At 38.1% G+C, this 72,089-nt stretch overlaps 3 protein-coding genes across 3 annotated transcripts in view; all 3 read right to left on the bottom strand.

The window, feature by feature from the left end:
• LOC140232887 (uncharacterized) overlaps positions 1–9,734 on the bottom strand; it is a 16,140-nt gene extending 6,406 nt beyond the window's left edge. Inside the window, exons 1-5 of the mRNA XM_072313000.1 lie at positions 9,191–9,734; positions 6,278–6,354; positions 4,937–5,082; positions 3,760–3,826; positions 1,331–1,699 (exon numbers count right to left, since the gene is read on the bottom strand). Coding sequence (XP_072169101.1) covers positions 1,331–1,699; positions 3,760–3,826; positions 4,937–5,082; positions 6,278–6,354; positions 9,191–9,471 — 940 coding nt within the window. The 5' untranslated portion in view covers positions 9,472–9,734. The remainder of the gene's footprint in view (positions 1–1,330; positions 1,700–3,759; positions 3,827–4,936; positions 5,083–6,277; positions 6,355–9,190) is intronic.
• Positions 9,735–20,715: 10,981 nt separating this feature from the next.
• Positions 20,716–29,663, bottom strand: LOC140233092 (PRELI domain containing protein 3A-like). The gene is made up of 6 exons (XM_072313205.1): positions 29,581–29,663; positions 26,562–26,730; positions 24,215–24,301; positions 23,408–23,478; positions 22,678–22,780; positions 20,716–21,619 (listed from the first exon to the last, which is right to left on the bottom strand). Exons 1-6 carry the CDS (start codon positions 29,610–29,612, stop codon positions 21,497–21,499), a joined length of 585 nt encoding a protein of 194 aa, XP_072169306.1. The 5' UTR covers positions 29,613–29,663; the 3' UTR covers positions 20,716–21,496.
• An 11,612-nt stretch (positions 29,664–41,275) lies between these two features.
• Positions 41,276–51,819, bottom strand: LOC140233145 (PDZ and LIM domain protein 1-like). Its single transcript, XM_072313260.1, has 5 exons — positions 51,705–51,819; positions 46,561–46,693; positions 45,131–45,266; positions 44,088–44,173; positions 41,276–41,682 (listed from the first exon to the last, which is right to left on the bottom strand). The coding sequence occupies exons 1-5, from the start codon at positions 51,726–51,728 to the stop codon at positions 41,630–41,632; spliced, it is 432 nt and encodes a 143-aa protein (XP_072169361.1). The 5' UTR covers positions 51,729–51,819; the 3' UTR covers positions 41,276–41,629.
• Between the last annotated feature and the right edge of the window lie 20,270 nt (positions 51,820–72,089).

Below are 72,089 nucleotides of genomic sequence, written 5' to 3'. Positions count from 1 at the left end.
CTTCTTACCTGTTGACTGTGATCATGGCAAATTCAACTGCTATGGACTTGTGGATTTATTACATCCGGATTTACTTGGATTTACCCTGATTGTTGTTGGAACTTTGAATTTTGATATTCTGTCAATGACATTGTCAAACATGTCATCCATTCATGTTGTTACTGTGGATGGCTGGATTAAAGAGACTGACCAAAACAGGGAATGGACAGAGTATGAAGAAAGTGCCGGGAAGTTGAATAGCCTCAGATGTAAGCTGCATGTGGCTGATAAAGAAAAACTGAGATCGCTACGTAATTTTGATGAGGCATTCATCAATGGAGTGAGAGGATCAGGATTGAAAGAGGACAATGCTGTGAAGCATTCTCACAGTGAAATGCACAAAAAGAACAGTTGCTCTTTATGAGAAGCCTAAGCTGACAATATTGATGCAATCCTCAAGACAACGCGGTTAGATAGGGCAATGGCTGGACCATCGAGTGAGGAGGAGTAACGAGTGAGTAAACTGATATTGCATATATTATTGCCAAAGAAGAACTTCCTTTTACAAAGTATCCTGTTCTTATAAAGTTGGACAAAGACATGGGGTTCCATTAGGAAACACATCTGTTCATGAAGGGAAGTGCAGATAATTCTTCAGTTTATTTGGTGACACTGTGAAAACTGAAATGATAGCTGCTTTGAAGGACACCAACTTTTTTTCCAATAATGGTGGATGGTTCAACTGATGTGTGAAAAAGGACTTGTGTACCATATGTCCACTTCGTCAATGAAAAAACTGGGGAGGTCCAATCCAACTGCTTTTGTCGAACTGATGTGAAGGATGGTACATCTCAGGGCCTTATGCATCACATATTTGTAACAATTAAAATGATGCAAATTGATCTACTACTTTTAACCCAAATAGTCCATGCAATCATCAATCATCAATTGCACAAAAAACTAAACATAATGTCCTTAAAACTTGTCCAGTGTTGTTCAGCATCTGAGGGATGGTAATGGGGTAAGAAGACACTAAGGGTGAATAAGAAATTGCATTCAATGAATCAACTGCATAGAAACATTTGAAGTGTCACATTTTTTTTTTTAAAGTATCTGACTTAGCAGGTTTAAACCTCGTGGGTGACATTTTCACACCATGGTAAATCCCCTAATTCATAAGTTTTGAATTCCATTCAAAGTTGAACAAAATACCTGTGGCTTAACATCTCTCAGTTTAAAGTCTGGAGCATTCTCAATTATACTATTGTGATTCTATCTAAAATACCATCCTTTCATGAAAGAATATATACGCCAGCATGCATTCCAGAAGTAAAGAGGCATAGTATCGTACCTGTCCTGCGGTAGCTGCATGGTACTTTGGTGGCCAGCAGTCTGGACAGCTCCATGTCAAGGGCACTGGTCGACTCCTGCATCAGTTCCTGCACCTCCGGCGGGACAAACTCGTCGGAACTCTCGGAGGCAAACGTGACGTCGGAGAGGGTCTCCCACTGGTTGTCCTCCTCCTCCTCGCTGGTATCATCGGGAAACGGCGTCTGCTTGGCCAGCAGGGTCATGTCTTCCACTGTGAGGGGTGTGGGAGGTCTGGGTGTGGGGGGCCTGGGGGCAGGGCACTCTGTGGGGAGAGGAGGCAGTGGTCCTCCGGCCATACCAGGTGGGTACTGATGGTCAGGTATCCACGGTATATAGTCTCCAGATGGAGCTGCAAAGATAAATAAATCTGAGTACCTTGCGGTGAAGTACCACAAATTTTGCAAAGTTAATGCAAATTACAGCACTCAGTACTGTAATTGCTGCATCACTGCACTAGCACATACAATCAATAATGTCACAATGACGGGTACATTGTACTTAGACAAAGTCTTCTAACTTCATCAGCCTAAAGGGGTTAACTCTTAATGTGCCAAGGTGGAAACCCTCTTGTGTGCCACATTATTCCGAGACACCAATGAATACATGCTTTGAGAAAACAGTCTGTTTTTCATATCTATGTAACTTTTATAGATTTCTGTTAAGTTGGGCATGCAGTGAGCAAAGTTGTAGAGAAAATTCAAAGCTTTGCTTTGACATAAATTGTATGACAAATCTATGAAGTTTTTTTTTCCCCCTTAAAATGACCAGTAGCTAGCATAGCATACTGTAAAGGAAAGACTTTTGCACACATTTTGAGCAAAATATGCAAAGCTGGCATGCCGTCAAGTGAGCCATGTGTGCGAACGTGGCACATAAAGAGTTAAATCTCATAACTTTCCACTACCGGTATTTATTTCATGAAGCACTTGTCTAGATAATGTGACCAGAGGGTATATACTCCTATAACTGTATACAATCATAATAATGCATAGAATCATGCACATGAAATGCGAATCTCCATCATATAATCGAGGTTTTGAGATACAAATCGCTGTAAAGCGTTACAACTTAATACCATACAAAGAATACACACCTTTGCTTATATCCAGCCATGTCAACAAACATACTACCCTAAATCATAACTGAATTAGGACAATGGCTGAATAACAAATACCAAACTTCTATCTCAAATTACCAACTGTTTGAGAACCCCAGTCGAACGTTCCTTTCGCAAGTACATACTATACTGTGCAGCCTCCACTGCTTTGTTAGTTCTGTCTTTTATCACTGATATTTGCACAGCGCACAAGTGTCAGAGGTTTCACCCCTTATTATCAAACCAACCCTCCCTTTCCCTGCACAAATTATATAAAAATAAAAAGGACTTCTAGAAGGGAAACTAGTGTACTTGAAACAGAGCAGACAGTAGTGCGCTGGGTCCTGAAGAGTCCCCCTACTGATCAGTCATCTTGACATGGTTAGTCCTTTTTAGACCTTTGTACTGACCCTCATGACACACGTCTCCCTACAGGATACAATTTTACTATACACATGGTCTCCTCAACTGACATCTCTTTATTTTGAATGAGTGTAGGCATTATTAATCAAATATGAAGGAAAAATTCACATCTGCCGCTATACCAGGTTCATTTGGATGGCTAAATTGTTTCAGAGCAAGAATGCAGGAATTTGAGCATTTTCATTTGAACTCTGACCCTTGTCTTTTGACCCATACCCCACAACTTTCTTAAATAATGGTAAAATCACATTTTCTTGACAATACTTTTGATTTTTTTTTCAAAATATGGGAAACATAGTAACATCTTAACATTTTCACTTGACCAGTGATCCAATGGCCCAAATCTTTCCAAACAGAATCAGTGTGCAGTCGAATATGTAAAATTTGTATTATATACACAGTTTAATTTAAGTGTATAATGCACTGAGTAATCACCAAAGTATGGAAAAAATAGTGCCATTTTAGCATTGAATGGAAGTTTTAGCCTTTTAACCTAACATCTGAATCCATGAGCCAATGACTAAAGATTCTCATGAGAATGAATGTCAGGAAGTAGTATAAATGTACTAAGTTTCATGAAGTTACCTCGAGCCATTTCCTAGGTATGGACAAAAAGTGCACTTTAAGCATTTTTTTTTTTTTTACTTGACCTTTTGACCCTTGAACTGATGGCTCAAAACATGCCTTACAAAATCTTTATCCGGCAACACTGGAAACTATCCACAAAACTGATTACGGACAGGTGCACAACCCGAAATCTATAATGCCTCCTGCAACTTTCAGATTGTCAAGAAAGTCTGTTTTTAAAAAAGGGAATGCCCAAAATTTTGATATGTTATGAAAAATGCCTATTCTGAAGGATTCTGAAAGATGCTTACACAATATCTGACCTTCACTTGTCTGTTGCTGGGTTGAACCCACAGATGGACAGTTCGGGTCTGAGGTAGGCACAGCTCCCTGAAATATAACCATGAAATAAACTAAAGTATGTTACCAATGGCCTCAAAGATGAAGGACATATGAACAGAAAATATGCACTTAGCATTTTGTCACATGACAAGAACTGATCAGAGCAGGCAAAGCATTACAAAGGCTCGACAGAGTATACACCAACGTCACACGTGTGTGTGTGTGTGTGTGTGTGTGTGGGGGGGGGGGGGAATTGGGCCTGGGAGGCCCCCCTCAAAAATTCTGTGCGAAATCTTACTATCGCAGGATGCTATCAATGTGATGTTTTACAACGTTTTTCTTTCGAGCCTCCCGCATCTTTTGACACCGACTTTGCGACGCCCAGGGGCACGGTTTTGAAGTCACACATTAATGCGTACATGCATGTTGGACCAAAAATTGGTCAAAAGTGTGAATTCATGTACGATTTCAATGCAAATTGTGCTTTCAGTCAAATTTCATTAAAGCATTATTATTTTTGCTTTTTATTGATTAAAATCAATTAATGGCTTACTTTCATGCCAAGAACAGTGTTACTGACATATCTCATAAAAAACAATAAAAAACAAAGTTACAAATAGAAATAGAATTTCAAATACAATACTTAAAATACATAAGAATTTTTTTTAATGATGGCACAATTTCTACACTTACATTAATATTACTTAGAACTCTAGAAAGAATATGTACACCTGAATATGCCTCTTTAGAGCTCTATTTAGTGATTTATAGCAAAAATTCTTATTTTATGCATACACCATGCAAAATTAGCATAAATTAGCATTTCCAAAAACAAAAACAAAAAAAAATAAAATAAAATAACTCCACTATTTTGTAGATAAGGCCAACTGTAATGTCTTTGCCAATTTTTGTCACGACTGTGCAGTCGACAGCCGAGATCTGAAAGGGTCCCCCTCCTCTATCAAGAATACAGAGGAAAAACAAACAAACAAACAACAACAACTTTCTTTGGGAATTTGGGTCCCACTCTAATTACTAATGACAGTGAGATACTACCATTTCACTTCAAACTGTGGATATTCAAAGAATATATGTACATGTAGTGCCTTTACAACAAAGGGTGCGGCACATCACAGCATGCAGTGAGTTAACATCTACCTTGGATGTGTCCAAGGCCACCAGGTCCTCTGCCCATGATCTAGCCCTCAGTTCCAGGACTTCTAGCAGCCGAGTTCTGGATATCTCGCTCTTCTCCTGGTCTATTATCAAAGTCCTAACACTGGAGAACAGGGCATTAAGGGTGTCTGCAAAACAAACAGAGACAACGATGTGATGTCCATTAACCACACACACACACACACACACACACACACATACATACATACGTTTGAGATCACTTGTTCTTTTTTTGCAGTTGGACAACATGAAATATCATTTTCTTGTCATGCTGGTGCACAAACTTGAATGCACACAAGAGATTCTCATTGTTACCAATTTCTGACTGCAAAGTCACATCTTACAAAACACACACACACACACACACACACACACACACACACACACACACAAACACTTGCATGGTTTTCAATACTTTTGCTAACAGCTTCTATTCTCCTCTTGTTCTCATCACTGATAGTAATTTATTGAGTCCAGCTACAATTGCCAACCACCAGGCTCTACTGTTGTGTCTTCCCATTTAGGAGAAGACTGTCTGTATTTAAACCCTTTAAAACTGAGACTCAAGGTTTCTTGCAAAACGAGTATAAAACGTAAAGACAATACGTAGCAAATTGCGCATTAATTCTGGGATTACATAGGACAGCAGGGTGAAACCGGGATAACATGAACCAAGTAATTAAACACATATCCCCCCTTATATGACTATGTCAAGGTCACCTTGGATGGTTCATGTGCAAAGCAATACCATTTCATGCAGGCTTGGTTCATGTCACTTCCCCCTTTCATATTGTTAAACAACCCATCTCAACAGATAAAAAATAAAAAATAAAAAAAAATAAAAATAAACAAACAAATCAGCATGCTCACACATAATACACTAAACTGGGACCAAAAGTAACTCTTGTACTGAATGCACTTTAAAATTGCACATATTCTACAGAGAAAGACTGAAAAATGTACACAGTCTACTCTATACTAAAACCTGTAAAATGCAGCTAACATACAAGTAAGTTGCACAAAGCATAGGCCTATAGTGGATGGTGGTACGGTATGGCTGACTTTGCACTGCAGGTGTGATGTGTTTTTAATGCTACAAATGGACACATGCTTTAATAACAGCTTTCACTGATGACAGTGTGACTGTGACTCACAAGATTAGGCAACAGCATAGATAGCATGCCTCCTATGTTGGTTGTAGAGTTACAAGTAGATGTGGTGGGATCTATTTGAGAACCCCTGCAGCTGGAAAGATCAACTATTTGAAATAAAATTACTGTCTCAGAGTACATCAAGCCATAAAACTTCAACAAAAATTCTCACCTGCATATTTAGTCTCCAGATACTGCCCATTTGTCTTTAAAAGGTGGCACAACTTGCCAACAACTAGATCAAATGATCTACGATATAATCATAGAGAGAAAGAGATGATAGAAAAGGAGGTTAATTTTGTCATTATTTTCACAGAAAAATATAAGGTTAATTCAGAGTCATAAATGTGCGAATGTGTCAATGAGTTGTTTTGCTTTGTTTTGTTTTGATTTGTTTTGTTTTTGGTGGGGGTTGTCCTTTTTTCTTTTCCTTTAACCATCACGGAATAAGGATTTCATAATCATCAACAGCAATATGACAGTAAATGAAACTCAAGGAACATGAACACCTTCGCCTTCAGTTTCTGAGAAATTCAAATTCAACACCCATGTACAACAATCAACTTTACACTGAAGGAAAGTAATGACTAGAAAGTGTGGAATATCTGAACATGGAGGAGCAGACTGTATACTGATGCACAGCATTGTTTTAAAAAAAATGAGAGAAGCTTTTCTTATGAACAGATTCCACTTGACCCAAGAGCTTACTTCTACAAACAAACAAACAAACAAATCACATTTCACAATCTTATTGTCCATAGATCTGCCATGTTACAGTCTTCTTTTTACACAATGTAAGCTAAAGCAAAATGCATTCTTCGCTACTTGATAGGCTCCAATAAGACAGGTTTTGACTTTTGAATGTTCACACTTTAGTATGCAGAACTCCAGTATAAAGCATAATTCAGCTTCATAAAGTGTGAAAAACACAATCTTGAGGCAAAAGGGATCAAAAAATTTAAGGAAGGGCAATGTAACATATATGGATCATTCATGATAAGTAAAATATGGCACTATAGAATATATTTTTAAAAATAGGCAACTGAATACAATGACACATACACTGTAATGTAAACACACAAAATCAGGAAAACCTAACAATGACCCTAAATGTATTTAAGAGGACTGTTATAGGTTGGCACTTACATGCAGCATTCATGCCAAGTAAACATTTTGTTAGTTGTGTTACTTGCATCAATCATGTCCCTGTCAACTAACCAGCCAGCCATTTATGTAAATTATGGGTAACTATCTATTGCAGTAACCTCCCAATGGAGCCTATGCACGCTTATAAAGAACTTATTTGGTTTTAGACAAGCACCTACATAAATCCAAACACTTTAAGCCAGATTTAAGGGGTAATTCTATAAATGTTTGTGCAGACTTTATTCTGTACCACCCCCCCCCCCCTTTGATTGTGGTACATGTATATCCCATTTGAATTGTGGTGTATTCCATTACAAAACTCACCCAGCCTGTCATGTAATGTCTGAATTGTGGTGTATCCAATCACAAAAACTCACCTAGCCTTTCATGTAATATTTGATAATAAGATTTGTACTTCCGTCAACTCTACATTGTATCTCCCTCTACAATGACCTTCACGCTGCAGTTTGCTTACCTGAACAGGCACTACAGTCTAACATGCAGTGCATGTTAGACTGCAGTGCTATTGCACATGCCATTAGAACAGAATAAAGTGATGGGGTTTGTTGCTAGGTGTAAATATCTACAGTTGTAAATGTGGAGTTGAAATAAGTGAGTAAGAAAACACATACAGTCATATGGTGGAAATCAATGAAGACCAGACTCAAGCCATAAGTTGAGGGATTTTTGTAAGTTTCCACACAAACATTGATATCAGTCATAAATTATAATAATTGCAACTGACCCTTTGTTGTAAAGGGATTACATCAAATTGGTTTCTATTGTTTGTAGTTTTTGTTTGCAAGCCACTGTGAGGATGACCAAAAAGTGTTCATGCAACAAGTGTGGAGATGACCAAAAAGTTTCCATGCAACAAGATCAAGATGAATGTAGCACAGACCATCATTTCCATATTATATGGATACCTATGGATACCTACATGTATGGATGATTCTGAATGCAGGCTGAGCCTCTATATTTCCATGGCCATACATGTTATGTACATGTAGCTCTGGGGCATTAACACTTATGCCACATTCCAGGGACAGGTGTCATTCAATTTTTATTTCTTTTTACTTTGTTCAGTCACAGTAATTGTGCTAATTACCGTACAGTTTGTATGATGATTCCTACAGCTGGAAATCTAATACAAGTTATGCAATTCCAGATGGAATCCCATTTTCTTTGCTCATCTTTCCACTAATTGATAAAGAAGTAAAAACAAAACATCTATTAATTTGTATAAAATATCAAGGCACTTCATGCTTCTAGTTAAAGCACATTATTTTTGGGTAATCTATTTCAGAGCCTCCCTTGGATAGCTCTAGCCTCTAGATACAACTTGTACTATACAGTATACTGTAGACAGCAGTTCGGGAGGCCATTACCGAACTGAGTGTTTACTAGTAATTAGTATCAATAGCATACATGTAGACAGATGTTCAAATTAAAGGGATAGTATAGTTTGGGTTGAGATGGGAGATTTAAACTTTTAGTAAAATAATTAGAGACCACTAAATATAAAATATCAAAGTGCATATAATTCTACATGGAAGTCAACAAAGTTCATTTGATGAAAATTGGTAGAAACATTGTCTATTGAAATGGCCGAGATTGATATCCAAAAACAAAGTAAACCAAAGTTGTCAAAATAAAAAGGTGGGTTCCACCTTTTTATTTAAACAACACATTTCCCAAGAGTGGGTTATACGTTGAGAGATTTAATTCTCATGATCTCAATATTCTCACATTGTCACAAAAGAGTTGGGAGCCCCATCTCAACCACAGAAGTAACTGTTAGATAACTAATAGTTACTTTTACTGTTCCTTTAAACTCTTGAAGAGTCATATTCAACAAGTGATAGAGTCTAGGCATTGACAAAATAATGTAATGATTGATATGGGACCAAAAATGACACAGATGAGCTCACAAACGAACCTTCCGGAAGCTCTATGCAGCTTGCTGTGAAAGTTAACCAGGCTCACAAGAATAGGATCAAGACCGCTGACGTCTTTCTCATTCCCGCTTTCCGCTGCACGTCGGATGGGTATCGTCTGAAACTGTGGACACCTGCTTGTTTCTGAAAACACCCTTTGAGTCTGATTTTGCTGCAATGTGTCACGTCCAAAAGTGACCCTTGTTGATGTTCTCCCGCTCAAACTTGAAGCCGAAAAGCCTCGGGGAAGCACGCATGATTCAGTTCCAGTCCTGCTACCCATTTCGCTTGAAATGTTCCGATTCCTCTTGAGTTGAGGGTATTGAAATATGATTGAGGCGTCTTTTATTGAGGCTGTCTTGAAATCTGGACGTTGCACACCGTGATGTAAGAAGGACTTGTACTGACTGGCGTTCCCACGTTTTCGTCGAGCTTTTCAGCCTAGAAAGTCATGAAAGTATTTGAGATTGCCGTCCTAAGGTGAACTGTCAATAGGCCAGCTGATGAACTAATGGCTGTAGCTAGCTTGACGTGTGACACAGCTACAGACTGTCCTGCAAAGGTGAAGGGCAAGTGCGACTCAAGATCATTCAAGACATGACATTCAGTCACATGCTAAGGAGCAGCATGCAGTTGTAGTACAGAAAATGTTGCAGGCATGCGCATGCTATGTATACGATCCCGTACGTACGTAAAGATGCAGTTGGAAAGCATGGCCAGACTGATGGATGTGCAGCAATACCTTTCTTCTCCTTTTGGGGGTGGGGTGATCTGTGGGGTGGACCCTGTAAAGCACTAGTAGCCTGCCTGCGCCGCCACTTCTGCCGCGCGCTTCCAAAATACGAATGGACATCAATCTAGTAATGGAATGGGGGGGGGGGGGGGGGGGGGGAACTAAAGATGAGGATTACGTAATAACAGCTTTCAGTATTCTGGGAAGCTTGTGCCGCTGCAGTGAAGGTTGTTTTTTTTTTTTTCTCCCTTTTTTCTCCCAATTCAATCCATAGGGTCAAGCACCTCTTGAAAGATCATTTTAGAAAAACGTATGTTTCTAAAAACACTACCTGACTTGGCTGGGCTGAATCCAGTACTCCCTGCAACACGAAAGTGCGATATACCTAGGCCTACTTCACACTTTATTTTATGGTTATGGCATTTAATATTTTTATAAGCTTTCCACGACAATTATTTTTCTGTAGGTACCCTATAATTATCAATTTCGTCATTAAATGTTCATCCCCACTCTCTTTTTTTTAATGAATTTAATGTGCCCGTCAGCCCAAAAGGGCTGAATTTGAATAGGGATAATTACGAGGATAAGAATTGTACGAAGTAGCGTTTTGGACAATTCCATATTACTTCTCTTCATGCATCAGAGTGCTACATAGAGATGATTATCTGGTTTCTTCTCAAATTTATACTAATAACGCATTACACTGTATTACGGCTCATGCAGTTACCGTCTCTTTCGGCTATACTAGCTATTGGTATGATTGTAATATCTTTTCAGGTTGACCACGACTGGATAATCAAACAGTAACGGGAAACAATACATCAAGTTACGTGGGTCCGTGATGCCCGTCTCTCCATCATCCGCAAAATATTTGGCTACTGGTGCAAGGGTGGGAGTCAACGAAACAAGAGAGCGACACAGGGAGGTGGGGAGAACAGTGGAGTCAGCTCTTATTCCCCCCCCCTCCCACACACACACACACACACACACATACCCACACACACACATGCACACACAACACACCCTCCCCCTTTTCTTCTAAGTGCACCGATATGTTGGGGGTCAAATGAAAACCATGAGTGGAGCTCCTGTACAGCCATATCGAGCCACGGGAAACTCCATTGAAATACAATGCATTATGATAAATATTAGTCCTAAAGTGATCTTTGTGTTGTAGTTTTGTATTCAAATTCAAGTAATTGATAAATGCACTTTGGAGAGAATTGCCCACCAGACAGCGTACTATAAACAACAACACGATTGTGGATTGTAGGGAGCCTATATATACCCATGGGAGGTCCCTGATATACCATAATATATACGATGGACAAGCTATCTCATTGGAATCTCTATATGAGGTCACATTCTCGTTAAAGTGCAATGAGGATGATGATGAGGATGACGCTGTTTGTGGGCGATGTCAGAATGATGGATGAAGAAACTTGTCAGCTCACAGATATCGATCTCATTTTTCAAAAAAAAGAAAGAAAAAAAAGCCATCATCATCAAGGAACAAGTGCCACGAACTGAATAATCTATATATAGGACACAACCAGACAGAAAAATCCATCTGTCCAGAGGAGTTTTCTTATCATTTTTTTAAACTTTTTTTTTTAACTTTTACGGCCCTCCTCGGTATTATATGGGGTTGTCCGCGGAACATCTTTTCTATCTCCAACGACCAGATACAGACCGATCTTTCGGTCAAGGATACAATTTTTTACCAGAGAGTGGAAAGATATTTTTTCCACCTCTGTTTTGTCACCATGGCAGAACCAAGGACTTACTATAGTACTATACTTCTTCCACCCCCTGTCGCTGTTCATACTCCTTGGCAGAACGATGTTACACTACATGCACGGAGCTACTAGCTCCGTGATGTGAGAGTCTCTGCATGGCCAGCATGCGGAAGAAGAAAAGGATGGTCTCTTCCCACCTCCCTGGATTGATACAGTACTCAATCTTCGACACCATCCATATAGAGATTTATTGTGTATTCTGTATTCCGTAGAATAGCTATACACTGTAAATCTTTATGAACATGATATAGCCGCAGCAATGTGGATTTGAATTGTGATATTTTGGTTTATTGCATAAAATACTCATGGTTATTATAGCCGCGTTCACACTGGAGTTACAGGTTTTTCACACCCAACTTCTTTTTCCCTTTCTCGGCACATGCAGCGATTGTTAAATAATAGCCTGACACAAAGCATGTTTGCCGATTACAGCGATTTGTCTAGCCCTATTCATTCGTGATGAATAGGGCTATTAATCCCTTGTAATCCTTCGGCTATGCAATGGTAGTTTTTACTAAGACATGGCTTTTATACAGCTTTAAATAAAGGAGGTATCACAGGCAGCGTGTGATAATTCCTTCATAGTTCCAGAGTCCAAACAAACCTTCTGTTCTAGCACCGTCGGCGCCACAGTGGGTCGCTAATCCTTTTTAGCCACATAAAAGCATCTCACAGGTCGCCATCCCATCCTCCAGCGACCAGGATACTCTGTGGCATCATCATGGTCGCAGGTATATTACAGGCGTGATACCACCAGAGTTACGGGAATTGTCTGAAAAACAAAAGCAGGGAATAAGTAACACATAGCAGTTCAACGTATAAGCTGCACTCGTGATGTCCATGATGGGTCGAGACAGAGTACATTTCTTTCTTTTTTCTAATGAGGTGAAATTGTTATTGTAGAACGATTTATATCAAAACATTTTTGACATGATTATCGATGTTCATTTCTGTATGATACATGGTAAAGTAAATTGATTATTCTTTTAGAGCACATCAAATTGCTTGTCATTCTCTCGCTATCCGGAAATAGTGTCTTAATACAGCCTTACTGGTATATTCATACAGCCTATCATAATAAGTATATAGATTAAGTGCAAACACAAAGTTTAATGTCATCATGAAATAAATTTATATGTTGTTTGATGGTTTGTATCGTGAAGTAAAATTGAGGAAGAGAGGTTTGCGATAACGCAGCCCTTGCACGGACCATTTTTTTTTTTCAGAAGAAGAGCCAATGGAAAGAGGAGAATTTGAGCAGGGAGGTGAATCTCTTCCACCTCCCTGGTTTGAGGAAGGGAGCGACAATCACATAACCGAGTTGGACGTTGAAGTTCGACTGAGAATTGGAGAGTGAGGTATATACAGGTGGGCCGGAAATCTTTGGGAGCGGAAGGATGAAACCGAAAGGGGGGGGGGGGGGGGTGGCAGGAAAAAGTTGAAGGTCGGAAAATCAAGGTCGGAATGAACTCCTGCTCGATCCATGCTCTGGTGGTTGTCAATGTGCTGGCCAAGACCAGTTTTAGCCTCAAACAAAGGGGCACGAGAGTCTTGTACATGAATGTATAGAGATAGTTGGAATACTGTAGGTCAGCGGGGACTGACCCGTGAGACTGTTTATTATACTTTCCAAATAAACTAGTGCGTCACAAGGTGATGCAAGGTTACAAAATTTTGGGTCTTATATTTCGTCCCTCATTTCAAAAGAAATGTCCTCGTTGCGTACTTATAAAAGTGGAACATATTTTTAAAACGTTGAAAGGGAATGCTATTTTCCAAATAAGCTGATGCGTCATAGGGATGTGAGGAGTAGGGAGAAATACACCATTTTTGGTCTTACAATATCAACGAGACTCCGACAAAAGGTTGTAATTGTTATGGGCAGAGTCAACGTTCCTTCGTCGGGCGAATCAATCAAACTGCCCCTCACAAACGTGTTCATCCCATGGCCGGTTCTTTTCTTCGATAACAAAACAAAGAGGACTTGGGATAGAGAAAGAGAAAGAGTATCAAAATAGGACTAGATTAAAGAATAAACTGAGGCCGATGTCTATAAGGGTTCGGTTCCGCTTTGAAATGGATTGACAAAACTCGAGGAGGCTACACTTACAGACAGTGAACAAAGACGAATTGGGAAGTTTAGGCCGGCGTTTATGTGTGCGGTAGCAAAGCATATAAATACTCATTGTTGCCAATTTGAAAATAAGCAATCTTTCTTCCACCGCAATGTTACAGTCGATTACCTCGCCTTTGAAGTATATAGACTCCAAAGGGACCGGGTAAAAAATCCTTCAGATTTCGACTAAAATCATGATACACGTAATGCACGCGTTTATAATACCACCCATCCGGTAATAATAATAATTTTAAAAAAAATCTTTAACCTAGCCAGATATTTTGACTATTGCGAAGTCGACCTAATCTGCGAGAGGGTTGAGTAAAATTTGCAATTATGGTCATCAAAATCTATTAGGCAATCAGTCACCAGAACAGTCCCGTCTCTTTAAAAACACACCATTCGAAAACTGCTCATGTAAAGCCAGTATCATCGTACAAGAGAAGGTGGATTGAAACCCAGTGTACATTCGTAGAAAGATTGAGTGAATGTAGCAACAGAATACGTCAGTGAAAGTTTGAGGAAAATCGGAAAATGCGGTCTAAGGTAATGAATGTTTAAAATTTTGATGCCGCCACCGATGGATGAGAAGACTACAACATTTTGTGACGTCACATTATGTAAAAAATGGAACAAAAATTCAACATTCAACATATTTTCATTTTTCTGATGTAGCATAATGAAAGAGCACTTAAAAACCTCTTCAGAAATAATAATAATAATAGAAATAATAATAATAAAAATGCAATTTTTGTAGCGCATATAACAAATGAATGTTCCTTATGCGCTTTACAATCTCATCACAGAACATACTGTAAGTAACAATTTACTTTCAATACACACACACACACATATACAAAAATTATCAATTCAGAAATGGGGGAATATCCTTCACATTATGTGAGCATAAAGTCAAAGGAATGTGTACTCTCCATTAAAAAAAAAGTATTTTGTGGAATTCTCTGCATCATTTTCTTTATATCGTTTTCCACGATAGTGTGACGTCACGAACAGCAGTTATAGTCTTTTCATAACATCCAGCAATGGCTGCAACAAAGTTTTGGTAATGCATACATCTTGAACGCGATTGTCCGATTTTCGTCAAACTTTCACTTACGAGTTCTTTCACTCGACCTAATATAATAATTTGGGTTTAATGATAGCAACTCTTGCTGGAATAATTATAATCATAGTAACGACAAGAATCCAGCTTCCTGATTGGCTGTTGCTATTGGAAGTTGTCATTCCACCAAGAGTTGCCATCCTAACATCTTTGCCTTTATGAAATGGGGCCCAGATGTTACGGCCACAAAAGAATAGATCATCGCACGCAATCGGGTAGAGTGCTAACGACTACTTTGACAACGGCCAATTTGATGTAGGCCTATAACAAGTACATAACTTTCTTACCATTTGCCGACTTGCGCAAAATCTTTTCTCGATCTCATGTTGGTATCTCCACCCCATGTTTAACCTGACCTTTTTCAGAAAGGAGAGTTATACAAACATAGAATAGCAAAAGCGTGAAAGAAAACGGACATGAAAAGAAAGGGACGTAGAATTTATTTTCAAAGTTTACATGATTTCGAAAACAGGTGAGTTACTGGCTACATTTCGTGGCTTAAACAGTGACAGTTGATGAAATCGATCATTCCCGGATCGGCTTGCCTATACTAATTTTCACGTGGTTTCATTTTAAAAAGGAATGCAAGAAAAAGGTGCATGCATGTATCAATACAATGTAATTCTTCTTTTTCTTCTTTAAACAATAGAGGGCGCTAATACTGTTTATGCTCCAGAGCCTTCTTAGTAATAGAAGGCTCTGTTATGCTCCAGATGATTACGACAGTACATTGTACAAACACGACGTCAGTACAGAACATGTATCCTGCTGTGTATGCAGCTCCGTCAGTGGCGAATCCAGAGGCGGGTGCTTCGGGAGCGCACCTCCTCTTTATTTTTTGTTAAAACAAAAGGAATAGAAAGAAAAAAAATGGGAGGGGGGGGGGGGCATGCACCCCGTTTAGTTTTGTAAAGGCGCCTCCCCTAGACGAAATTCCTGGATCCGCCCCTGCTCCATGGTACTACTACAGCCCTCAATGACCCCGTATAAAATATCATTTTAGTCAGTTTCTCCCTAAAATTACAACTGAACTGTAGTTAAAAAAAATAAAAAAATGCTTCTCTCTGTCATATAGCCATCTGTGAATCATGTCTACACAATGTTAATGTCATACAGAGTTTGTGGTGTGGTGGTTCTTAGGTTAGGCAACAATAAGAATGATACAATACATCTCACGATTAAGCTCCCTATTCCTATTGTGCATTACAATATTAAAAAGAGAAAGAAAAAAAGAAAAAAAAAAATGAAACTAGAAAAGCACTCTGAGAGCGCAGACCTCCGCTAAGCATGCATCTCATTTCCACCACTGATCTTGTTCTTCCACAGAGATATCAGTGATTTCCACCCACACGTAAAAGTGTGCTCAAAGTTACCCGATTTCCCAATATAGAAGCCTTTGTTACGTCATAAACCCTCAGCTGCACGGCGCGCCTCGCGCTAGCAGAAACTAGAGCAAGCACTTTAGTGCACGCATGCAAACCTCAAATACGCGCAGCCTGAACTCCAAGTTCATTGACCCTACATGCCAAAATATCAAAAATCCTTCATAAATTCCCCCAGAATTCTCGGATCACTACCAAAAGCTAATCGATTGTTACTTGTGCCATTCTCACCCTTTCCTGCAAGTTTCATCCCAATCCGTTAACCACTTTTTGAGTTATTTTGCACACAGACAAACGAACGAACGAACAAACAAACTAACGGTAACGAAAACATAACCTCCTCCCTTGGCGGAGGTGATGAGGATGCCTGGGGATACGTTTTAAGATATGAAGTATATAATGTATCTTAATTATCACCACAGAAAACGACAAGGGAACCAAAACAGAAACACAGGGAAAATACTTTGAACTTTTCTTAAAATTTATTTAGAAATATTGTACATGAACATCTCCATAGATCTCTTTGGAACACAGCGTCCACTGTACAGTACAACATTCTCTTTATATATGTCAAGATTGAACTTGATGGCACTATTCACACCATGAAAAATCATTTCATGTCACATGTAACGATGAAACATCAAACTTATCTGCATCGAAGTTGCATCAACAGTTTTTTTTTTCCTTTATAGATACAGTATACTGAAGAGCAAGACATGTACTAGTATTTGCGGACAGTCCTTGTGAACATTTCCTAGGATCATTCTTTTCAAGTTCTTTTCCAGCTACAGCAAGGATTGACCCTAACGTTTTTTTTTCTGGTGGCCACTAAATTCATTAAATCTGTTTTTTGTTTTCTTTTGTTTTCCTTTTTTTTTTTTTTGGCCTGAAACAGAAGCAAATGTAATGTAGCTTAGTCTTCATTGCACCATACAAAACATATTGCATCAGTACTTTTCCTCACTGAATACACACCAGACTGCTAGAGGTTCAAACTCTCATTTACACTGGGATTTTGCTTCTTTGTTGTTGAAAAACCATCAAATGAATTACGGTACAATTCTCAATATGACACAGTTAAACATATTGGCCCAAATTCACGAAGGTGGTTTAAACTTAGACCATGGTCTGAAATAAGCGTTAAATAGGCGTACCAATAAATGCGCGCATCAATGCATGTTTTTTTACTGGATGCCTGTTAGCGTACGCAATCTGTCAATCATGTCTACGCAGAAGAAATTTACATAAGCCATGGTATAAATTTAGACCACCTTCGTGAATTTGGGCCATTTTGTGTGAGAAGATAACACTTATGTGAAGACAGACAAAGACAAAATCCAGAACGGGTGTGTAAACCAAACTGGACAATTACCAGAGAACTTTACACGAAACCATTGCCCACAGAAACAAATACTGTACTTTATCACATGTTTATCATGTATCAACTGGAAAACCAAGATAATCTCATCACCAGTTAAGATTCAAGTTTTAAAACAATTTTAAAACGATTACAATACATGGCACATCACTTTCAAGGTATTTGTTCACCGACACCATCACTACTTCAATAACCACATAAACACACAATCACCACTACAGATCATGTACTAAGTAATACACAATGCCTTGCTATTCAGAGTGCAAACGTGATATATGGATCTACACACACCATCAATGGATAGTCTTGTAATAATCATCATTATTTTTTCAAATGCACTGATATACAAATACCCAAACATCATACCTCTATTGATGCAATAGATACTGTACCAAGATATTCAAATTTGGCATGAATAGTCATCAGGCTTGATAGTCATATGCATTACCCTGTGCATTTCATAGTGGCTCCATTTTAATGGATTCCATCACATCACATTTTTTGAAGAAATTTAGTGACGATCTACGGGCGAGCTCCAGATTGCCATGTCAAAATATTCATCAGGCAAGCTAACATCTGGGGGGTGTTTCATCAACGCTTGTCAGCACCGACAACTGTCGGCACCGACCAATTTCAGCAGAATCCTCGACTTTGATTGGCTGAGATGCTCTGGTCACCGACTGTTACTATGGTGATTCAAGTTGTCGGCGCCGACAAACGTTGATGAAACACCCCCCTGAATGGTATGCTCATGAGTCTACAGCATTAGTGACCACATCATGTGAGGTTTTGTGTACAGGGAAACCTGCTACAACAAGGTCACAAGGACCGCGGATTTAATCTCGCTATCACTGGTTCCTCGATGTAAACGTGCTAAAAATGAGGTCAGCTAAATACAGAAATGGAAAACTGGGACGACTGAATCCACCTCATCAACCATCAACGATGGTACCTTGTAAATGAGCATGCTACAACAGTGAAGAAGTATCACAACTTGAAAGCCATTTGCTATAAGTGTTGATTTTGATTGTACATCAGTGAACTGCTGCATACAAAAATTTGGTGCGGAAGAATGAGATCGCATTGATGGAGCATGCCCTGCCTAGGACCTTGGTAACACAATGGAAGACATTCAATCACTGCATGGCAAATATATATATGATCTCGGTCTACTTTTGGCAACGAACCGTCAATCACAAACATACTTTGCTGGAGTGTGACTGCACGGGGTGAAAATTTGTTTACGCTTTGAGGACAGGTTAAAGCAGTACAGCACTGAATGGACAACTGCTGAAAAGGAATCCTTGTCTAACATAAAAAATATTTATGTCCAGGTGTAATATTACATGAACCCTCCTGCTTGTATATACCGCTCAACATTTATTCACTGCCCCTTGACCTGATCTCCTACTGAGTACTGATCATCAAAATGTACAAAGAATAAACACAAGTGCAGTAGCGACACGCTCTAACAGTGGGTCATCAATTAATGCCTCATATCCTTAAAATCAGCTTGAAACAGTACAACCATACACAAGGCATGGTCCAGTTCCTTCTTCTTTGTTTGAGAGTTTTAGAGTTTTTGGTATCACCACAAAAGGTGACAAAGTCATGCCCTATAGCTGACAAGTTACTACTCATCTGCTCACATATCTCCTCCTTGATAGAGCCATGCAAATGACTGCCCAGGTGACCTCTAGCCTTGGATCCCCCTCCCAAACCCCCCCCCCCAAAAAAAAAAAAAAAAAAAAAAAAAAAAGAGAAAGGTTTCTTGTATGTCATCCCCTTGTATGTATCAATCAAGGCAGTCATCCATGAACGATCTCCCAACCTATGAATATGTAGGTAAATAATTATGTCACACCAAAGAAAAAACATGCATTGCTGTAGGTACGTATCTCCTCCTCACTAAAGAGTGGTGAGCATAACAGGCATAAAGCTACAGCAGGTGACAAAGTAAAGATACCAAAGTACAAATAAGTGTATCACGTCCATGACAGCTGGCACTATTTTTGTGCCCTGACCTAAATGCAAGACCCTCTTCTCTTTTTTTTTCTTTTTTTTTTTGATCTCTGTCACTCAACACAGCAATGATAATCACCTAGATTAAAACCTTTCTGAAAAGCATTGCCTCTTGCATTATCAGATGAGACCAAGATCACTGCGTACTGTGTAAACCAGTGACCAGTCATCAGAAAGACTGTAAAGCTGTAATATTTTGGGTGAACTTTGTGCTCTTCTCAACTCACATGGAGATAATAACATGCAAATGCCTTTGGAGATAACAAAGCATTTACAGAAATATTACGTATCATCCTCATCCAAGATATAATTCCACTTGATCATTTCACTAAAATTTCCTCTTTACCAGTCCACTGAAAACAGTTGCTACGAGTCGGAATGCGTACTTATATCAGTAACCAGCCAGCTACTCAAATAATGCTCATCTATCTGAAAAAACCATACACACTCCTCATGTTTTCCAACAAAATGTAACATGCTTGCACTGTTTCAAGTCTTAAATATACTACACTCAGAGAATCTAAACTACATCTTTTTTTTTCCACCAAAACTTGTGTGCAGACATAATGCATACATTCTACTGACAACCACTTTCCTTTCCTCACTATGACATGAGGTGTGTCAGAGTAACGCATCTTTGCATTGCATCACTGCACAATTTGCTTAGCAAATCCATAGACTATGTCACACCTTTTCAGAAGTTTTTTTTTTTCCTTTTGATAAGTATAATTTCATACATAAATAAAGGACTCTAGTTTGTGCTCACAAACACATTTTACAATATATATATAAAAATCGCAAATCCAATCTAGTTCAGCAGTTTGATACAGCATCAACTTTTACACAATCTCAGGGCACATGCATATAATCAGCAGAGAGCAAGAAGGCCATTAACTCTCTGTTCTATTCCAAGAGTTTATAACCTTCTGCTTCCAATGTGACAACTTCTGATGGATTCCGAGCTGGAAAATTCTATCACCTTAGCATGAAATATTTAGTTATGCCACTCAGAACACTTGAAGAACAATAGACACGTTCTTTTCTCACAGTTTAGTATGATACACTGTTCTTTCCATTTGTCTTAGCTCGAGCATTACAGTCAAACAAAAGTACAGTGATTAACTGAAATTAATTTGTAACAAAAACTGGCAGAAACTTACAGTCTACAGCATTTGCTGAAGTCTGGTCTGTGTAAAGAAAATGATTTTTGAGAGCCCAGGATCACGTGATTACATAAAACGATTCCTCTAATCATTTTGGTCTGCCGGGAATTAAAAGTTCACAACACAAAATATAACACTGAGGTAGAAATTAAAATCTGAAGCTATGAGGTTGTACCTTCTCTCTAATATCTCAGTGTACTGAACATTGCAAGAGAGCTTACAAACCTTAAATTAAGATTTTCAAAATCTAACATGATTTCAAATCAACAGATTAAAATAATACCATTAGCAAAAGATACCATCAAAATCCACAGAGACCAGCTCTGGACGATATTCACATATCCATATCCAGTGCGTCTTTCAAGCACTTCACACAAAATTCCTCTGAAACAAATGAACAGTTTGTTTCAATGTCCCTCAGTGTCTGACTTCCTTTGGTAGAAACCAAGTTTCGGGGTGCCCAAATATGATTTGTCACAGTTTGACTGTGAAAACCAATGGGTCTCCCCTTTCCCAGCTCACTTTCTTTGGACTTGCGATATCTTAGCATCTACAACAATACATTACAACATATACTTGAGCGAAGCCAGCGTCAATCGAAGTCGATCGTGTCAATGCCACTCGTTAAGTCCTCGATACCTTTTTTCGCTGTTGAGGCCAGCTCGCTCATCTCCTTGTTTATCTTCTCTATCACCCACTCCATTGCTTCACGGCCCTGTTCACAAAAACAAACAAAACAAGACAGAAAAATATGACTTGCCAACTACAAGTACCGGTATGTTTTACTTCTTACACCAAAGGCATGATCATCATCCCCCCCCCCCCCCCTAAAGATTATGTTACTCTTTGGTTCATCGTGGTATAGGTAGGGAAAAGTTTCAATGTTCTTCTAGGAAAAGGCAAACAACATGCCAAGAGGCACATAAAGGCAGGGTGAGATCGATGCAATAAGGAAGCTTGTTTCATATCTACAAAATAGCTTTTGTCAAAGGCTCTCTGGCTGTACTGACTGCAAGAGGCACAAGCAGAGGGTCGTCACATGAGAGCCAAGAGCCAGCAAGAGGGCCTCTGGGGATCTGTCTTATTTGTTTGTTTGTTGTTGTTTTTTTATACACGCCTTTTGAATTACCAACAAATTTCGCTAACAGCATTTGATAGCAAAATGTCGCTGGGGTGGCAACACATTCCATCTTAAAAATCATCTTTTGTTTTTCAATTAATTGTCAGATAATAACCGGTCAAGCGATGTCCTGTCCAAATCCTAGCTGTCTTACCCAAAAAATGAAGCCTCTACTATATGTTACAGGAAAGGCGATCCCATTAGTTATAGAGCTTTGGCCGCCATGTTCTCATACTCTCCTAAACACTTGACATTTTTGAGATACAAGCTTTTGTCACCCCATAACAGCAAAAAAAAAAAAAAAAAAAAAAAAATACAACAAATCAACAGAGCGCTGTCAGCAGTAGCTCCTCAGTCCTGCATAAACATTTTGTACTACGGTCAAAAGGCAAATCGAGAAATTTCATTGGTTGAATTTATATGTTTATACCAAGTCCTTTGGACTGACAGTTTTCTTTCGTTATATTTAGATTTCATTATAACCGAACAAATAAACAATAAAAAAATACATAGAGTGGATAATGTTGCGGCCTAACTTTGTACTTTGTTGTAACCAGAATTTCGTTATAACCGTGTTCGTTATAACGGGAGTGCACTGTATACATGTATAATAGAAAAATGGTACTTTAAGACGGAGAAGGGGCGTAACTTACCGCTCCAGCTTTGGAGGAGATGGTGTTTGTGACCATCTTTTCAAGATGACTGCCCAAGCTCAGTCCCTTCACCGTCACTATGGCTTCCTGAGTAAGTACAGTTCTGTGAAAAGAAAAGGAAAGAGATAATATCTCCAGTCTCCATATGCCAAAAATGAGCCATAATGCACAAAACAATCAAGAAACAACAGCATCTTCATAGCATACACTGGAGAGGTTTGTCATGTATCTAAATTGTTCAAAGCAATTCTATAATTGGCAAGAATACATACACAAGAAATAAAAGGGCCAAAGAAACTACAGCCCATTATGAAAGAAAAACAAAACAAAACAATCGATGGACAATCTGTGATTATCAATGCAGTTACATTGAGGAACACATACAACTCAGAAGCTTAATCATTTGATATTTTTTTTTAAATGTTTATGCTGATTTTTTTTTCACGAAATCATTCAAGCAAAGACTTGATATCAAACTATGAAGAGTAAAACAGAGAAAATAGTTCCATATTTTGATTATGGAGAGTGAGCCTTATGTCCTCACTCCATGAATACTAGTAACTAAACTTATTACTTAGGTATATACTTCTTTGAAGTGTCATGATTTCAGTGAAAGTTCTTAGGGTTTTTGTGGCTCTTGATAGGACTAATTTCCATTTTAATAGGATATTATACCAGCATCAAGACTTTCTATTCGAAGTGGTGCTGACATCATGAAAACAATACTTACGCATCCTTGTTTGTGGGATGAGGCTTGTACACGAGACGTTCATGAATGGTGACATAATTCTGAAGAGATATCTGTGAAAGATTAGAAAATGAAAATTGGATTAATTTTTTTTCATAAATATTCTCAATCTCATTCCTAAAAAAAGCTCGTTTGTATTATTATCATTATCATTCTTATATCACACAACACATCTGTACTTGGAAGCTGCCTGAGATACAGATTCCATCTGGGTAAGCAAACATGTACACTTCTGGCTGTGTTTACAAGTAGGTACTATATTGAGAAGATTAAATCTGTACATAGGTCATTAGGTATTGATGGAAAGAATTGAGCAACCACAACAGAAAGCATTAACATTCTCAGTTTCGTTATCAAGCCAATTGAAACTTTCAATGCATTATTACACAGACATAGCTACATGTAAATATCCTGACAAGGTACTTGGTAAATTTTATTCCATGTGTACAGTATGTGCTTTGCACTGTGATTAAATGACAAATCTCTCTTTGAAAAGTTCATAGCATCACAAGGCTTCATTTATTGTTGATATATTTTCTGGGCAGATGCAGCAACCAGTACAAGTATGGCAAAGAACATCTGCATCACAAACTACTGAAATGTATGAGTGTCTAGAATGAAGAAGACCATAATGAGCATTGTCAGGCATGCATTCTGATACACTCTGCAAATAAACAAACAAACAAACAAATTATTCACACCATTAGTGAGTTGATATTCAATACTTCTAACAGTTATTGCTGGAACATTACACAAGCTGTTACCTGGACATCAAGCCATAATACTCACATTGGCAGTCTGTGCTGTGAAGGTCTTTTCCTTGGGATCCACTATAGAGTACTCCGACCCATAGCATGTGGGCTGCAGACCTATCAGCTGCCATTAAAAACAAAGAAACAAAGAATAGTTTAATGATAGATTATGGGGAAGGGGAGTTCAACTTTTTCGTCATTACTAATCCATTCCATGTTCAGATGCTCTCGTCTACAGTAAATTGCCTACTTCACTGTCATTCACACTATTCTTGTCCCACTATTAAAAAGTCACTACATGTAATAACCTAAGGTAGACAAACTGAATCTTGTACAACAATGTGACACTCTACAGTCCTTCAGAAAGATTATTGTGTTACAATAGGGATCAATAGGACTACATAATCCTTATCCTCTGAAAAAGTTCCAGGAACTGCGTCGAAAGAACATGTCGAAAGAACATGCGAGATGCCATAATCACCCAACAAAGCACAGTATGGAGTGAGTGCCATTTGAAATGTTCAGGTGTACATTAGAAGCACAGCCTCTGCTATTAGACCCATTTGGTTTGGGTGCAGGTTTGTTTGTTTTTGTCATGTTAATTTCCATTTCAGCCACAAACGGGGGGGGGGGGGGGGGGCTTAAGTAAGCAACAGTCCTGTATACGCCGAATATTTCACGATGTTTTTACTTTAACGAATTTCGCGAGTCAGGTGCTATTTAGGCTAAAAGGTTACAGTGTTTTTAAAATTAAATAAGTCTATTTCATAAGTTGGTATTCTCCAGTATGCAGCAGTTTTAAAAAGGATTGGACGCTGGGTGACAGGAGGGAGAGGAAATGAGTTGACAGGAGAGGGCAGAACAGAGCACTGGGAGGCATTGTCATCGGGAAAGTAGCACAAAGAGAAAAGATGCAACTCAGAGATGAGGGTAGCACAGAGCAGAGAATACCAGAGGGAGAGATTGTGAGGGTAGTGTGAAGGAGAAATAAAGCATGAGTCGAGGGTAGCGCAGAGTACGGTGAGAGGTGGCGGGGGTTTCAGTGAGGGTAAGAAAAAAATGGTATGGAAGTTTTAAACTGGTATTCAGACTGTTCCCGCGACACCTCCCAGGCTGTCATTCACTATTCTGCACAGTTCTCTCTTCTGTCATTTTAATAGCTGCCGTGCTAACATCATGCATTTCTTTTCAGAGCTACATGTACTTCATATTCACGGTAGACTGCATACTTACAATAGCATGGTTTTGTCAAAACATGATGCACAAAGTGCATCAATACAGTTTGCCTTTTCTTTTCTCTTTTTTTTTTCTTTTTTTTTTTAATTGTAGTATTTACTGATAATAACAATAGAGAACCAAAGAGATGATTTCACAGTCTATTGTTATAACTTTGTGCTGGTTCCACACAAAAAGTTTCTGCACAAGGCTTTGGGCAGTGGGATGGAACTGGGTTCAAGCATGGTAGACTACCATCGAGTTCACAGCAGGAAGGTGTAAGACAAGGAGTGGAATCTCTTAGCAATCGTGCAAGTTTAGGCATAGATTCTATAGGCAACAGCCTGACAATTGAACGCTTAGCATTTCACTGGCTTTGATGTTCCATGCTCTAAAGACTAAGTGACTCTTCCATAGAGTTTTAATATGGAGAGCAGAGAAGAGGTACTTGAACAATTTTAAACTGTAGGCCCTATTTCAGAGGTAATGTTATAATCCTGTATGGAACTTGCTGGTAATCTTGTATGGAATAGCTACTCTTTTTTTCAAATCTCCTTGTTATTAATACACCCACACTGAAAAAGGAGTATGAGTACCTCATAAAAAGTCAACATGTATCACAATCTTGCACACATTAATGCATAATATTGATTCAAATTAAGTAATTGGCTAATGAGTGTTTCTGCATGTTTAGTGGCATTTTTTACTTTGCGGGTCTCATACTCTTTGCACACTAAGAAATTGAGTCAAAATATCGAAGGGGACAGCGCATTGCTGCTGGCTAGATATGTTGTATTTCACGAATGATGCATATTTAAACAGAAAGGCCGTCTTTTGTCAAAACAATTTATTAACATCTGTGATAGAGAGCATAACTTCTCCGCAGCATGGAGCGCGGGTACAAAGGAGAGATTCTTGTTTCTTCTCCTTCTCGAACACCTCCCCAGTTCACAGTTATTCGGGTTACGTGTCCGTTGTTTAAAACCAGTTTCCATAGCAATGGTGGCTATGACATCATACCTTGGTGCTCTATACATGCTTGCACCTGCATGCCTCAACCAAAGGTTGCTGTGAGACGGAGAGAGGAGCAAAAAAAAACTTCACTCAACAGCGGGAAAAAAATGATGTCAAGTCAAGTCTGTTACGGTCTACCTCTGTGGAATACTCACCGATCTGACCCAACCTGGTAGACCCCATTCTGTGCTCAGCAGTCTTCGACTGTGGAGGCGCCCCCTGGAGTCGACCTTCCTGTCGATCACATCGATCCCGACCACACTGGGGTTCATGGGATTGGGGTATTTCCTCCATGCAGCCTGGGTGACTGTCTCCCAGGGATGGCTAATGAATAAAAGAAGAAATGACAGATTAAATTGCATATTTGTGAATCACTACAAAGTAACAGCACAATATTCACAACTATCAAGACACTGATCAAAATAATATCAATCTTGAATACTACTTATGGCTATCAAGCAAAGCAGCAATACAACATAATTGGTGGAATATCTGTCAAAATAAGAAGTAATATTTCAGGGCTTGCATAAAACTTAAGGTCTTTGCTTTGACAGTTGAGCAAAAACTGTAGAATGAATTTTTTTTTTTTTTTAATTCTTAGAACCTTCATGCAGTAATCTCCCACCTTCAAAACATTGATAGCTTGTCAATCAGAACCATGCCAAATGGAGCTCTGGAGCACCCAGACAGCTCTATGCCCTGCCATATCAGAAAACTTGCAGCCAGGTACTAAAATCAAAACCAATATCATGTACATGTACTCTCATTCTCGATATGACTGTGATGAAATCATCACAGTACAAACAGCATCATTTACACACGTATGTTTCATATATAATAGCAATAGTGCTACAATGTGGTTAGGGACTGTAGACATTCACTGTACTGTGCACGACACACACAACAAATTTCAGTCGTGCTGCTACTAGAAATATATGATAGTCATACAGCATGTCATGACATTATCATGGTTTCTGTCACCACTCATTTCCTACTCCATTCATCACCATTCATTTTATCGGCAAAAGCTCAATAGCTTTGCAACCAGTGTACAGAATAGTGAAAGCAGTTTTACTAATACAATAGCAGCACTGCACTATGAATCATACTTTCATTTTTTGTCACTGCTGATGACAACTTCCAACCTCCATACACTGTAGGCTTTGCACACAGTGAAGATCAGTTGTATGCCTGACTGGGTGGCGACATAAACCATGATTTGCCATGTCATCTTCTTTCACAAAAAAAAAAGAAAAAGAAAGAAAGAACAATGTAGACAACTGATTCTACATTTACTTGCAGTCAGACAGCCAGCCTATCACATGACATGCACTCAACGGCACTACATGTATTTACCATTTGCAGATTGTTATAATAAAATTGTTTTTAGAATAAACCATCTACAGTTATGGTTTATTGACAAAATTAGTGATATCTCCATATATTTTAGGATTTATTGCAATATTTTTATATGATAAATCCTACACAAAACCCCTCCACACTCATTGTGTCAGAGAATCCAATCAACGTTACAGCACTGTATCTACCACTAGGCCCCTACTGTTCTAAACTTAAAGGGGCTAACTGACCGAAAGATTGGTCTGCATCTCTTTGTCGGGGCGGTGATATGTTCCGCGGAGACTGCTGCGCCTACATGTACATGTAGTTTCACAGTATCCCACCATCCTTTAGAGGAGCCATAAAAAAAAAAAAAAGAAATATGATAAAATAATGTTAGAACTCCTCCGGACAGTCCAATTTTTCTGTCTATTGGATAGATGAGGTATAGAGTATTAAGACTAGACTCCTAAGTAAAACATATTGTCTAGCAAGCATAGAGCCTATATTTTAATATTCAGTTGGCCAAAATAGTAGCTCCATATAGTGAGGTGCCCGCACCTGGCCAGGGGCCCGAATACTGCCACCCTGCTTAAGATTGTTACAAGCGCAATGAACAAAAATTTATGCCCGGGACTGTGTTCAGTATCCCTTACAAAAACTTGAAACTTGGCAGGGTTACCACAAACAAGCAAACTGTGGTGAAAAATGAGCAGTTTTCGCAAAAAATTGAAATTTATATTGGGAATATGTGTTTTAACTATCATCACAGTCACGTTGAGTCACCCGCACGCATCTTTTATGTGTTTGCCTATCATATGGGAGCTTCACGGTCACCCGCACACGTCTTCCCACGTCTTTTACGTGCTTTGTCTATGGGAGCGCGGGTGGCGAGTTGCGGGCCCCTTTAGCGCACAACTAATCAGCATCGTTCGCGTTTGAGGACGAAAGCTGCAAATTTCCGGTATTGATCAATGAACTTGTGGTTCTAGTGGAATCTTCAGCATTTTTTCTGTATATGAGTGGGATTTCATAGAATTTCAGGAACGAAATGTGATTCAAATATGCATAAACATTTATGGCGAGGTGCGGGTCACCCAAGTAAGTAGTGTCCATGGTTCTACATTTTAGGGATTTACTACGTACCACTACTTCCCCCCAGTGTCATTTTACTGTCACGCGCGCCGGGTCGACTCATAATAAGTTACTGTAAAAGTGGATATTTTCGCGGGACTAATTTTTCGCGCTAGGCCGGGTCAGAAGAGTTTCGCGTGTTTTTAATTCCGCGGAATCAAGACATCACGCACAGGAACGTATGGCAAGCAAAAATATTCGCGTGTTTTTATTTTCGTGCTAGTTTCTGGTTGCGCGAAATGCGCGAAAATTTCAACACCGCGAAAATTTCCACTTTTACAGTAAAAGATATAGACCTCTAGACACTCAACACGTTAGATCTACAATGTTCATGGTTGATATATTCAGCTAGTGACCTTTAAGAATCAATATAACCATTTTACAGTTTTATTCGACTAACGTTAGTAGGCAATGGAGGAAGGTAAATGATTTTACAACTTGTCATTCCAAGTGTTCTAAAGTTAACAGTTACTGAGTTAGAGTGAGAGTTGTCTTCGAATTCGGCTTCACTTCTGTTACACGTAGGTTTTCCTACACGTTTCGTGCATTCAAGGCCTTGCTTATGATCTCGAGGAGGGTCTGGAAGACTTTGGCAATCAACTTGCTGCATGCTGATGCTGCACAAACAAACATTTTGGCGCGACAAAGATCTACATCTAAACCAATTGTTACATACTGGGCATACAAATACTGTATACTCACTTAAAAACATGCTCCGAACTCCAAATTTTCATGATCAAAGACAAAGTTAGGTTGCCTATTTGACAAAGTTGTCGTACCGGCGAAATCTGCGCACACGATTGAGATTATGCAATCCGCACACACATGTACAGTACCCTTATGACTCGGTAAGCTAGCTCGGCTCGTAAGTTCACTACATACATTGTACTATACGCAATTCACAAGCATGCACATAGCTCGCATGCAGTTGTACCGGTACGGCAGCGTAGGATGGGCCATACAGTACTACGTTACGTAGCTGCATGACGCATTTCTCATGAATTGTCACGTTGCATGTACGCACGCACAGGCATTATGACGTCACATGAATGACAGTACAAAGACATACCAGTAATAATATGCCGCGCACAGTGCATGTTCAGGAAGGCATCGCTGAGGGCAGCAGATATAAAACCACTGATCTCAGTGTATAAAACTAGTCATGGTTATAATATAATATTAATTATGTAAAATGGTATTACACTATTTTGAAAGAACATGGATTTAGTTGATAGAATGAAGACGGCTTTAAAGATTTTAAGAAATGAAGTGGATTGAAGGTAAATATGTAGAAGACAAATTTTACAGTATGTGGTTAGGAGAGGAAAAGTGATGCCGCTGTTGGGACATTTTAGTGGAAGTGGAAGAAATTTAGGTGTTTATTTTTCACGTAATTTAAAAATAAAAGATTTGAATTTCCAGGAAATTCTGAGTAAAATTAAAACTTTAATCAGTCGTTAAGAACAGCGAGATTTGATAATGCTTGGAGAAATCAAATTATTGAAAATGTTTGTGTTTGATATTTGATTATTTCGTCTCCTAAATGCCAGTTCCCCATTACTACTTTTCCAATCTGTGAAAGAATCTAAAAAGAAGAAATCTCAGTTATTGCACAGGAGTGGGTATAAAATGACTTTTTTAATGTGGATGTTGAAAATTTTGAACTAAAATTGATACTTAGACGATTACAGAAATTATGTGACTTAAAGTCTAGACGATTACAAAAGTGTGGCAAGTTTCATTGAACAATATCATCAGGATTAAACATTACAACTTTAAAAATCACAGACACCGTCAATAATTAAAAACTTACAATGGGGAACTGAAAGGGAATGAAATGAAATGAAATGAAATGAAATTTATTCATATTCCACATAGTGGACATTATATGATGAGATATACAGGGTATAACACATAGTGGATATAATATCAATACTATACAGAGTATATAACATGTATATACAAAATATCGTGATATTCTGAGATAAAATCACACCATGTACAAATGTGGAGGGGACTACTTAGAAGCACTGCTTGTTAAATGTAGTCCCCCTACATATTATAGACAAAATAGTATCAAAGATAAGGCTGAGTGGAATAACAAAAACACCATATATACACTATTTACAAGGGCACAATTATGAACCGTACTATGGATATACAATAAGTCATGTATATGTTACAAAGCACAGGTTTATGTATAAAGTGTTTACAGTGTACATTATATACCATTAGAATAATGAATGAAACAGAAGATAACCTTCCGAGTATACTTAATGAAAGTACTTCTAGAAAACATTGATTGAAGTATACATATACGTTTTATTACCATAAAACTGTTTATCAATACTTATCAAGAAACAAAGTTTTAAGCTTATACTTAAAGCTATTCAAGCTCTGAGCTTGTTTTAGTGAACGATCAAAGGAATTCCAAAGCTTAGGACCAGTAAACATGAAATTTCTGTTACCAAAACTAGTTCTATTTTTAGGAAGATGATAATCATTCGCATTCCTCGTTGAGTAATTATGTATAACATTATTTTTTCGAAACATTTCCTTAAATACAGCAGGGGTAGCGTTAATTTCTACATTGTACATAAAACAACCCAGCTGAAGACGATATAAATCAGTAATCTTAAGAATACGGTTTTCTTTAAACAAGACATCAGTGTGTGATCTATAAGCGGTATTGCATATTAAACGCATCGCTCTTTTCTGCAAGAGAAGTACCCTGTCCATTTTTGTTTGTATTGCATTTCCCCATGCCATTACGCCATAATTAAGGTAAGGAAGAATAAGAGTTGAATATAACATAAGAAGCACTGACTTGGGGAGAATCCGTTTAACGTGATTAATAATGCCAATATTTCTTGACACTATCTTACAAATATTATCAATATGACAATTCCAAGTTAGCTTATTGTCAATTGTAATACCGAGAAATTTTGTAGTCTTGACTTCTTTAATGACAGAATTATCAAATATCACTTGGTCAGGAAGTTGTTTAACAGAGTTACTAAATAACATGTAATTGGTTTTTTGTTTATTTAAAGATAATTTATTTGCTTTTATCCAATTTGTTACATGTGTAAGTTCTACATTTAAAACTTCTACTAACTTATTAGGATCACTGTGAGTATAGAATATGTTTGAATCATCAGCAAAAAGGATAAAAGAGAGAACACTCGAAGAACATCGAATGTCATTTACATAAATAGAGAATAACAGTGGACCAAGAAGGCTTCCTTGGGGAACTCCACACGTGATTGGTACCGTAGACGAATTATATCCATCAATGGTAACGAATTGCTTTCTTCCAGAAAGATAACTTTCGAACCATTCCAGAGCCTTACCTCTAATACCATAGTGCGCAAGTTTGTATAACAGAATGTCGTGATTTATAGTATCGAATGCTTTAGAAAATTCTAAGAACAAACCGATAGTATGACAGGATTTTTCGATTGAAGCTGAAATGGTATTTATTAAACTTAGAATGGCATGAGTTGTGTTATGTTTTTCTCTAAAGCCAAATTGGGAGTCAGATATGATGTTGTGAGATTCAAGGAAGGTAGTAGTCCTTGAATGAACAATTTTCTCTAAAATTTTTGATAACGAAGTTAACAAAGATATTGGGCGATAGTTGCTGATACATAATTTGTCTCCTTTCTTGAATATTGGAGTCACCTTTGCGAGTTTCATTTTAGATGGTACTTGACCAGATTTTAGTGAAAGGTTATATAAAAACAATAAAGGATCTGCTATACAATGTATAATGTCTTTGATAAGGACATTGCCAATGTCATCATAGCCAGGGGCTTTGTTTGCTTTGAGCTGAAGTACAATTTTGATTAATTCTTGCCTGTCAATTGGCTTGAAAAAAATTGAGTAGTCGTTTGGTGAGGAAAGAAATTCGTAAAATGATTTATCACTTGGAGTGATAGTTTGTGCTAATTTTGAACCTATTTTTGAAAAGTATGAGTTAAAAATCTCGGCAATTTCAGACTTGTCTTCAATGATAGTATTATCAACTTGAACTTTAGAAATGAGATTTACAGCCTTCCCTCTATTCAAAACGGTATTTATTACTTTCCAAGTGTTCTTGATATCACATTTGAATTGACTCAATTGGTCCGCAAAATATTTCTTTTTAGCTAATCTGACTGTATTGGTAAGAATATTTTTGTATGAGATATATTTCATTCGAGAGGTTTCGTCACGGTTTTTGATAAAATTAACATATAAAGTACTCTTGCGATTTATTGAGCGTAAGAGTGTTTTGGAAACCCATGGTTGCTTGGGGATTCGTTTGTAATCCTGAGTACGACATTTCCTTAATGGAATGCATGCATCTAGGCAATTATTCAAAAGATAAAGAAAATTATCATATGCTTGGTCAATATTTTCATTTGCGTCATACACAATTGACCAGTCCACAGATTGAAGTTTGTCTTGAACTAGAGCGATGTTTTCAGGGGTGAATTTACGACGAAATACATGCCTTTGAATTGTACTTTGACTCCTTGGTCCAATATCAAAGTGACAAAATATCATAAAATGGTCTGATATATCGCTCACCACTATGCCAGATTTTGGAAAAGGTTTAAGGTTAGCAAAAATGTTATTGGGGTGCATTTACAAAAATAGGAACAAATCGATGGATTTTTTTAAAAATACTTTTTGATAGATTTCTTTAATATGCATACAGCGGAACCGGAACTGGATGCATGTAGGGTGTTTGTGTAGGCCTATATACGGATGTAGAATATGCGTGTGCGTGTGTGCGTGTAAGCGTATGTTCATATGTCAATCCACTGTAGTTATCTTCGCGTGTTTCTTTCTTTAGTTCTGACGAGCGCGACCTCTACCCATATGTCTCTGAGGTGGGTCGGAGACGCGGAGTTCATAAGAATCACTATTGTGATGGAAGTTTTTGCATTGTCGTCTCCCTGGTATGACGAAACCAGAATATAATAATTGCAATTGAATTGACAAATTCCCCTACATCGACGTAAATATGCACTGAATTGATCAGTGTTTTAGTAGTAGCCATGATAAAAGAAATCATTTGGGTACATACTCGAGCAGGATTCGAACCTACGACCTCCTGATCTCCGGACAGGCGTCATCTACGCTAGACCACAGAGCTTCCGCCCGACAGCAAGTGTTGGTTCTAATCTAACTGGTACTGCGTAAAATTATTCAAATTCATGAAATTCTTCCGTCGATGTTTTCATTGAAACTGATTGACAAATTGCCCTACATCGACGCAAATAAGCACTGAATTGATCAGTGTTTTAGTAGCAGCCATGATAAAAGAAATCATGGGCATATACTCGAGGAGATTCGAACCTACGACCTCCTGATCCTAGACTAGATTAGACCAACTGATATTAAACAGTCTATTAGACCAACTGGCTGTAGACCAAGTGGTAATAGAGTGTAAACCGATCCGGACGATAGCCTCTTTGAAATGGTTGTTTGAAGGTTAAATATAAATTCAAAACTCGTCTTTTAATATTACATGAGAAAAAGTACCAACGCACCCTTTCGGCAAAACCGGGGGGGGGGGGGGGGGTTGGGCTTTGGACGAAGGGTGGGGTTCCAGTCAACGCGACGCGACCCAACGCTCCCAACGCACCCTTTCGGCAAAATCGGGGGGGGGGGGGGGGGGGCTTTGGACGAAGGGTGGTGTTCCCATTAACGCGACGCGCCACCACCCAACCCACCCTTTCGGCACAAGCCTGGTGTGAAGGGGTGGGGAGCGGGGGTTGAGTGATGATTTTTTAATGATTGTTAAATGTTTCTTAGGGGCATGCATGCAACATGTGTGGGTTCACATGCCTATGGGCAATAGTAAATGTATTTACTTTTGTGTGCCCTGACCCTCATGTAGTCTCCATTCATATCCTTTTCATTTTGTGTAACGTGTACAGTACAGTGTACCCTTTGTAATGTTCATTCTGGTTTTTGTTTCATGTTTGTAATGTTTGTGATATGTATCCTATATTCTTTGCATGGTCGAATAAATAATAATAATAATGATAATAATAATACTGAAATAATTAAATAATATGATGTACAATAAAAAAAAAATTAAAAAGGACATTATTTCTCTACAAGACCTCGAGACATTCGACAATATCCTTATTATCCTATAAGAGACAATGTCTCTTAGTAGAATTAAACAATATGATTGATCATTATTTAAATGTGTGGCTTATCATTAGTATGCTCATTTATATGCTCATTTATGCAGCTTTTACATTTTCTTGGAAGTTAATATACAGGGTCATTCCCATGGAAAACTGTTGCGGTGTAAAGGATATGATGAAAAATCAGATCAAATCTGTAGTACATAGTTTCAGTGTTACCACTATACTGTTCCCGTGTAAGTCATTAATTCAAAGCAAGAAAGCTCTATGAGCATTAGCAACACTGTAACTAACTGACTGTCGCTCTTTTGTGTCAACAGGATCAATCACAGCTATGATCCAAATCAAAATCTCGGAATATGAAAGGTCAAAATTTTGCAGCATCATCATGCCGTTAGCATGGAGTTGCATTTGAATCATCACATTTAGGCCATAATAACAAATCACAACACAACCCATTCCCTTCTTTATAAAACATGCTAAAGCCATACATACATGACATTTAGATGATTGATCTTTCTTCATCTTCAACCACTGGCTAAAATCTAGCGCCTTCCTATCGTCTTTGAATTCATGGTCAATAGCGAGTGATTGAATTGAATTGAACTGAATAAAATTTAAGAATACACCACAAATGGCAAAAGGCTTGGTTTATTTACAACTTGAATATCATTGGCATTTGGTAAAGGTCTTTTTGCACATAAAAACTAAAACTATGATAGGGAAAACGCCATGCATACTTTGAAGAAAAAAAAAAGAATCACCAAGTGCAGTTTCGCACAGTGAATAGCACTTTATGCATCATGTGATATACAATTGTACTTTATGCATCATAGTTGTGATAGAGTGTCGCTTGTTTTCGTTCGTTTCGTTTCATTTATTTCATTTCCAACACATATGATCACAACATTTGAATACACATGATACAACAACGCAATGAAAAACAAACAATGAACCACAGTAATACATAATACAATTTTATAATAATTTCAAAACAAGTACAAAAAAAAAAATGTTTGGAAAATGGTGTCGTTGTTGAGACCTAATGGACCACGAGATGAAGCTGGCACCATGATGCGTTCCCTGTATGCATCCTATGTATACTCCTGTGACAATAGAAATTGGTCCTCTTTTGGCGTGTGGGGAGAGCCACTGTTACACGAGACAATTTTATGTTCAAAGACGAGCATGGCGACAGATACAGACCTACATCCTGTTTCGGCAGATAAATGAGATTTCAAAACAAAGGTTAAGTTATAACGCGTTCGCCAGTGAGAATGGAGTAAAGAAAAATGCTACTATAGCTGGATTGTAAAAGTTGGGATGAATGAATGACACCAATCTTACATAAATGTTGGTCTGGCGTTCCGATTCAACCTCTTAATGAACCTCCATAATGGGAAAATGGGGTGCTGTTCGTTAATTCCGAAGGTTCGTAATTCCGAAGGTTCGTTATTGCGAAGGTTCGTTAATCCGAAACACACAAAGTCCCTATATCCAGAGGTTCGTTAATCCGAAAATGAAAAAAAAAGAGGTTCGTTAATCCGAACATTTGTGACGTTATTCCGAAGATTCGTTAATCCGAAAATGAAACAGGGTTCGCTATTCCGAAGGCTCGTTTATCCGAAAATGAAGTAGGGTTCGTTATTCCGAAGGTTCGTTGATCCGAAAGTGAAATTGGGTCCGTAACGAACCTTCGGAATAACGAGCTTTGTTTCATTTTCGGATGAACGAACCTTCGGAATAACAAACCTTATTTTAATCAATTGATATTGATATTTTAAATTAATTGATATACATGTACTCGTAAAGACGATCGCGACTGGCGTGACATTTTTCACGGTTAACAACCCTTTTACTGGCACTTACTCTTAAAGGTACATCATAAGAATCCTTCCCAGCTACTTATTTCTTTTTTTGCCACCATCAGCCTAGTTTGAGATGCCACGGTTAAAAAAAGGACCTAGCTCCTCCCCCGGTCTTCCACGAAGTCGTCTGAAATGATGATTTGATGTGCGTGCGTGTGTGTGTGTGTGTGTGTGTGTGTGTGTGTGTGTGTGTGTGTGTGTGTGTGTTTCTATCATGATAGTAATCACGCCTTCAAACTGAATGCTCACTGTAGAACCTTGTGACAGAATTGCAATTTAAAAAGGGGGAAAAACAAGAACTCATACATGCATGGGGTTGCTCATAATATTATACTCAAAACGCTTACCAAAGAAAGGAAACCAAGATTCATCGTCACTTATAAGACTCTTAGCCTGGGCTCAGCCCGGGCTCTGCCCACGGCCCTGCACTGTAAACGTGGTCGAAGACAAAGAAATAAAAGATTAGGCTTTCACTATTGTCCGGAGAGGAACGGATTCTGTAAGACACTATTTACCAAGATAAATGCATTTTCATAATACTTCCTTCGCGTACCGTCATTTTCATTATTTCAATTTAATACTGCGTTATGAATTGCCTAACCGTGGATGTATGTGCTTTTCTGTATAATGTACGCTATCTCTGTGTTACTTGATCTCTCTTTGCGTCGTTACAGACACCCTTACTCCAGTATTGTGTCACGCTGAAAATGTCACAATGGACACCGGTATCACTGCTAATTTTGTAGTGTATGTTGCAGTTTATTTTAACTTAAGTATAGTAGTGAGAGCGAGTAAGTAAGAAATTGCCTCGTCGTGCTGCTCTCGTGTCTCTGAAAATATGTCATCATTGATTTCTTTTTTCATCTAAATAAATAGGCCTACATGTATTTTAAAATTACATTTCTTTTTGTATCCAACGAATAGAAAGACTCCTGCCGAATCATTCTTACGCTTTCAAAACGTCAGTGAACAAAGGCCTATTATATTTCTTTATTCAAAACCTGAATCCAAATCATTACGATGCAGAAAATGTAAAGTGGCAACCCTTTGTAGACACACAATGAATTGTACATGTAGGGCCTAAATTGTATATATAAAACTTGCCGGTCTAAATGCAAAATATCGCTTAATGTGTGCGTGAACATGAGGAGTGTTAACGTGTGATTGTATTTGAAGACTTGCCTGGCCTAATGAGAAAGAAATTAACAAAGACACGCAAAAAAAAAAGAAGAAAAAAAAAAAGCATTGAAAGACAATAGGGGCGAACGGAGGTAATCGCTAATGACGAACCAAACCAACAAACATCCACATGTTTGTAAAATAGTGAAATTGGCATCCATATTCAAATTCAAAACGCGTCGTTGAATGTTAATCCAAAAATGAATAAATGAAAACAAGACTTAAATAATATAACGCTTTTATTGAAATACATCATCTTTTACTCGTGGTTTGTAGACGTAAATTAATAATTTAGACATTCTCCTCCAACCATGTTACTATTTTCTTCAGCTCTTATCTCGATTTCTTTTGTTCCTTATAAGTTTCCTCTAATCCAATGTAACTTTGTTTGTAAATAGGTACCTATACCCTTTGTTTAATGTTCACGGCCTTGCTGGAGACTAGCTAATAGATGAAAACATGGCTTTTATCCGTCGTTTAAACAAACAAAGAAACAAACGAACAAACACCCACACACATACGCACACACACACACACACGCACACACACTCACACACGACACACATAACTTTCTAAACATTTTACTTTAACAATCACATGTTAGTTTGACTGAACTAACCATGTATTCTTTCTCTTTTTCTTTTTCTTTTTGATTGCGCGAACGAATCGACATTAGGGGCCCACTGTCACCGTGTCATTCACTATTCCTGATTAATTCATACAATGCACCTAAAAAATCAAACACTTCAATCCTGAAGGTCACCAATGACCATCCTCTCAAATGGACACCTTTGTAGGAGTGTTGAGGGGCGAATCTTGTGTGTGTTCTCGTCATAGTATTGTATATAACCACATCATTTCCATTACATTTCTCTCTTTATATAATATGACTATGATCACAGTTCCGAAGATAATGTATATTCTCATCTCTCCCTTTCTATTTGGACCAAAACACCGGTCCTACGCCTTGGCCATTATTATTTCATAAACCTATACATCTCGATTGTTAAAAACAATGACGCATTCAGACTTTTCAAATGCATTTCCAAATCTCTACATTTATTTCATGTCACAATAAATATAAATAAAACGATAAATATCAAATTCCAAAACTGTTCATAATTAAAGTACACGTGATGTGAGTTCATTAATAGATAGATAAGATTACAATCAAGGGCACTAATGTTGGAAGAAAAAAGAAAAGAAAGGAGGGGACAAACTTTTTTCCTGTGAATGTATCATAAAATCAGCCTTGGAACTTCGCCCTTTTTGATCAGCAGGCCTTCGCATAATCTGTACGTGCAGTTATTAGCCCTTACAATTTTGTTGCGGCGAAGCAGATTTTGCTTTTGTCCTTGCTTTATCCTTCTTTAAATTATGAATCCAATTTTGGATGTCCGACAGGGTAAAATATGCAGATTGTAGTCTGAAGACTATTTTCGTGGTGCAACAGGGGGTTTGCTCAGGGGTGGAATTTTTACCCTATAAAATGCATACAATCAAATGTGATGTTATCATTGAATTTAGTAATAATGATTGAGATGGACCAAAACATACGACCCGACTTTCAAAAGCAGCATATTGTGTGCTGGATACGCTCTCCGCTATACAAGCAAACCGCAGGGAAGCAAACCATGTCCATGTCCATGACAGTGGTATGAAATAAAATTATGGTTGTTATGATAGACTGAAAAAAAACAACAACATGAAATTTGTGGATCTCTTCATTTTTCGGTACAGTATACAGTGTACATCCGGAATCGGTCGTCTTGATCGTTGACCCGGAAAATGACAATCTTTGACTTCCGGTGTCAAAAGCCAACGCCTCTATCCCATATACATTATCGATTGCCGGTTATAAAAAATGCGTGGGTATGGGCGTATGCCTATTGACAGCAAGTGCTTAAACGTAATTACAATTTTAGTAAGATGATGATGATGATGCTGTTGCTGCTGATAATAATAATAATAATAATAATAATAATAATAATAATAATAATAATAATAATAATAATAATAGTAATAATAATAATAATAATAATAATAATAATAATAACAATAATAATGACAATGATGATAATAATAATAATAATAGGAACAAAAATAGGAACAACGAAAATCACATTATTGATTGATTAAATCATACTTTTGAAGAATTGAATATAAAATTTTATATAACAAGAATCTATAACATCCATACTTAGGCTGTTATAACACAAAATTCTACTTTGCATTGATGTCAGAACTTGCACCATATTATACAGTTGCACATTTTGCTACATTTCTAAAATCAAACATTCCATGATATTAGGGTAGATAGTATAATTCAAAATTCCAAATGCCCATCGAAATGTCTTTCTTAAAATCAAAAACTTTTGCGTATGCTGTTTTTCGATCACATCAAGACTCATGAAATTAATTATAGTACATTAGTACATGTTGATTGTCTTGCACAGGCAACTAATGTCAAGAAAGCGAGTTGACTATACAGGTTGGCGTCGCAAAGTTGCTGAAAATGATTAGACATGTTGTCAAATCGGCAAGAAAGGCGCTTGTGCAGTAATTTTACATGGCATGCCACACAGTTTGAGACCAATTGCAAATTGCAAGAAATTTAGTCGCAATCTTAATTCTGTATACATATTTTCATCGACCATTCTTGAAAGGCAATCAATCTTTGGCTTTACGCTAATCATAAGAGTTGAAGTGAATAATACGATGCAATGTTTCATGTTTTCTTTGAACTGTACAATGTGCGTTGGAAAATTTCAGAATTCATAAATGCCAGCAATAATTTTACAGATGGCCTACAGCAGAAACTCTGGCCAAAACTATCATCTTATGGACCGAGAGACAGAATGTGCTCGGTAAGTTTCTCTCAGTCGCAAGTAAACTATTCCTCGAAGAATTTCAAGCAGCTATACACCTCCAAGAAGGTAACTGTAGTGAGCTTATCCATGAGTAAGCTATAATCGTTGAAGAAAGAAGAAAAAAGAAACAACCATTGAAGCAGCACACTCTTGTAAATACAATATGCCACATCTCACTTATTTTGATTTTCAAATTTCATATTTACACCTTGGTATATTCACAATGGCACCTCATTAATTCTGTAGATGTTACTGTCACTTGAACGACACTTTCAAAAAAAGAAGAAAAGAATGGATTTAATAATTCACTACTTCTTTTGCATGGGGAATCAACAGCTGTGTAAACAAAAGTTTTACGACCGTCATTTTGGCATCACTCTTTCTCCATCTCTCATCTCTTTTTCATCGTGATGATTAGAATCGCTATGTCCATTATAACCTACTCTTGAAAAGAACTATACATATCAAATTTCCCCTAACAAAAACAACAACAGAAACAGAGAAAGTACACAGGTCTCGTAATTCAAGCCACGCACTATATATGCATGAATTAGAATCAACCAAACGGAATAGTATTCGCTATGATTTCACCGTTGATAGTCTCCATGATAATCTTATGGGGTGCACGTTCTCTCCGCTGACTTGATTTGTTGGAGGAGGCTGGCTAGTCTCTTGGTGTCATTCAGAGGGGCTTGCACTTTCTGCAGTAAAAGTACCCTTTCACCTCGAAGTATCCTGAAATCAAAACAGGCTAATTAAGTTAAAATTATTATACAGACTGTCTGGCATTGAAATTTGTTTCCACTGCGGCTCATTCTTTTTTTTCTTTTGTTTTTTCCCTTATAAAAGCGTCGCTATCAGAACAATCACAAAATGGAATATGTTACCCTGTTGAACAACCTTTGGAAGCATGGGTGGTTCGATTGAATCAACCTTGAAAGCAAGAGAATATTGATCTGAGGGGTGAAGGTTGAGGTGTGAATTTTCTTCAATTTGTCTCCTTCTATAAATGAATGAAATTTGTTAAATTTCAGATCAGCAGTTGCGATTTACACAAATTTCCCTTGTAGAGGGAGACAAATAATGAAAAAAATTCACACCTGAATCAGTCTTCATTCACTGTGAACCGGCCGGGGTACATTGGAAAACCAAGGATCGATCTTCGTCAGCGAATAAGTGCGTCAAAGCATAACATCATAGTACGCTCATCGAAAACGGTCGACTATTATTCGAGATTCTTCGGCTGTGTGTGTTCAGTACAATCATATAATAGGCCTACTTACATAGAGATCAGTGATTAAGCTGTTCACAATTCATTACAGAGATTCTCGAATACGAGTGTACAATTTTGTCCATCTGAGCCGGGACATGCAGTTTTCCCTCTCCATCACGGTATCCCCAAGTTACCGCTGGTCTTTAGATATATATACAAGAGAAATACGAGACTACACTTCAAAAACATCAGTGTTAGATTTAACACCATGGTTGTTAAATCTAACACCGATCAAGTGTAAATAGAGGACCACACCCACAGGTGTAGAATGTACACTAAAAAAAAGTAAACACTTTTTCAAGTTTATCTTTCTCATAGACTATCTGCCTAAAAATTGTGTTTTATATACCATGTTAAAGGTAATTTAATTAGCTATCAACCTTGTAGGTCTATGAAAATGTTAACTTTACGCATGAGTGAACACATTCGTTTTTCTCTTCCAAGGCACAAAAGCAAAAATTGCAAAATGGACAAGTTGTTATTCAAGCGTATTTGCTCTTCCATATAATAATGAGAACAAAAGACAAATTTAACACAAAAGAAATGCAAATTGATTTGCAAAAATCAACCTATGATCTCAATAATGTCTCTGTAACCCTCAAAAGATAAAGAAAGGCAAAAAATAATGGAGGAAACTGAAGAATCTTATGTCAAATCCGCAATCAAAAGACATGAGAGAAAATGATGGTAACAAAGAAAGTTAAATTTGAAACGTGATTTCAAATCAAGAAAATTTGAAATAATATTTGGATCATGATTTGTCTCGTGCATTCCTAAATTCCTTAATTAAAAGGTAAAATGAAGAAATTCTGTCGATTTTATCACCTTTACGGCTTACTCCCTATGTCATTTAAAGTTTGAATTGATGGAAAATGTTTATGTTCCACCTTCAGTTTCCCCACTATGTTTTTGTTTTGAATATAAAGGGAAACAAGGGAACGGAAACTTATTTTCGCTGTTCTCTTCATGTCTCTCATTGCTTTAAATTGGTCTTTTGTCATCATTGCTATCTTGGAAGGCATTTGCAAATGAATTTCAATATGTCCAATTCTGCAATTTTTACTTTTCTGCCTTGGAGGACAAAAACAAATGTGTTCACTTATGCGTAAAATTTCCCTTTGTATAAACCTACCAGGTTGATAGCCAATTAAATAATCTTTGATATGGTATATGACACATTGATTTTTATCTACATCTTCTATGCAAAATATTAACTGGAAAAAGTGTTTACTTTCTTTTTTTGCAGAGTGTATGTTGTGATGGAGTTGAAAAGTGTTCACCTGGCACTTCGTGGTGTTAATTTGGCACTGTAGCTGGTGATATTTTTGACACTTGCGATGGTGTTAATTCAACAATGACACCGCATGGTGTTGATTTGATATTGCTGGTGTTAATGTCAATGGTATAACACCCGTCCAGCTTCAATATGAGACCATGCACACCAACTGGTGTAACTATGGCGCAAATGTGTTAACACCTTTTTTTTTTCAAAAAATCAAGTACTTTATCGGAAAATTATTGATCGTCTGGTTGAAGATCAAAATCAACAAAAAGAATAGTAACTAAACTATTCAAAAAACAATGTCATAGTTTCATAAATTAATGACACCCGGAGATGTTAATCTAACATCTAAATGAGCACCGGAAATCTAACACCAGCTATTTGTGTTTCATATTGAACACCGGAATTTTTACAGTGTATACATCGTACTATGCACGTCAGTTGATACTGGTATGACTGTTTCATGAAAGCATGTATCATGTATAACTTTAAAATTCCATAGGTTTCTTATGTATCTGTCAGTAAAGTAAAAATTGGGAATGAAGTCGCACTAAGCTGTAATGAACAGGTCAGTATTTTGCCTACCAATTCCTCGCAGATTCTTGCCGCAGCCGGCGCAGTTGAAACAATCGAAGTGGAATCCATGATCGCGAATCTTTGAGAATTTGCCTCTGTTTTGGGGAAGAATATCAGTGAACCAATCGATCAATCAATCACAGAACCAATCAATGAACACTGACTATTTATGGATAAGATAAATAAATGATCAGATATGATAAAGATAATATAAATGTATTATGAATATATACAGTAAGTAAATCGAAAATAATACTAAACTTATTCAATACCGGTAGTAATCAAGATTGGGCACTGATTGGCTGATACCTGACTTAATATGTTTGATTTTGTGACTTATGCTTAATATCATCTTTGTTTTCCAAATCTGACCCTACTATAGTGTTTGCTTTGAAAGAGTTAATCATGACCTCGTCACTAAACCTCTCACCTTACCCTTGCTATACCTCACTCAAATAGGACGGGTCTTCATAAATCAAGTAGTGATGTTTGTCATTGTGAGATACGATTATACAAATATTTCGAAGCAGATTTCAGCCAGAGTTCAAGGGCAGATTTTGGGCTTCCATTCATGCCAATTCATACACCTCAAGAGATGCAATTTCATCAAAGGGCATCTTAATTGTCTTTCCGATTTCGATGCAATATTGGGTATAGTAGACAATTCATTTTGGGGAAATTGAATTGTAACAGTGTCGGGACTGTTGGAAGGAGCAATATTATTTTTTAAGGAGGTTATGCTGGCCACTCCTACACCATATAACTATCTTGAACAATAATGAACGCATTTATACCGCATATATTTTTATATCAATTTATACTTTCTGTTTTATTGATAAACATCCTTTTCCACTAAAACAACAACAACAACATAAACAACCAAATTTCATCCATAAATTCTGAGTTTGTGCCATCTCTTGAAACTACACTTTCATAAATCACTAACCAGTCCTTCTTCCATAGCATTATTAATTAATGCGACAGAGTCAATCGTTGTAAAGTAATGCCTTAGCACAGGTGGAAACTAGTTTCCATGGTAACACATAGCTTACTTGAGTTTGACACCACAGGCAACGCAGTGCCCGGGGGTAGCGTTCTTCAGTGGGTTGGGGGCGTTGTCGACTACCGGACCTTCCCTCTTGAACACCGTCTCGGAGCCCTTGGCTGCCCCGCTGAAGATGTGGGGTGCTGTCATTATCAAAATGATTAGAAACCCGGGATGAGAAAGTGTGTGTGTGTGTGTGAGTGTGTGTGTGTGTGTGTGTGTGTGTGTGTGCGTGTGTGTGCGTGCGTACGTGGGTGCGTGTATATGTGTATATGCACGTGTTTGTGATAATATCTTAACGTGTAGAATACACTGCCCTCGAAAAATCTAAATATCTCGCTTGAAAATATTCTTTAATAGATCCAAAAACATGTGCGTTTCACCCCAGCTGCGCATATGCATTTCTTGCAGTAATACATTCATAAATCATACATCATTACATGTTCGGAATATTTCTATCACAGTGATAGCACCAGATATTTGTATAAAAAAAATACCGAAAATAAAATCCACAGGTAAAATGACCAAAGTAACACAATAAAGCAGTTGTCAATTCTCCTTTGTCTTCCTCTTCAATCTTCAACAAACCGTGCTTCATGGTGATGGCGAAGGAAGCACTAAATGCTTGTTTACTTTCTTTGTTTTGAGTGTGCCGATGGGGTCTAAGAACCTCCCGAATGTCTTGCCGCTCTAGGTGGGATCCCAAAGGAATGTTATACACGTATACAGACTCCCCTCCCCCCCCCCTCCTCCTCCTCCTCCGCCCCCACCCCCGTTCCGCCTTTCATTCTCGTATGTACCCCAGATGGCAGCCTCATCTTGACTGCGCACTTCATATTGATTTCGCATCTCCTCATGAGTACACAATGATACTGGCGCATGGAATACCATCCTTGAATCCACGCCACGACAAGCTGATAAAATAGTTGCCATGAAACTTAACTCAATTATTAATTTTAATTTGATAGATATGCGAATGATATTTAGGCCTAATACAACAGTGCAGTTTTCGAAAGCCGTTGAAAATGGTAAACAAGTCTTATATATAATAATTATATTTCACATAACGACATTTACAATCGCATAATTTTCATGCTTATATCTATATAAAGTTTGACGGTCTTCAGGGTTTCAGTGATTAGCATTGATCATAATCATTTTGATTCTATTTTACTAATCAAAATCACATCATCAATGCATGAGATGTGAGATGACGACATCGTTTTATCTAATTTGCATACACGATCGTTACCGTCTTGTTTAGAATATCTGAAACTTTTAAGAGCATAAAATATATATATATTTTTTTATTTGTAATGAGAGTTTGACTGTTGTGTTTATCAGTTATTTTTTTTAATTCTATTCAAAGAGGTAAATTTAAACATAGAGTGAAGTTTCCCTTTCATTTCTTTTTTTTTTTTCATGTCAGACACCAACCATTGCCCTCCTCCAGCTTGTTGAACGACTCCGAGATCGTGAACGGGTTGGCTTGCAATGCATCGCCGGCATCACTGACGTCCTGGTCGGTGATCACCGGCCGCTCGATCTTGTCCTCCTCGTCGTCTAGTCGCTGCGTGAAGGAGAGAAGGAGGTCAGAGATGTGACTCAGTAATGACAATAATCAATTATAGATTTATTTAGAAGTACTTTTTGTCTCTCTATATCCATCACTTCCCCCTCTGTATTACATGACAATCTGTTATATTCATCAGACATTTTATTATGAATTCATCTACGCCGCGCGCTACATAACTCAGAGCTAGATATATAGCTGTAATTATCCATGTGATAATTACATTTATGATGCTGATACAATATTTATTTCGACATGCTGAAGATTGGAGGGTTTCTATAACGTAGGTGAATTATGACAGCTACAGGAATACTCTATGATATATACATTAATTTATACACTGAAGAACATATCTCTTGCATTGCAGTTGCACATTGCACTTGATAAGTAGCCTAATAACATGCATATATCCGCTGCATTACAAATATGGAAAGTGCATATTGACATAACGTAGATTGCGATTTAGACTCTGATCATTCTAATCTGATTCTGATCACCGGAGAAATATGAATTCCCCCTCCCTTGGACAATTGAGCACAGTCTCGAAATCCATGCGAGTGTCTGTAGTTGGTCATTCGGAAAAAAAAAATGACAGCTATTCAATCCATATTATTACTTTTAAGAAAATACATTTCGCAAGATATCTGTGCATGTTTAAAGCAACATAATGCGCGATTCTGCAATGTTGAATGTACATAATTATACTGCAATGACGCGGGTCAGACCCCATCCCGCCGCAGGCATAGGTTATGCTCCCCTCATCGACAGCTACATATTTGGCATTCCGAATGGGCCCAAGCAGCTCTTGAATACGTGCTTCAGCGTAAAGAGCCATGTCGTTCCCTTTCGGAAGCTACCAATCAGCTGCTCAGACAAGGTGAAGTCGCGCTACTGGGTTTATAGAGACCTTCCCATGTTGTGATTGGAAATAACAGGATGTGCCGTCAAAAAAATGCAAATACAGGAAGATATCCGATAACAAATTATGACAAAGAAATTGTGAGTTAACAAAGCAGACAGGCCCGTGCAAACACGTTGGCGAGTATAATACATGTATATGTTTTCATCTGTGGTTATAGTGTACTTGTGGGTGTGTCTATACGGAGGGGAGGGAGTGGGGTGGGGTAGTTTCAACAAGGCAGATCTGTTTTGCTCGGAGAAAAGGACCCAGTTTTGTGAAACAGCAGTACACTGTAAAGCAAAGAACGACTCGTACGTTTCTCATATGGGGAAGAGCTATCGAATAAAATATATCTTACATTTCACATTGAATCCAAACGGTAAAGGATTTCAACTTACTCGGCGATTTTCTTTTATCGTTTGGTTGCCAAGTCAATTTCGCACACATCTCCCCTTTCTATGTAGGAAAGAAAACGCAGATTTCCAGCTATTGATAGGCCTATGAAACCATCATGGTGACGGTTGGTATATAGTTTTGGATGAAACCTGGCTTCAGGTTTCTAACTTTTTTTGGTGAGGTGATGAGAAACCTCTTGTGAAATAGTATGAAAGAGCATGTAATTCCAATACGAATTCAACGTTTATTTGATGAAAATTGGTTCTGAAATGGCTAAAGAATAAAAAGCAATGTGATCCCAATAAAAGATGGAACTAGCCTTTTATTAGGATCGCCTTGGTTTACTTTGTTTTAGGATATCTCAGCCATTTCAAAACTAATTTTTATCAAATAAATTTTGAATGCTCTGTAACGATTACATTTCATCAGTGATGGTGTCTGAGAATCTCGCAAAAAGTTATAAACCTCAATTTTCTTCTCCGCCAATACTATACTATTCCTTTAAATAAATTTGATGGACAATCAGCTCAAGTCCGTATCGTACATCATTTCCTAACCGCTGTCTGTCAACATGCGAGAGGTAAGACATCATGAAGGACTATTTCCTTCCGCTGTGGTTTCATTATGAGAAGTTTGAAACTTTGTTTTCGTCGTTATCATACCCATGACTAGGTGGCTTGAGTCGGGTTTGTAAGCTATCGTCTTCCAACAACTCTGCCTTCCTGAATCGTGAAGGCTCGTCTTATCGTTGCCTCGAGAGATCATGCATGAGTGGAGATGACTGTGAGCAAAATGCTGCAGATTATCAGCTGAATAATGGAGAGGACTCCAGCAAATTTGACGTCTCAGGTGTATGATACCCTGAAAGCATAATTTACCATTTGCAGATGAAACAAAAACCCAGCTTTAGGGCTTCAAAATAGTTCTAATGTTCTAAAATGTGATAGAAACAACCAATGCAAAAATTTTAATCAGTATATTTGATTTTAAGTATTGTTAAACATACAAAATATGAATAGCAGTTAAAATAAAAATGTTTCTAGACTAAACCGTCGATTGAGTTATGATTTACTGAGAAAAACAGTGATATCCCCTTATGTTTTAGACTTTATTGCGAAATTTTTACATGGTAGGATGTTTTGTGACACAACTGACCTGCACATATACCATGCATCAAATGTGACTTGAACATTTTTGATATTACTGTTCCCAATGGTAAACAGTATCTTTAAAGGGATGTATAGTTTTGATTGAGATGATGGATTTAGATTTTAACTTTTTGCGCGATAATTAGAAACTACTTACAAGAAATGTCAAATGTTACGAGCATACAGTTCTCAGAGGAATTACAAATTTATTTGATGAAAAACGGTTTTGAAATGACTGAGATATCCGCAAACAATAATAAAAGAGGTCCTATAATAAAAGGTGGGACCCATCTTTACATTTGGACCACTTGGTTTTATTTGTTTCTTGATCCGATTGCTGATATAACTTTTATGATAACTTTGGTGTTGTCAATATTCTTTTTGTCAACCTGTAATGCATTCGATTAATATCAAATTTGAAAAAAAGAGAGACACCAGCATGGTTTAGCATGCTGTGTTTTGAGTATGTTCTTCAATAATTAAAGGTAATAATAATCATTACGCGTATAATACACGCTTTTAAAAATACGAAGAAAAAAAAGGATAGCTTTTATAAGAGAAATATCAGTGACTACAATTATTGCTCAATCCACTCTCTTTTGTCTTCAAAATGCCTACATCAAAAACTTATACTCTGTCATTAGCCACACTATCTCAGACGCTATTTAGTATCTCAAAAAATGTTCTTGAGAAAAATAGCCCTCTTGGTATATCACTTCTTTGTAATATCATTGAAATAATGGAAATTATAGTTGCCAGTGGGAATGGCAGTTGTAGAGTCGTATTAAGAGAGGCAGGGAGGTGCACCTCCCTGATAGAGGTAACCAAGATACCTGGGCACACCACACCCATTCATCCTTTTAGCATCGCTGATGTCGCACGAACACGCTTTTTTTTAATTAATGTTGAACACGCTTTGTTGATCTAGGGGATAAATCAAGAACGGGGGCCTTGTATGACAGGAATCCAGTATGTGTACTTACTAACATTCCTTGCTGACCGCCCTGTCACTCAAACACTGATAGCAATGAAGATGCTTTACGACTACTATTATCATAGGTCACTCATGACCGCCACCACATAATGCAATTAACTGATATTGCCTGCCATGGGATCGCTCTTGGTTGTGACAGAGTTAAACTGGTAGACTCTATCTGTATCTCTTGCGCAGAGCGAGCCTTAAATTCCCTGAATCTGCTTACTTGATATTTATATGCAACGTGGTTGGGGATGAACTTTGGTTAAATCAAACTTGCTTGGGCTCAGTGTAAAGAAAGGACAAGGTTCATGAAGATCATTGGACTCACATTGGAATTATGAATATTTCCAGACTGAAAATCACAATAACAAAAAAGCTTGATATTGATCTGTTCTTGCATTCCATTCCTCTTTATCAAAATTTCAACAAAAACCATGGAAACCTTCAAGGACATCGATCAAATTTGGTGATTCGCTGAGAACTTTTGACAATTTGGTGTATGGCGGTTGTGTAATAGGAAATTTATACTAAGCATGCATTGTCGCCATGGTAACCACGTCTGTCATTGGAGCGCTCAATTCACGGCTATTAGAGGCCATCGTATCTCAGCTATATATTATATCAACCTAACTTCTAAGTATCATGGCTGGGGCTGGATAACATTGATTACAACCCAGACATACGATTAGGAGCGACATAGAAAACCCGCAGAAGATACAGCAGGGAGGTGATTAACAGATTTATCATGTATTTTCATTGAGAGTTAACAGTGTCCACGGACCAATAAGCACAAGAATCGGTGCCTAAACGTTCTGTATCAATGGGGAGATAACTTATTATGTTTCTACATATCAAGATGGGCACAACAAGGTACTAAAGACATGGACCGATTAGGTCCATAGTTAGACAGAAAAATCCGTCTGTCCGGATACCATTTTTTGACTTTATCGGCTCTCCTCCGTGTACTTTTGGAGTAATACAGGAGGGGATACGTATAAAGCCAGACGCAGTCTCCGCGGAGCATATTCCCGACGACCAGGTACAGACAGATCTTTCGGTCAAGTCCATGGTGTAAACGAGGATGTACACATAGCTATAGCCTGTACTTGATACTAGGCGATCATGAGGAGCTCCATGGTATACTATAGATGCGCAAAGGACTTTTTGCGTAGCTGACTCAAGAAATACACGCACCTTATATTCACTATACGTCATGGATAGTGCATGGTTGCGATGAAAATTATGATGCACAGAATGCACGATCGAGTGTGTTGACACGCCCACACGCATAAACACAATCATACAATAGTTACTCTTATATAGTGTCTCTTTTCATGAACCAGGTCAACAGAACAATACGTCGGTGCAATGGGCCCTATAAAGACGTGTGCCCATTATTGTCGAGAGAAGTATGATTTCCAACGGGCATCATCACTTTAATATAGACGTATGATTCTGATTTTAACGCACTATGTCTCATATTATCAAAGCTGTAAGATTGTACATTGGCATAGTTACAACAAACAAACAAACAAACAAACAAACAAACAAACAAACAAACAGAAGATTGTTCCAGACTCTTACCGGACCCGGACCCAAAGCAGACATGATGGTATTTGCTCCGATGATATTCCTCACCAGCAAAACAGCAGACTATACAGTATACGGGCGGGCGAGGGAGATGTCACACAACACAGTATGGAAGTGTCAAGAAAAGTTTGTTGGTACAAAGCTCCCCAGGCGAGATCTCGTCCTGCAAACTGGCTGCCTGTGCAAGCATAGCTGGAGACTGAATCACGTACCGAGGAGAGGGACCAGGGGAACCACTCATATCAACAGCCCATGTAGAAGAGATCAGTTTTGTATGCTGTACACAATATCATAAGTAGTAGGTAGGCTAGTGTATGATGCACACAAGGAGGCGATCAGTGTAATTTGTTATACTCTCACGACATAGGTCCCTACAGCCTTGCGATGGTTATGTTGAATAAAGGGAAAATTTTGCGAAGATTCCAGGAGTCCACCCCTAATCAGACTCTGTAACTCTACTTTTTCCATAGTACGTGGACGGTATGTGTTTTATGCAAGTTCATTTATGTCACAATGCAGTATATAATATTGTCTCCCAATCTCTCTCTGTCAAATTGAAGTATAAAAAGGTTTGGGATCTAGTACATAGTATGCAGCGCGACTCCATACCATATACGCACGTTGTGAATGGGAAGAATACATAAATATATAGTTATATATCTATATAGTAGATTTAGTAGAATATAGTGAAAGAAATTAGACTTGAGGCGGACGTTGCTCTATATGATTATATACATGTAGAGCAATGTCCGCCTCAAGTCTTCTTTCACTATATGCTATACCCACAATGAGGCAACGCGTCGGTTGGGAAGGGAACAATCTCTCCCACTATAGATACATAAACATACTGAGTATAAGCATATACATACAAACATATAGGCCTACTGTTATAACTATATGAATATGCAGATATATATAAATTATATATATATATATATATATATATATATAATATATATACAAAGAGAGAGAGAGAGAGAGAGAGAGAATATAGAAAGATAAATGCGCCATTAAAATGGTGCTCTCTCCCATCATTTTACTCACTTGAGCTTAATTTGTTGGCTTCTGTCAAGAGATATCAAAGTAATGACTCATCTGCGTTTTGATCAACAATACGATTAGGTCCCTATACTATTTGTAATATTATTTCTTGCTATTGCTTTTTTTTTTTTATAATTAAAAGCATGACAAAGTTGTGAATTAATCCTAATTTGATTACAGCGTCTTAACGCATGACACTGTACGCAGGTGCACTCCCATCAAAGCACGAGTCAGTTTAAAACATGGTTTTTGTTTTTACTATTCTAGTCTCAATTACATACACGCACACACACACACACGGATACATACCAGCTGCATACATAGAGTAAATGCACATACAGTTGTACATGTGGTTCTGAATGAAGTGAATGAGAATTCCGTTGTTCAATGTTGCAATGAAATTATGTTTGATAACATGAACCCAAATTTGGATATAATGCATGTCATAAAGTAGTCTAGTGGGCGACGTATTTTTAGCCTATAAATCAGTCGTTGATTGCCAGTCAATAGAGGGCGCGACAGTGTGGAAGTCAAGTCGACTAAAATGCGTCTAGGGCTCACACGGGTAAATAATTCCCCATAGAGACGTGTGTTAAAATTCAAATTTCAAAAAAAATTCTGTAAAATAGCTGGGAGAAATGAGGTGTTTCATCTTCACTAACCTGGATAAGTGAGCTATACCCTTTCATCCATCAAATTTCCAAGGCAGGTTCTTCGGCTGAAACTCTGTCCAAGGGTCCGCAAAGCCAGACTATGAGTTCTTATCACTCAAAATATCACCTATTTTCCGTACGCGCACCCAATGAAATATAGTCCCTTCAAATTCCATGAGAAAAGCTTTCATCTTCAAACTAAAATGCAGTTTGTAGAGGAATTCATACTCAATATCTGCAGCTATTCAGTTTTGTGCCAAAGTGCATCATTGATTTTTAATTAATTTTTTTTCTTCATTTATTTTGGTATCTTTGGTACGAATTTGTGAAGGGGTCTGTGACATTCCATTTTATTTACAGGTGTGAGCCCTCTAGTAAGAAACCTCCAAATAGAGGCGTGGAACCGGGCGTGGCAAGACAGTTGTCTGTTATCAAATCTCGAAGTTCCATTGGTTGAGCATCAGTGTCAATCAAAACGCATCGCAGAGCCCAAAGGAATTCTAGTCTACTCTCCTAAGGTATAATACAGATTGTCTATCTATAAGAATAGAATTTCCCTGTCTCTTTCACATTATCATAGCATTTTGTCATTCTTTCCCATTCATTTTAAGGTGTATAACATCTTACCTCACTTAAAAGACTGATAGCAGTCAATGCAACTATATGCATTTGAAAATTCATGAGGGTTCTGCACGTGGAAACTACTCCAAAATTACTGCCGAATGCAAACCTTTCACTGTTGTTGTAAAGTCTACGAGACATTCACTGTGATTGTCAGCTTGACAGTGTAATTGATAACATTTCTCCCATTGATAATTTTTCACTTTCAAATACTATATTTTCATCTCCAATCTATCAAGATATTTGCTAAATATCAATAAAATCTACCGTCAAGATAACAATCTCTATTGCCATGCACCATCGACGTTAAACAGGCATTTCCAGACGTTTTCTTGGGTGATTATAGGAAAGCTCGTCCGTGGTACATTTCCTGTGAATGGGAAAAGCAGAGGATCTGCGACACAAAAGAATTCCTGCAAAGGTAAAGGCCCAGGGGAACTATAGTGCATTCTTTGCAATCATGAAATTACGAGACGCCAGTCTTACAGAACGCTATGATGGCGGTATACCAGTTCAACCTAAGGGAAGTCCGTGCTGATTAACATTTTCTACACAAATATGTAGATGAGGACATCTCTTCTGTCCATTCGGAATGCATGCCTATGCAGAAAAAATCTGAAGCTGAATTGAATAACACCAACAATGTGGATGATGCAGAAAAAACAACATGTTAGGAAAGTAGGATATCTGTGACTGAGTCCAAAACGCCGTGTGATCCGTGTCAATCGCAAAGTGCGATGGTAACAAATAACCTCCACTTTGCATGGGATTTATGTTTCTGTTCTGAAGCAAAGCATTGAAATGTTGTTGTAGCTTCAAGGTTTGATGTAAGACTCTATATTCGCAATACCAAGAGATAACCTCCATTTGACAAATTCTTTGATTAACGTGGTGAATAGGCATTTCAGATGGGTAGCGAAATGGAAACTTCAGACTTCCGAGAGCACTGAAGAGCAGGTGACAGTAGAGTTGGTGGTAGACCGTTGACAGTAAAATACACGCTTGTGACAAATGTGGTGTAGTGGGATTATTTCCCGAGGGAAAAAGTTTGACTATAGGATTTTCACGATGGAACTATGGTTTGTCACTTTAAATGTCCACGACAAACCAGAGAACAGGAAATGATATATGAGGTATAAACCTCCGAATGATATAAGGTTTATGTTAAAGTCCTGAATGTGCGTTTTAAATACATGGCACAGTCATGACAGTTGTAAATAATGGGTGACGAAAAAAAGGCTGCGAAATAATTCCGTCCAGGATATGCCTAGGCGATACATCAAAATGTTCGACCACTTTGCTTATTGAACTGCATTTTACTCAATGTGCTATATCAAGAAGTCTTCCGTGGGACAGGTGCTTCGATAAGAGCCCTCAAATATAATAATGACACAGTTGTAAATAAAGAGTGACGAAAATGGAGGGCAACGGTGACAAAATCGATTAAGCGTCGATTAAACTTCTTGATAAGTAAGGTGGTATTATACTAGTTGATGAATTACCCAAGCATGCTGTGGGATGAATCGATTTCGTCATCGTTGTAGGGTTTTTTTTTTATTTTCGTTACCAAGAGATATGGGCTTTTGATTCGGGGGCTCAAATACACGAGGCAGCAGTAAATAAAACGTGAAAAAAGACTAACAGCGGTGACGAAATCATTCCGACCTAGATATGGTTGGGAGATGCAAGAACTCATGCCACTTTGCTAATAATTACAGGCTTGTTAATGTACGATATCAAGCAGTTTCCTCCATGAGACATATCCTTTGGTTTAAGGGATTTATGTACGTGAGAAGGTTGTAAACAAGGGCATTAAAAAGGGCATAAACGATGACAAAATTAATTCCCCCAAGAATATGCTTATGTAATGTATCAACTCGTTATACCACTTTTCTTGGAATTGTGCAATATCAAGAGGTTTAATCTAGAGGAAATGTGCGTTGGATTAGAAGGCTGAAATACATGAGAAGGTTGTGAATAAAAGATGACGGCAGCCATGAAATTGATTTGGTCCAGAATATGCTCAAATACTATAACTTGTCATAATTTCTTAATTATTGCACGTTTCTCTGTGTGCGATATCAAGAAGTTTCCGCCAAGAGACATGTGTTATGGGTTAGAGAAATCAAATACATAAGACACGAAAAAGGTGAAAACGGTGACGTCAGAACTGTAACATAAATCTCATGTTAATTTGAGGTTATTTGTTACCATTGCCCATTAGCATGATTAGGAAGAGTGCAAATCTAATACTAATTGTTAGTGTACCAATATCAAGGGCGAAACTGCTTTTGTCATCCTTGCCGCCTGCTCTCGAAAGTCTAAAGTTGCCCTTCTGCTACCCATTGGGAAATGTCAATTCGGCACGTTAATGAAAGGATTTATCGAATGAAGATTATCTCTTATTACTACCTATTCAAAACCGTGCGTTCTTTAAGCTATGACAATTTACTACTTTGCTTCGCCATATTCTGGAAAACTAATTCATTGGAAAAATTTATATCACAAATTCTCACCCAACTACATTAATTCTTTCTTTGAAGAAACTCTAGATATCGCACATTAAGAAACGTAATATAACGACTTACAGTGCAATTCTAAAGGATATTTAGGGTAGAATTAGTTTTGTTACCGTAATAATATTTTAATACAACTTTTTCTCGCATTTAAAAAGCATGTTCAGAACTGCAACATACAATCATATAGATCTCATGTCAGGTAGACAACAAAATGGTATAATAGTTTATTCCTATCGCATGTTGAGATTGGTGTATTATTCTGTACGAAGTGTCAATATTCTGGACGAAACTGACTTTGTCACCCTATGTGTGAAGGATTTGGATTCAAAAAGGGTTGTGTCTTGGTGATGGTGATTTTTTTTTTTATGCCTCCGCCACGAAGTGTCGCCGGAGGCATTATGTTTTCGGGTTGTCTGTCGGTCCGTTCGAAATCAATTTTGCGGACAACGTAACTAAAAAACCGTTTGAGGTATATGAAACTTGGCATGTACATGTATATTTATGGGTAGGTGAAGTTGGTTGTGTGTGTGTGTGTGTGTGTGTGTGTGTGTGTGTGTGTGCTTGTAGGTGTTTGCCTCACGCGACAATCGAGTTAATTCTCCATACCGTCAAGCCTCGGCTTATTTTGGAGACCCTTCTGTTTAAGTTCCATAAGCTGTTTGTATTTGTCTTGTATTGTACTAAAAACTATGTGTCGATATACTGTTTGTCATAAATGACATGTACATAATCATATCTGATGTAACGGAATTAAGAAGAAATAAATCAAATCAAATCAAATCAAATCAAAATCAAATCAAATTCCATCATGGACCTAATATACATGGACTGTTCACTGCGGTCTTTCTTTGATGTAATGATCGTCGCCGACACCTGATTATGTGCACCTTAATGAGTACATTCAGGTGTCTGGACAATAACGATTGTGTGATCATGTATCGTCACTAACAAAAGAATCGTTTCCCTCATTTCAGTCTTTTTTTCGCTGATGTGCCTTTTTTCAGACGGAAATGTCTTTGAATAAATACAGATGATGAGAAGCAGCAATCCTGAAATCATGACAAATTTTGTGTTCAAAGATGGGTAATTGCTGATTCGCACATTTTCGCGCACACATAAGACCTTGCCTAATGGCAAGATATACCTGTTCTCTACCATTACCGTCCCTTTTAGCTATGGAATAAGCTGCGGAAAAGTGAAATATTGAGATCACAAATGACAATCATTCTGCCGAAATATTAGCTTTCTTTTAAAAACTGCCTGCTTCTCCCAAGCGATATTGTACGAGGTATGACTTCCTAACATACAGCACAACTGCACATTCACTTTGATCTTTGTGAGTTTCTTCTGCGCATATAGTTTTAGAGTTCTCGAATCTCCGTCTTGTTCTTCTCCCGGCTTGCTGGGTACATAAAAGTCGTATGCATCCAGCACCCTTGTTCCCAAAATACACGAAATGAACACATTATCCTGGCAAATCGCTTTTATCGAGTAAGTTTCATTACACACTTCTGATGTTTTGCAAACAAACTCCATTATGTTCGCAATTGCTGCTATCAACATACTCATATAAATTCGTATTTAGATCATTCAATTTGACCAAATAAAATAGCAAGTAGATCATTTCAATTAGAATGCCCGCCGAGAGCTGTCATATTCGTCGAAATGAGAGGAGGCGTGTTTTCGAGCATTCGAATTCGCAGGTTAGCATTCACATTCGAAATAAGTTCATTCAATTCAGCAGCAAAGGGTCAGCGACCGGGCTGCTGCAGAAGAAGCTGACATGATCGTGAAAGAATGGCGAGCTCATTTCATACAACAACAACAACAACAAACTGCATGATCATTGGTAAAGACATTTCCAGACCCACCGTACCTCCCGAGATCCCATGACCGCCGGGAAATACACAGCTAATTCTACTGAAATGAGATCTCTTTTTACTTAGACCATTAAAATTTCATATCACCTTAGTTTGCCATAGCATCCGTTTATCGATGAAAGAAAAAATAAAGAAATTGTGTTTTTCCCCTACAAAACATAATGCATGGAATCCATCCCATTTATATGCTTTGATTTAATTTATGCATGCTCTCTAATGTGTAACAAGGTATCCCACTTGCTGTCACTATATACACAGAAAAATAATTCTAACTTATGCGTATTTTATCAGATTTATGATGCGTATGACATCCTGATGGATAAATAAAACAGAACAGTCCAGCAAAAGATCTAGACTATATTACTAGTATTGCCTGACATTTCGTTGTTTCACGTTTCATATCATTTCATTACTGTAACGTCACGTGCTCTTTCCTAGCCATCTTATTTATATATCAGTCATCTTATTCTTTATTCTTATGACGTTACATGGATTTATTGAAAACAAAACTGAATGTCATAACAGTCTAATTTTCCTCAAACTTCTCAGATATGTTCTACTGATATTTTCGCATTCAAGTGAATTCTCAAAAACAAAATGAAAGAAGAGTTGTTTTTGTTTTTGTCAATATCCTCAATCTGCAACACAGACAATGATGGGAATAATTATTTTATGCGACCACGTGCGATACCCAGAATTTAGAAGGTGTGAAGGTTGTGGATGACGTTACTAGACATATAAAAACAAAAAGCGGCGAGTTTTACACATGACGACAATGATATAACAATACATAACTATTGATTGTACAAACAGGCTGGGGAAAACCAACCTTGTGCAATAACTGTCGATGTTATAAGAGAAGAAAAAATAATGAAACACACAATCATGACAATGGTCGACAGGAAGCGCCACACCCTATCGCCTATAGCTCATAGACAGTCCGCACTTCCTCACTTGAGCCAGCGGGTTCAAGTCAGAATCATTTCCAATTATTCAACGTGTATATACTTTCAGCATTTTTTGTTTTTTGTTTTAATATCAGTCTTCAATTTAATTTTCATTTTCATTTTACACATGCATGTTTACATGCATGTTTTTTTTTTTTTTATTTTCATTTCCAATCAAACACAGTTAATACACTTTGACATGATTACATATATTGGAACATAATAATACATATTGGTTCTTAAATCAGAAGTTTCTATCAATATAACCTAACCTGTCTGATCGCAGAAGGTGGTAGCATTTTGATGGACATAGAGAAATCTGTGAAGGGCGATTGTGTGATTGACGGGCCGTCCGTCAGTATCGCAAAAAGAGTGCATGAGAAAGAGCTCGCTCTTAAAGATCATGTAGTTAGTTTCGTCGATCAGTGTGGCAAAATTGATCTACTCTCTGACGAAAACACCAAGAGTATTCAAAGTATATCTGCTTTCGCAACTTATTGTGGAGGTGTTTTTCCATTTTGTAACATCCTCAAATTAGATAAAATCATTCAGAATCCTACGTTGATCCATTCTCTCAACAATTTTCTTGCTTGTACAATTTACGGCACGAATGCGATTGTGTCTGTCCTAAAAGAAAGCAATGAGAGTTCCATCGATGAGAAGCGTTTATATCATAATTCTTGTAAGAATGATACTTCATGGGGAAACTTAATTAATCATTCCGTGACCGAAAAAACAAGAAAGTTTGGGGAATCTAATCCCCTTGTAGCAAGAACGAAAAAATAGTATTCAGAATCACATTGTGAATTATCTCTTTATGCAGATGAAACATGTATGTATTTTTCCTCTAATAATCCTGTTGAAATGACAAGATGTATAAATCAAGATTTGAAAGAGATTTCTACGTGGTTGACAGCGAATAACCTGGTTTTGAATGCTGATAAATCAGAATATATGATTTTGGGTTCCAGGAAGAAGTTGAGGTATTTTCATGATTCTGGTATTATTCTTCAAATAAATGGTATACGATTGAAAGAAGTAAGCGATATATAAATGTACAATTTTAGGAGTTGTATTTGATCCAAACCTTACATGGAAACTTCACGTGGATTATATAAGAGGGAAAATTTTGAGAAATTTGTTCGTACTGAGGAAAATCCGATTTTGTGTGAATTTCAAAGTTGCAAAAATTTTGTATTTTTCTATTATTCAATCTCATCTGGATTATTGCTCACCAGTATGGAGTAATGCTGCAAAGTCCACTTTGAATAGGCTGTTCGTTTTACAGAAGAGGGCTTTACGTATTGTTTTAAAGGTAGATAATTTAGAAAGAACCTCGATATTGTTTAGTAAATCAGGTATTTATTCAATATATGTTCGTTGGAAAAGAGTAAATGTGATTTTGTTGCATAAATGTTTGTACGGCTTTGCACCACAACATCTTTCGTCAAGAATACATAAAAAACACTGTTATAAACACCGTAATTCTCAGGTTCAAATTTGGTTACCAAAACCTAAAACAAATTTTATGAAAAGAAGTTTTTTATATGCAAGTTCAGGTTTATTCAATTCATTGTCATTGGTAACCCGAAACACAAAAGATATACATTGTAAGAAGATGATAAATGAGATCCAGACTTCTTAAGTTGTAATTTGATATATTTGTATTCATATTCTTGATATTTTTTTTTAAATAAAGTATTGTTTTATTTATTATTTGGTCACCGGTTCCAAGTTTCCGGTTTTAGATATCCCCTTCCTCATAATATATACACACCCACACTCAAATACTTTTTTTGTTGTCGTTGATAAGTATTTTGGTCAGGTATTTAGTTGTGTTAAGTTTAGTTCCCTGAGCATATCTCTATCGTTTTTGTCCGGCTATTTCTATTACTGCCATTATTTTAATACATGATATTAATATGTCGACTGTGAGTCATTATTTTTGTGTATTTTTTTTCTATTTGCTACTAAAATAATTTTGATGAATATTTATTAATTTGTCGACTGTAAGTCACCTTTTTAAAATTTTTACAATGATTTCATACCCACGTTGTACAAGTTTAAGTGTGTATTTATCGCTGTTGTTGTTTTTCATATGAATTTTCTATGTATGTCAAGTGGACCCCTTTGAAAATCAGCTGTGCTGAAAGGGCTATCCACCCTACTACTGGAAATAAATAAATAAATGAATAAATAAATAAATAAATAAATAAATAAGTAAATCCTTCGCAAAGATTCCAAATTCTTGAATCTTGATGACTCTTGTTTTACGCAATATGTCGTGAATGCGAAAGAAAAACATCAACTCTAGTAACTTTTGGCTGCTTGTTCCGGATAGATATCCAAAATCAGATAATGTTTCGAAATTTTTGGCCTAACTATGGTGATATCTCAATAATGTCGGGGAAAAAATGATGACGTGGAGAACTTTTCAAACTCAGTTGATTACTCATCATTACATCGGTCCAAATATTAATGTAGTGCCTAGAAAACAGCATTAAATCAAGACAGTACCAAAATTGTAACTTGTCTTATTCGAAATGACGAGGTAATTTGGCCTTTGCATACCGCACCTGTCATTGTAAAGCGCACCCCCTGGCCCGCGCGATGGTTGCGTAGTTGTGCAAAGGTGCGTCCACATCTCGATGACACACCATGCCTCCGACATGAATTGGACACTTATCTGCAAAGTGTGAATTCAATTCAATTCAATTCAATTCAATTCAATAGTTTATTTATTTCCATCATCACAAAGAAAGAAAAGAAAAAGTTGACATAATCCAAAGTGATACATTTTTTTTTTCATTTCTCTTACACTCGTCCGATAAAGGATTTTTTTTCAATACAATATAAAGTATATTATACACGAATGGTGTCGTAAAAAAGAAACAATGCACTTTGTCATGGCAACAAAAATAGTAAATAATCACAATGATGGAAAACAGTGTTCCACTAAAAAAGCCACGCTTGTAAAACGTGGAACACTGGAACAAAACAACAACAGCACCAATTTGTTATACCAAATAGACATATTCATTTAAATTCTTCTATATACTATTGTACATTTATTGATATAGTGATGTTGATACTATGAACAATACTTACTAGGATTTTAGGATGCAATCGTATAAACTATATAACATATCACATTTGTGGCACAGACACTATGGGGCCAGGAAAATTGAATGGAAAAAGATATGCAATCGGCCACAAAAAAAAAACATAACGACGACAACAACAATAACACAATACACAGAAATAACAAAATTTGAGGAAATGCACTCGGACAGATACTGGACAACGAAGAACGAGGAAAAAGTAGCAGGGAAGAATAGAGAAGGAAAAGGAGAGGGATGGAAAAGGTCTGTGGACGCACTACAAAATCTCAAGGAAAAGTGAATCATGACGGGTTTTTCCATTGAACAGAATTAACTGGTATATTTAGAAAACAAATATTTTTTGAGTTTATACTTAAATGTAATTAACTTCACAGATTCTTTTAGATCATTATCTAAGCTATTCCAAAATCTGGGTCCGGTATAAACAAATGTATTTTGAGTGTGTACAGTTCTAACTAAGGGAAGATGAAATTCTTTAGATTGTCTAGTGGGATAATTATGTACGTGGCTGTTACGGTGAAATAAAGAATAAAATATTTTGGGTAGATGATTGCAGTTGTAATTAAACATAAGTTGACCAAGTTGTAACAAATACAACTCATTTATTTTCAGAATTTTGTGCTCAAGGAAAAGCTTGTCAGTATGTGCTCGGATATGAAGGTTAAAAACGATTCTGAGCGCCATCTTTTGCAGAAGAAATAGTTTATCTAACAATGTCGAATATGTATTCCCCCAAGCAAGAATTCCGTAATTCAAGTACGGCAATACCAAACTTGAATAAAGCTTAATCAAAGCCGAAGAAGGAAGATAATATTTCAATCTATTCATTATGCCTATGTTACGTGCAATTACTTTACAAATATTGTTTATGTGACACTTCCATGATAACTTATTATCAACACAAACACCTAAGAATTTAATAGACGAAACCTCTTCTAGAGGAGTAGTGTCAAATATAACATTACCTGGTAATCTATCTAAAGAATTACTGAAAAACATATACTTTGTCTTCTCAATATTCAGTGACAATTTATTTGCATATATCCATTGTGAGACATTCTTCAATTCATCATTCACTGTACTAATCAAAGTATTAGGGTCAGGGTGGGAATAAAAAAGATTGGAATCATCCGCGAATAATATGAAAGAGAGTTTATCTGAAGATCTATAAAAATCATTAATGTAAACTATAAATAACAGTGGGCCTAACAAACTTCCTTGCGGAACACCACATTCTATTTTCTTCATAGAAGAATCAAAACTGTTGACATGTACATATTGAAATCTGTCAGATAAATAACTCGTAAACCATTGCAAGGCTTTTCCGCGAATACCATAATGGGATAACTTAGAAAGAAGTATACCGTGATTAATCGTATCAAAAGCCTTTGAAAAGTCCAGGAAGATGCCTATTGTATGCGAAAATGTATCAAGTGCATGTGTAATCTTTTCCACAAAGGTAAGTAAAGCGTGGGTGAATCTCCCACTGACCCACGTCAAAAGACATTTCATTCGCCCGTCGGCTCTCCGTCATGAATTTCAGACACATCGGCTAAATGTGTCTCCTCCCACTGGCTTGAAAATCTGTAGGCCCTCCTTCGGCAGTGTGTCGAAATTCATTTTCAAACTCAGTTGATTACTCAGTCTCCGTTCCATATATTAATGTAGTGCCTAGAAAACCGCGTAAATCAGGAGAGTGGCAAAATTGTAACTTATTCGAAGTGACGAGGTATAATTTGGCCTTTGCATACCGCACCTGTCATTGTAAAGCGCACCCCCTGGCCCGCGCGATGGGTGCGTAGTTGTGCAGAGGTGTGTCCACATCTCGATGACACACCTTACCTCCGACATGAATTGGACACTTATCTGCAAAGTGTGACTCTCCCACTGACCCACGTCAAAAGACATTTCATTCGCCCGTCGGCTCTCCGTCATGAATTTCGGACACATCGGCCAAATATGTCTCCTCCCACTGGCTGCGCTCACAAGAGAAAGTTGCTCGTTTTATACGCCCGTTGCCACTCTGTCATGAATTGGGGACACATTGGCGAAATGTGACTCTCCCACGGGCGCACAAACAAAAAGGTTTTATACGCCCATCGCAACTCGATTCTTAACGGTTTTAGTATCTACGTAGCATGATCTTATATATATATATATATATATATATATATATATATATATATATTTACATAGTGAAATTCTGTGCCACAGACCACGGCGGATAACGAGAGCAGCTACTTGTCAAATTCTCCGGCCTTATACTACCTCTCTGGTCCAGTGTATAGTTAGCATGCCTGGCACAAGGACATACCATCGATGCTTGGCACTACTCTGTTTTACAACCGCTCACTCGTGACTGTTTGCCGTATTTTTATATGTATACCTGCTCCTCCCCAAGCTTGTTCAGCAGCTGTTTATGTCGAGTTCACTTTTTTAAGTATCATTACCAACATTCCTTCAGGTACTACCTGTCTACATTCACGGCACTCATGTGTTGGCGTCCCTCCCGAGTCTAGCACTGTGTCCCAAATGCAAATTCTTGTGCTGTCTTCTTTTTTTTTTTTGTTGTTGTAAACTAACGCTTTGCTCCAGGACGGTAACACGTGGCCCTTGTTTGTGGGTGCATGTCTTTTGTTACCATTCATGCGCGCGGGAAAAAAGAAAAGAAAATGAGAGACAGGGGGTGAAGGGACAGAGGATGACTTTTGTTAGACAAGCAAGTTACTAGCACATACCGAACAGCAATGAGCAAAACGTTTTGTTTTTCAAGCTACTGCTGCAAAGCGGACGAATTACCGGCCGCGACTGACACAATTAACACAATCTATACTTCAAAGAATGTGCTGGCAGGGTAAGATATGAAATGACTTAGAAAGTTCATCGGCGGTAATTAAACCCTCTTAGCTTATTCACTGACTCTATAGGTGGTAGTTTATGTAACAAGCTCTACGATCCGAATTTCATTTTGCCTTAAAAAGTGAAGCGGCACGCCAATGCTCCGGGCGCCAGTTATATGCACCAAGCTGATCATGGTGTAAAAACTCAACGACGTATGAGAGCCAGATTTTTTATTTTTTTTTTAAATGTGGGGGTTGTGGATGACGTATAACGCACCTGGCACATGAAGACAATGGTATATCCATGGACCCTAACGTCCATGGTATATCCATGCATCCACTTGTGCAATAATGCTCGACACAAGCGACACAAGTGGCACCACCGTCGGTGTTGAAAGAAAAAAAAAATGATAATGCATAAAATTTGATGGAACATGCAATGGCCTAAACAAAGGAAGCGACCGTACCCTGAAGACCGTTTCCCTTGAATTACACGCGTCGGTATCGCAAAATGCATGACGAGAAAGAGCTCGCTAGCTCGTGAAGACATAATTAGCCTCGTTGACCAGTGTGGGGAAAACCCACCTTGGGCAACAATGCTCGACACCAGCTAGCGGGACGACCGTCTATGTTAATAGAAAAAAAATATGATGGAAAATGTAATGGCCAATAGGAAGCAGCCACACCCTGAAGACCGTATCGCTTGACTCGTACGTAAAAAAATTGTTCCGCGGAACATGACGTTTTCGGCATCAATTTCTACAACAAATGCGAGCATATATTTTTTTTTATTATGTCTGCATTTCTGTCGATAATCTAGGAACTTTTTTTTCTTCAGGCGGAAGAATCAAAAACCTAAAGCATAAACGTAGTATATGAAGCACGCAGACAGCCTGAACTTCCTCACTTGAGCCAGTACGTTTAAGTGAGAATCTCGTTTATAGACTTTCATCAGTTTTTGCCTTGAATCAGAAGCTTTTACAACTAACTCAACCGCTCTGATCGTAGAAGGTGGTAGCATTTTGATGGACATGGAGAGATCTGTGAAGGGCGATTGTGTGATTGACTGGCCGTCCGTCCGTATTGCAAAAAGCCTGCATGAGAAAGAGTACGCTCTTGAAGACCATAATATAGCCAGTCTCGTCGATCAGTGTGGCAAAATTGATCTACTCTCTGACGAAGACATAAAGAGTACTCAAAGTACATCTGTAGTGTCTATCCTAAAAGAGAGCAATGAGAGTTCCATCGATGAGAACCGTTTATATCATAATTCTTGTAAGAATGATACTTCATGGGGAAACTTTGTCAATCGTTCCTTGACCGGAAAAACAAGAAAGCTTGGGGAATGTAATCCTACCAATAGTCAAGGCGCTAATTCCTGTAAGAGGCTTAATTAAGGAGTTCGTTCAACCCACCCCGCAGAAAAGGTTTGACCAGACAAGGTGATAGATGGGACCTCTATGAACATCCCCAGGTAGTATGTGGTTCCAAATTGTGGTGTCAGTAGAATTTTACTGGCCACTTTTCATCATGATTTGTTGGAACAAACGTAAAAGAGTCTGCGCACGCCAAGACTATTACAGGCACCACTAGCACTGCTACAGGCGCCAGTGCCAGTGCTGCGTGTAGTAGTCTTAGCGCGCATGTACTTTTTTCTTCGATAAACAAGGGTTTTGCCTGCAAACTAACTTTCACGCCAAGCCGGGTTCGGTGTAGTGTAGTTTCTAGCCGTTTTTATTTCGTCTTTATTTCAAGAGTTCAAGCAAGCCGAGTGAGAGCGCATACCCGGTGATTGTGACGACCGAATTGCAATCACTGGGTGTGTGCTCTCACTCCACTTAGCGCAATATATACAGCGGGCTTCTGCATAATACACAAGCTGCAACTCAGAGAAATAAAGACGAAAAAAAAGGCTAGAAATTAAGACTAGGGTCGGTAAACGCTTGTCGCTATTTGGGGCACTGAAAACGACAAACTCACACAGTTTTTGCATTTATTTCATGAAGAATTCATCAAAACTGCATAAAACTATATATGTACATGTTGCTAGAGATGTCATCCATACAGTGGGATTCATTGTAAGTTATAATATTGTGCATGGTTACCATGGTAACCGGATGCCTAAAGGTGACTGGTAACCCCAAAAATGCCTCCTGCTGCTGCAAACATTGTTGTTGTTTTTTTAATCTTATAGATGCTATAAAAAAAAACACACAATTTTTTTATTGATTTTCGTTAAAAAAGATTTCCCTGTTGCCATGGCAACCAGTATTATCCAATCAGAATTTAGTTGTCAATAACTAAAAAACTAAAGCCCATAATTTCAAAAAGCTCAATAAGCATGTCCTTCCTTCTGCATAAAGTGTACGACATCAGGTATATGTGAAGAATATTTTGAAGCATTATCAAGTTACAGCAAAATTTGTAAGCAAAGGCATAATAAACGGCCATTGAAAGAAAGATATCATTCTAAAATACATGAAAAAGTTGCATCCGTCGTACTTTCAACACAAATTTGACTTCAAAGCATAGGCAAATGTATATAGCTTTTAATAATGTATGGACACAAATTTCCCTTAAAAATAAGATGAATACAGAGAGCAAAGCCAATATTCTATAGTAGCTCTTTCGAGTATTTACAGAGCGATGGTTATTCAAAACAATCCTGGAAAAGAGCTGAGGAAAGCAATTGATTGTTTATGTTCTTAAAGGAAGTTTATTCAAAAATACCGATAAATTCCTTTCGAAAGAAGGAATATACACGTGCGCTGGATTATCCATCAATGAATTAAGCGTACTTTTGTGTTCGTTAGCTATTGTAAAAAAAAAAAAAAAGAAGAATAAAATGAAATATCATGATATGTAAATTTTATTCAAAAAGTGCAGTAATGAATTAATGCTGAGGAGAGAATGAGGGAAAAATCTTGGGCGTCTTTTCCCTTTTTATCCAGACTAATTTTACAGTGTAGAGCTCATCTACAATGAGTGATGTGCACGAAAGGCAAAAGAAACAAACCTGTCTAAATTCCAGATATTTTTGGGAGTTACCAATCACCTGTTGGCATCCGGTTACCATGGTAACCATGCACAACATTATACCTTACAATATATCCCATTGTATTGCTGACATCTCTAGCAACATGCACATATATAGTTTTAAGGCGTTTCGATGAATCCTTCGTGAAATAAATGCAAAAACTATGATAATTTTGTCATTTTCAGTGCCCCAATAGCGACAAGCGTTACCAACCCTAGTCTTAATTTGTAGCTGTTTTTATTTCGCCTTTATTTCTCTGAGTTACAGCTTGTGTGTTGTGCAGAAGCCCGCTGTATTCGGCTAAGCCGAGTGAGGGTGCATGCTCAATGATTGCCACAAAAAACGGTTCGGGCGTCACAATCGCTGGGTATGCACTCTCACTTGGCTTGCTTTAACTCGGAGAAATAAAGACGAAATAAAAACGTCTGGAAACTACACTACACCGACCCCAGCTTAGGGTGAAAAGTTAGTTTGCAGGCAAAAACCGATGTTTGTCGCCGAAAAAGTCTTTGTACGCTAAGACTATAACACGCACCACTGGCATTGGCGCCTGCTGCAGTGCTAGTAGTACGTGTAGTAGTCTTAGTGTGCGCAGACGCTTCCTCGAAGAATATGGTCATGTCGCAACTAAAATGGCCTGTAAAATTTCATTGATACCACAATTTGATATCACATACTACCTAGGGGTGTTCCAGAGGGTCCAACCGACCACCCCATGCAGTCAAACCTTTTCTGCGGGGTGGGTTGAACGAAGTCATTTTTTCTGGGTCGCTGCGCCTGGACTACAAAGATATTGATGAGATTGATAGTTTTAGGGTCAATATCCGTCAGATTGTCTGTTCTGGGCAACAGGGACCACTTCAATCTTTTGCTCTGGGATTGAAAGACAACTCAGCCCCTTGTAGGAAAAACAAGAGAAAAATCGACAAAATCTTTCGCAAAGAATCCAAAGTCTTTAATCTTGACGACGCTTCTTAGAATTGATTTACTCAATGAGTAATGACAGCAGAGCGAAATAAACACGTGAAATCCAATAACTTCGAAATGCTTGTTATGCAGAATTATACGAAATCAGATAATGTCTAGGAAAAGTTTCAAAAGTTTTAGCCCAAAAACGTTTTAGCCCAACTTTGGCAATACCGCAATAATGTCGAAAAAAAAAATGTTGATGACGTGGAGAAGTGAGGGTGCTTGAAAATCTGTAGGCAATACTTCGGCAGTGTGTCGAAATTCATTTTCAAACTCAGTTGATTACTCTGTCTCCGATCCATATATTAATGTAGTGCCTAGAAAACAACCTAAATCAGGAGAGTGGCAAATTGTAACTTATTCGAAGTGACGAGGTATATTTTGGCCTTTGTATACCGCACCTGCCATTGTGGAGCGCACCTCCTGGCCCGCGCAATGTTTGCGTAGTTGTGCAAAGGTTCTTCTTCTTCTTGCTTATGAGGCAGCAGCAGCTAAATAATGTCCCTCAATTGTTGTAGCCAAGTTACAGTCTGTGGAGTAGGTGTGTCAGGTCCATGTTGTCAGGAGGGCGGAGATCAGGGCACTCACTCAAGATGTGTTGAGCAGTCTGTTCTGGTGCACCACACTGGCAAGCTGCTGACGGGCGTAGCCCCCAACGATGCATGGCTGCATTGAAACGCCCAAAGGTGCAAACGTGCAAAGGTGCGTCCACATCTCGATGACACACCGTACCTCCGACATGAATTGGACGCTCATCTGCAAAGGGTGACTCTCCCACTGACGCACGTCAGAAGACGTTTCATTCGCCCGTCGGCTCTCCGTCATGAATTTCAGACACATCGGCCAAATGTGTCTCCTCCAAATTGCTCACAAGACAAAGTAGGGAGTTTTCGCTACACGACGGGAAGACCGAGAATACGCGGAAGCAATCAGCTGTGACAGTCCCCGTACTCGGACTCCCGTCCCCATATCTTTATATAAGCAGTTTCGCTTTCCTGTACAGGGCGGGAGCGTATGGACAAGATCGCTGATTGGATGGCTGGCTGGCTGGCTCACTCGCTGCCCAGCATCGGGACCGAACGCTATTTTGGCAGAGTGCCGTACTTGTTTTCCCCAGGACGGGACGTTTCTCGGCTTTGATCATACGCAGAAGCAAATTTTGCACACGGTACGCTCATCTCCCGGCCGCGTCGTGCTTGCGAAAACTCCCTACTACTATTTGCTCGTTTTATACGCCCGTCCGCCCGTCGCCACTCTGTCATACATTGGAGACACACCGGCCAAATGTGACTCTCCCATTGCCGCACAAACAAAGAGGTTTTATACGCCCATCGCAACTCGGCCATGAATTGGAGACACATCGGCCAATTGAAACTCTCCCATTGGCGCACGACTAAGAAAGGTTTTATACACCAATCACAAGTTGATGCTCGATTTCAGTATCTCCGTAGGACGATTTTTTTTTTTTCATGATACAATTCCGTGACAAAGGCCACTCCGGCGGATAACGAGAGCAGCTACTTGTCAAATTCTCTGGCCCTTACCACCTCCCTGGTTCATTGTTAGTTAGCATGCCTGGCACAAGGACATACCAGGGAGGTGAGACCATCGATTCTTGGCGCTACTATGTTTTACACTTTGTCACAATAAACAGAACCTACAATGAAAAAAATGTGCAAGCAGGGTAAGATATGAAATAGCTTAGAAAGTTCAATGGCGGTGATTAACCCTCATAGGTTATTCACTGACTCTATAGGTGGTAGTATAACAAACTCTACGATCCGAATTTTATTTTGCCTTTTAAGTTAAAAGTGACGCGGCACGCCAATGCTCCGAGAGCCAGTTATTTTGCACCAAGCTGATCATGGTGTCCAGACTCAATGACGTATGAGACCCAGAATAAAAGAAAAAAAAAATGTGGGGGTTTTGGATGACGTGTAAGGCACCTGGCACATGAAGACAATGGAATATCGATGCATTACTATAATCGTTGTGCAAACAGGCTGGGAAAACCCACTTGTTGAGTAATGCTCGACACAAACGGCACCACCGTCAGTGTTGAAAGGAAAAAAAAATGATAATGCATGAAATATGATGGAACATGCAAATGGCCTAAACAAAAGAAGCGACCATACCCTGAAGACAGTTTCCCTTGAATCACACGTTGAAAAAAAAAATCAGGCGGATGAACAATTATATCGAAGACATTTAGAATATATGCCAAGCGCGTGGACAGCTGTATTTCCATACTTGAGCCATACCCGAGTATTAGAGGATTAATAATTTCTCATTCAATGTATACATGTATATCGACATCAGTTTTACATAGCTTCTTAACTGTTGAATCAGCAAAAACTTCGTTGTTATCAAATCCTAGCAATCCATATTTTTCATATCCTCCCATGTAAACGAGAATAGTCTGTAACTGATTGGCACAAATAAGCACCTGCATTTCATGAATTTAAGTGGGCATAGTTGGTATAGTGTTAGTTTGAGAGATCTGAGGAGGACGATGGTGTGGTTGACGGCAGGTGCGGTTTAGAAAGACCAAAATAAACCTCGTCACTTCGAATAAGTTACAATTTTGGCACTGTCCAAATTTACCCTGTTTTCTAGGCACTACATTAATATCTGGAACGGAGACTGAGTAATCAACTGAGTTTCAAAATGAATGATTTCGACACACTGCCGAAGGAGGGCCTACAGATTTTCAAGCCAGTGGGAGGAGACACATTTAGCCGATGTGTCTG

The sequence above is a fragment of the Diadema setosum genome, chromosome 9 (assembly GCF_964275005.1).
Source record: "Diadema setosum chromosome 9, eeDiaSeto1, whole genome shotgun sequence".
Lineage (NCBI taxonomy): Eukaryota > Metazoa > Echinodermata > Echinoidea > Diadematoida > Diadematidae > Diadema > Diadema setosum.
This window is presented reverse-complemented; position numbering and strand designations above follow the sequence as displayed.

Coding starts and splice junctions, on each gene's coding strand:
- LOC140233145 (XM_072313260.1), bottom strand. CDS start 51,728: ATGTCTGCTTTGGGTCCGGGTCCG. Junction 44,174..45,130: donor GCCTGTGGTGTCAAACTCAA/GTAAGCTATGTG, acceptor TCCCCAAAACAG/AGGCAAATTCTCAAAGATTC. Junction 41,683..44,087: donor CAAGAATCTGCGAGGAATTG/GTAGGCAAAATA, acceptor TTTTGATTTCAG/GATACTTCGAGGTGAAAGGG.
- LOC140233092 (XM_072313205.1), bottom strand. CDS start 29,612: ATGAAAATTTGGAGTTCGGAGCATGTTTTTAA. Junction 24,302..26,561: donor TACCAGGTTGGGTCAGATCG/GTGAGTATTCCA, acceptor TTTTAATGGCAG/CTGATAGGTCTGCAGCCCAC. Junction 23,479..24,214: donor TCACAGCACAGACTGCCAAT/GTGAGTATTATG, acceptor AATCTTTCACAG/ATATCTCTTCAGAATTATGT.